Here is a 72,089-nt window from a genome sequence, read left to right as displayed (position 1 = left end):
TTAAAGCTGCACTTTCTATGAAAAGTGTGTTTGAAAAAAAAAAGAATTGCTGAAACCGTCGTGGTTTCCTGAAAGCATCTGGATATAATCAGAGGAAGTCATGTATCTCTACCTCCATATCTCTACCTCCATCTTTAAAAGAACAACAGAGAACGGCCCTGAAGGCTTTTATTGGTGGTAAAGATATTTTTAATCGTCGTTCGTATCAGCGTCAAGGGTATGTTTCAATGTGAGTGGGTGAAGTAGCACGTCAATAAAGATGACGGACAAGTGGTTTATCCAATCATAAACTAGACAGCACTGATCAAATACGAATCAAGATTCTGTTACTGTATTGTATATTTCTTGCATAAAGTGTTGTCAGAAACGTATTTTAGTGTACTGTTTACCTGTAAAATAAGAGTTTGATCGGAGTTCATGAGCAGTTATTAACCCTCTGAGGACGACGCCTGCGCGGGAGTGTCCTTATGATGTTTTTTTTACTGAATATATCAATATCTTAGCGATTATACATTGTACAAACATGATCTATATATTGCCGGAGACGGCAGACTCTCCTCTTCTGCATTCTTTTGTGTGTCCATCATCATTTATCATCATTTACTAAAACTGAAACTAACCAATAGACACTCAGAAAATCAATAAAGACCCACCCACTACCGTCAACAAGTTAGTCTGATCCTTTTGCTGCATCCTGATGCTGGCAGCAGATCATAACAGGAGAAAACACAAGCGCCGTTCTGGAACTGATTTGGCCAAGCCACGACGAGGATTACGGTGCTTCTGGGCTGGAGGGTTGATTCCTCCAACAGAGAAGAACAATAGAGATCCATTTGAAGATGGGTAAGTGTTTTTACTTCACAAAAACGATGCGGAATTGTGACCAGATTGGCCAAAGTGTGCTTCTGTGCGCAATGCGTAAATTGGTCTGTGTATCAATAGTCATGAACTTTGTTTGACAAAATTAAGTGTCCATTAGTAATGTATTACTCTGTAATAGTTATTTAGTTTAGTTTTATTGATTAGTGAGCTTCGGTGTAAAACTGATCCAGTAAAGGGCCGCTGTGGCTGCAAGTTTGCATTCCAACCAAGCAAGAACACACCTGTCTCGACTTACATGTCTAGTGTTCATGCGCAGAAGTTGCATGCTGCCTGTTACAGCTCAAGCCTCTGAGTTCACTTTTTTAAACTTTCTTAACTTTTATTCTCTTTTTGTGCGTTCTGTAACTTCTCTTCACTGTAACTTCTGTGAAGTTCTGCCATCTACAATGAGGTTACTTTTGATTGTTTTCGTGTTTCTTTTCTTGCTGTTTTTATCAATGCCGCTTCCACCGGGGCACGCTGTCTTTGTTTACTCCGGAGAACACCTGATCACTCTAATGCCGGCATAGCGGTCAAACTAGCTGAGAATACAAAATCACAAAATGGATTAACTGACGTGGCTAACGCGTACCATGAGTGCAGTCTGATGTATTTCATGGAGACATGGCTGCACAGGGACATCACAGACCAGAATGTCTCTGTGGATGGCTTTCACACCATTCGGGCTGACAAGGATTGCACCGAGAGCGGTAAGCGGAAAGGGAGGGGCTTGTCGTTCTAGTAAACAGCAGATGGTGTAATCCTGGTCATATCATCATTAAAGAACAGCTCTAGTCCGAATGTTGAACTACTGGCTGTTGGACTCCGTCCATACCATCTGCCTAGAGAGATCCCACATGTCATCACCGTTGTTCTGTACATCCCTCCCTCTGCAAACCCGCCAGCAGCATCATACACACCACCTTCTCCAGACTCCAGACTCAACACCCCAGTGGATTGTGGATTACCTGATGGGCAGACCACAGTATGTACGCCTACAGAACTGTGTGTCTGACAGGGTGGTCAGCAACACTGGAGCCCCACAGGGGACTGTCCTCTCTCTCCCTTTCTCTTCACCCTCTTCACCTGAGACTTCAACTATTGCACTCCTGGCACCTTCAGAAGTTTTCTGATGACTCTGCAATAGTTGGCTGCATTGGAAAGGGGGATGGAAGTGAATAAAGGGCTGTTGTGGGCAACTTTGTCACTTGGAGTGAGCTGAATCATCTGCAGCTCAACGTGACTAAAACAAAAGAGCTCGTAGTGGATCTGAGGAGGGTGAAAACCCCTGTGACCCCTATCTCTATCCAGGGGGTCCCTGTGGACACTGTAGAGGAGTATAAGTACCTGGGGGTGTACTTAAACGACAAGATGAACTGGACTAGAAACGCAGATGCTGTCTACAAAAGGGGCCAAAGTCGACTCTTTTTCCTGAGGAGGCTGAGGTCCTTTAACATCTGCCGGACGATGCTGAGGATGTTTTATGAGTCTGTTTCCAGTGCAATTTTCTTGGCTGTCACATACTGGGGCAGTGGGCTGAAGGTCGCAGACACCAAAAGACTGAACAAACTAATCAGGAGGGCCGGGGATGTTGTTCGGGAGGAGCTGGACAACCTGACGACCGTGGCAGAGAGGAGGATGCTGTCCAGGCTCCGGCCTATCCTGGACAATGTCTCCCACCCTCTCTACGACACACTGACCCAGCAGAGGAGCACCTTCAGCAGGAAATCTTTCCTGCCTGTGACAATCTTTGATCTTGTATATATTTACTAATGTAAATATTTATTTCTGGAAATTTAAATTTAAGTGTTTTCTTATATATGCTTGGTCTGTATAATATTTGTTGTTTGTATATCTGGAGTTTTGTAATGAAAACAACCCATATACAGTTTCATTTGCTAACTCATACAGGTATATAGGCTTCTTTAAGCCCCTTTTAATTGCAGTTGGCACCATATATTGACCGTCAGTAAAAGGTAATCCTTTGTCAGGCAATATGAAATCATTAGATCTGCCTCTAAGAACATGGCTCATCCCTGCCTCCCCTCTCTCAGGGGATATGTGAAGGACAGAAGAGAGGAAGAGCAGCCTCAAACACAAAGTAATTATGAAACAGAGGAGTGTTGTTGAGCTTAAATAGGGCCTCTTGTTTATCTCTCTACCTAGAGCCATGCGGCTGTATGTGGATTTAGCTCTCAGGCAGCCTGCAGCACAGTGCAGTGCTGCAATTCATAAAGACTCATCCTTCACAGCCCATTTCTGTGTGTGTGCCCCCAGCAATCCATGCCCCATGTTGAATAAACAAGCATTTAACAGTGATGCCATATTAAGAGTAAGACACAGCTCCATCAGTTGGAGTGGAAGGACAGAAAGACAATGCTGCATAATTGCCCCTCATGTGTATCATGCCTATCAACCTCAGTGCATGCTGCATGTCCCTGCTCTGAGCTGGTTAAGTGCCAGCATGCCACGTCCCAGTGGCTACTTTGTGGGCGGATCAGTGTGTGCACATTTGGTGGAATCATATGCTTCCTTTGAAGAATGTGGGTGATTCTGTGCGTGCAATCATAATGTGGAGGCTGCAGCAGCTCTTTGATTTTGTCAACAGGAGGGAAATATCCCACAGAGAGTCACTGTAGGCTTATAGCGTCTTAGCCCAAAGATAAGCTTTATTCAATCGCCAGCGAATGGAAGACGGAAGATTAAAGCTGAGATGACTTAGAAAGCTCCAGTTCTGTACAAGTAAAGACACCTTACATATGACAACGAAGCTGTGGACTTGGTAAACAGAAGATTATGTTGTACTGTATACAGTTAATACTACCTACAAGCTTTGCGCAGTCTTGCAAAAGTGCATTTACTGATTTGGGGGCCCTGGTAAAACCCAGAAACGTGGCCTTGCCCATGCTTTATTCTAACCCTTTCCTTGACTGAAAATATTAGTATTAAGGATGTTACAGATTTCCATAGATGCAGTCATAGTTCATGCGGTCATCCCAGCCAACTGCAGGTAGGTCGGCAAATATTTTTTGCAATCAAAACTAGGGCAGCCACTAACGACTATTTTATCGATAAATTTAAACGATTCATTTTTCCTCCAAAATTTCTGATTCATTGTTTCATCTATGTTCATTTTATTTTGACAAAAATGCTTGTCATTGTTTTATGCAACAAAAGCAAATTGTCAACAAATGTTTACATATTAAAATGGAAAACTGTAGGTTCAAACCGGCAACATAACAAAAGAGGGCTTATTATTTCATTTTTGGTGAACCAAAGCTAACCCTATCTACCACCACACCAAAAGTCTCTCCGCAAATGTAACAATTTACAGTGTCTTTAAATAATTTAGTAATTTATCAGTTACTTTTCAAAATCCCCTTAAACTACTCTTTACATTGGCATGAATTAGATATTAGAAATATGTCACTTTTAAAGCTGCATCCTGTTGCTTCCGTTATAAACTTATTCCAAAACAGTCCGTCAGCACTCGTGTGATTCACCACCGAGCCTGTTAACTTGTACCGACAACATCCTGTTTACTTCACCCGTCCCTTATATCCTCTTCTCTCCTCTGTGTGAAGCGCGTTCACACGGAGCACCGCGGCTTCCGTGCAGAAGCTGTTGATGCTAATGTACTGCCAGTAGTGGGCAGTAGCGGCAGACGTCTGTGCCCTATATCTTGCCATTCGCTCCGCCCGTGGCTTTTCTCCCCTCCTGGCGAAGTAGTCTAGCTAGCTTCTTAGCCTAGCTTGTTAGCCTTCGCTTGCTTGGTTGCATCATCACTGCCAAGATGGGGTCGTCTTGAGCCACCGGGAGCCACCCACTTTGAGCTTAATTTTGTCTCTTTAGAAACTTATGGGTGATCTTACGGAGACTACATCCACATTTTAAATATCTATGGTCACCACCTGTATGGCAATTACTATTACTGATATTTGATTGACTAACATTGATAACACTTGTTATTTTTAGCTTGATTGGAAGGCAGTCTGGTTTTAATCTAGTTAGGAGGAATGGTGTTGGCGGCACGGTGTTGTGGTAGTAAGCACTGTCCCCACACAGCAAGAGGGTGTGGGTTCTCTCTGGGTTCTCCAGCTTCCTCCCACAGTCCAAAAATAGTTAAAAGTTAGAAAAGTGTTTTTTGAACAATAAAGCATGTAAACATGTTTTATTAGAAAAACAAAATACATGTATGAACCTGAAAAAAAGTAGAATAGGCCCCCTTTAACAGGTTGTGTGATTAATAAAATTACAGCTAAGTCTGGAATGCCTAGCTGTCCCAGCTGCAGTCGTGCATTCAGGGAGTTCAGCAGAATCCAAAAAAAGACAGAGCATTGGGGTCAAGAAGATTAGGCTTGTAAGTACTGGGCCAGCATATGAGATTCGCCAGTACTGCAGAGGTCAGCGTCTTCTGACCAAAGTAAAGGCATGGTTACTTTAGATACCAAGAATCAGAAAAAGTGTAGTTGTCACGATAACACAATTTTAAACTTCACTACAATACCATGAGAACAAAACAATACTCGATACCTCTTTTGATACCACGACAAAAAGAAAAAAAAGGTCCATGGCACACAATATAGGATTATTTATTTACATCTGTGCAGTCTTGGTATGAAAATCTATTTTAGTTATCAAGTATTCTACACATTGTTCCATCAGTTCGGATAAGAAAACTTTTGCTTAAATAGGGAACAATAGTAGATGCACAAAAGAGGAAATAAGACAGGTCTCTTATAATGAACAATAACCATTTATTGCTTAAATTGTATACAATATAATCTGTCAAAAAACTAAACTTATTTAGTTCATTTAAGTGCCATATTGAAGCAATATACAAGTGCCATATACTGTCTGCTGCTTCTGACTTTTGGTCAGAGGAGTGCCGCGGTGCCGTCTCATCTGAATGCTGCCTGGCTGCAGCGAAGTGGAGCAGGTTGGAATCCTCCAAAGTAAAAAAATAATGACATTACATCGTATCTTGTGTCCGTCCGCTGCATGGAGGTTGGATGTGTAGACTGTTTTCCCTTGGTTTCTTCTTTCTCTCTTTGTCCACTTTGTAATCTGCGCCATCACCTCTTCTTCACAGCATGTGTCCATCATGGATATGGTGTCCACAGTGTAAGCATGAAGAAAAACAGCGTGCCATTTATAGTTCCATTAAATTAATTCATATACTGTAAAAAAACGATTTTTAGTAGTTAATTTACTTGAGGTTCTCAAGGAATCAGCCTTAATTGTATTGTTGAATATCGTTTAAAAGGTGGTATTTAAAGGTATCTTTTCACAACCTTACCCACATCTTTCAGAATGTGAAGTGTGTAAAAAGGTATATGACAATTCAAATTACCTAAACAAGTTATTTTTCCTTTAAGCTTGGGCTTTAGCTACACATCCATTTGCTTGATATAAAGAGATCTCAGAAATATTTTATAGTAGTCTACTTCACTGGAAATGTAGGGCATTTCAGCCTCTGTCAGTGCAGTACTGAATAATTCCTCCATACACTCCACACCCTCTACACTCAGTACCCTTCTTTGATGAGCTTCATGAGATCGTTGCATAGTGTAGAATTCATCTGTTCTACACACACACAAGTACACGCTCGTTATCTTTCTATCGGTTCACCAAGCTCAGTTTGCTACAGCACGGTTGGCATGCCACAGCAGAGGCGGCCCGAGCATGAAATGCAACTGTGGCAACATTAAAATATGCCTGGGGTGATGCAGAGAGAGGGAGTGAATACGGTGACCCCAGCATCGGTTATGACACCACCACTTTAACACACCGCCATGACTGTGCCATGTGAACTCTCGCCACACACACAAACATGTGAAGTCAGTTCTTTAGCATCTGAAGCTGAAACTAGTGTCAGTGTGCAGAGACTGTGTCCTAGTCAACTGTTTGTGAATAATAGCTAGCCTCATGCTTTCCAAAGGTGACAAAATACGTGTTTAATCATTAACATGTTATAGCATTGTTTAAGCCATACAAGAAGTTAAAGTTGAATGTGTAGAATCTTTATTAATAATATATATATATATATATATATATATATATGTATTTTTAATTATTTTAATAATAATATTTTATAATAATAAAGTATTAGATTAGCATATTATAGATCCCTATGTGGACTGACAAAAAAATAATAAACAGTGAAATTAGCCAACAACCTAAATGAATAATGTTTTATTGCTCTCACACTTTCATTTTATTCTCATTGTTCTTTTTTTGTAACAACCCGTTTATGTGTGGGAAATAGTGTATGTAGGGCTTTACCAAATACCTTTTTTTTTACATTCAAAGTTCTATTGAGGTTTTTGAATGAAGCTACAAATGTCTGTCGTCATATTTCATGACGTCATCGACCTTTCAGCTGTGTTCCTGCGATCAGACTGAAGTCGAGCCACTTAGAAAATGGGTGAGACCTTGTTCTCTACGTTTGTACTTTTTAAACAGAAAACACACATTTAATGTTGTGATATTTACTGGAAATGACATACAATAGAATAGTTTGTAGTAGTGAGGATCATTTATCTTGATTACCAGAAACTAGATTACCCCCCAGCCTGCTGATTCAGTTCTTTTTTAGTGAAATGAGGAGGTACTGATAGATGGCTCCTCATTTTAACTTTGAGAAGCAGCCGTTCCTCGTACATTGCAGCCTCAAGAATAAATAGAAACGGTTCAATTATATTGATTTTGTCACCAATGCTCACTGAAGTCACATTCAGTTAGGACATGGTTTAAGGCATTATGCTACAACAGAGATCTTTATCTGCAACTGTGAAGAAATGTACATTGAAAAAGAATAAATAGACATGCAAACAAAAGCTGCTGATTTAGAATCTGAATGACAATGTCATAATCGGCTATTTGGTAGAGCCCTAGGTGTATGGTGTATGTAACCCTAGGTGTGTTGTTTCTGTGCATGCACAGTCATCCTTATTTGGCCCTAAGAAGGACTGGTTCCAGTCTCATGAATCCCACCACCGCCTCCCAGGTGTATAGACTGTAGGAGGATTTGGGACACATTTCTTGATGATACATCCTTTTTCTTTCTAGCAAAACAGAGAGAGTGCATCAGAGCATCCAAGCATGTACACTGAGGAGTACTTTGAGAGAGTTTGAGTGTGCATAGGGGAGCAAGTGGAAACAGAGAGAGCGAGAAATGTACTCAGCACAGAGTGTGCAACAGTGAGCAACATCATATTTCACTGATCTGTTTGAGTAGAAGGGATGGGTTAAATACTGAAGGCTGTACAGGGCAGCATTCAGCCTGCCAGGGCACTCTGGCGTCCCTTCTTTCCAATTAACAAGTACTTGACAGAGTTGCTCAGACAAACAAGGCAACAGAGCACACAGCAGCCATCTGCAGCAGCATTGTCGGCCGGGGCTTTGATGCTGATTTGAGCCAATGATGAAGTAAGTCACACTGACATCAGGCTGCACGCAGGCCTTGGAAGGAAGCAGACACACAAAAGCTCACAATCTGTGCCGCAAGATGAAAATTGCATACAAATAAACCCCTCTGACAGTGGAGGACTTCCAAGCATGAAATAAAAACAGAATTGTCACACGATCAAGCCAGAGAGCACTAGTACCTGCATGAGATGGATGTGATGTAACATTATATGATGATAAATGTACAGATAAACCGATGCAGATGCATACACACTGGATGATACACTAGACTTAGGGATGCACCTATCCAATATCAAGACCGGATATCGACTCTGATATTGACAAATCAGATGGATTGGGTATCAGATTATTTACCAGATCCCAGGACTGATCCATTATATTCATTTGCGGCCATGACATAGCATGCTGGTGGACTCGACACCAGTCACAACATGGAGCGTGCCAAAGACTCAGCTGCATGGATGTACTCCACCTAGTTCAGCTGCTGTATTTTATTCTGAATTGCACAAAAATTTTAAAAATTAAGTGCCATTGCTGTACTGCAATCTCACTTATTAGAAGGTAGATTAATTCAATTCCATTATATTCATAGTGCCAAATCATAACAAAAGTTATCTCAGGACACTTTACAGAGTAGGTAAAGACCACACTCTATGACTTATTTATGATTTACAGAGACCTAACAATTCCTTTCCTATAACAGACAGGAACGTCAGACAGACCCAGCGGCATGAGAAGATAACTAGCTTGGTAGATAGCTAAATACCTACACATAAAGAAATAAAGATACAAATATACAAATTACAATGTATTCACAACACTGTAACAACAGCCTGTGCTACGATTTTCTTTTATTACAGTTACGAAAAAAATTACAATTATCATGAATGCTATCTTAACATTGAAAATGCCATAGACGGGCTAGCACAATTAGCATAGTAATATATAAAACGTTTTTCCAAATGATACTATAACAGTTTTAATTAAGTTTTCACCAGTAGAAATGTTACATATTCAAATCAAATATAGCTGGTTACTTATAGACATGCGTTCATTAAGGTACAGCTGAGGAAAATAATAGCAAAAGGTAAAACCACAGCTTTGCCTTAAATTTAGAATCCGTATTTAATTGTCTGTTAAGTTCCTATCTATCACGGAGTGAGTTCAAACAATGGTGACTGATCATGTGACCCACTAATGAAAGCACTGTTGCCTCTTTGCTGATTATTCACATCTGTGTGTCTGTGTGTGAGAATAAATAATAATTCAGTGCCATCCAATGTCCCCCTACGTCTGACAAATGACACGATACTAAAACTCTGCCATTGCATGTCAACACTAATTTATTACTCACTCCATAGCAGTCATGTTCGCCAAACACAATATTCTCTGTATATGGTGGCGTAATACAAGATCCATTACCTGTGTGTCACCTTTCTGAGTTCATCTTTGGATTCTTCAGGACCAATGTAGTTCAAATTGTGCTGTCAATGTCTTACCCTTTAGTTGTGATTATATAATATTATTTTCAGCCGAACCACCAACAATCTGGGTAGTTTTACATTCAAGGATGTTATGTCTGGCAGTTCGAGCACAGCACGAATATTCTCAAGCAAGCATTTTCCATTTTCATACCGTTTATGCGTTACTCCACTTCAAGGACTCTTTGGCTGAATTTTCGGCAAAGCTAATCCTTAAAGACAGGAATGTTCCATCTATAAAGGGCCATGTCGATGACTTAGAGGCTAAGTAACATTATAGCATATATGATGTTTGTCTTGTATAGACCGTCTGACCATGCTTGTGAATCCACAGAGTGCTAAAGGTGATTTGCACATGTAATAAGCTTGCAGTACATCCATACACCCAGCAGTCAGACACATGGCTTTATTTCAACCGACCTCACTCCTGCATGTCTGGCTGTGAAGTGCATAATTAAAAAGCATTATTCAAGGTTCAAGAAAACTTTATTCATCCCCAGGGGGTAATTAAAGGTAAGGTATGCAGAGCAGACATTGGAACAATGAGAAAAGAAGAAAGAGTGACTAAGAATAAATAGATAAGTTATGAACCTAACCTTATAAAAAGCAGAAAGACAACAAGTATATACATGTTAAAAGAGGTGTAAATGGACAATGCGGTAGATGATACTTAGTGCAAATGTGATAAATATGTATGTGGAAAGTTCACACCCATGTCCATGTTAAGTTGAGAGGTATGTGCAAATGTTGTGTGGGCATGGGGGGAAGTATGGGTGTGTGTGGAATGTAAGTGAGTGTGTTGTGTGCAGGGGGGGTATGTGTGTAAGGAGAGGTCTATGAGTTGAGGAGCTGGAAAGCCCTGGGCACAAAGGTAGCCCTCCTCCGCTGTGTCCTGCAGACAGGGCAGCGAAGCCGGCGACCCGATGGGAGTCACTCAAACGATGAGAAGAGGGTGTGTAAAGGGTCCTGCATTATCCAGTAACTTGCATGTTAAGTGTTCATACACAGCAGACACAGTCCTAAGGTGTAATCTAATGAGTTTGGAGCATACAGTGATCTGCAGGCAGTTTCTGTTCTGGAGGCTGGTTGAGTGGAACCAGCAGGTTATGGAGAAGGTGATGATGCGTTCAATGAAGGAGTAGTAAAATAACCGGAGGATGGTCTGGCTTACTTCAAAGGAGTTGAGCTTCCTCAGGAGGTACTGCAACTGTTGACATTATCTGAGAATCTCCTTGGTGTTGGAGGAAATTTCAGTTGACTGTCAAAGATTGTACCCAGGTACTTTTATTCCTCCACAAGCTCAACAGGCTCTCCGTGTATTTTGGTGGTTACTGCTGCAGCCAGCGCCCTCTGTTTGTCAGAAAAGGACACCGCCGTCACCTTGGTCTTGTTGATGTCAATCCACAACCTCCAGGAGAGCTGATCCATGTTGTTGTGAGGGGCTGACAGCAGAGACAGTAGGACTGTGGCATCAGCATATTTGAGCAGGTACGAGTTAGGCTGTGTAGATCTGCAGTCATCGGTGTAGAGGATGAAGAGCAGAGGGGAGAGGACACAGCCCTGAGGAGAGCCAGTGAAGGTGTGGTGTAAGTCTTAGAGAGTGTTATTGACCAGCACTCTCTGTGATCTGTGGGTTAGGAAGTCCAGTAACCACAGGATGAGCTGGTCTTCTAGGTGAAAGCGGGAGGAGAGTTTGTTAGACAGGATGTGAGGCTGAAGGGTGTTGAATGCGGAAAAGAAATCCGCAAACAGGAGTCTGGCTGAGGATTTTTCATAGTGATTTTTAACCGTCTCAGACAGAAGGTGAATACAGGTGCAGCAGCCATGAGCAGTATGAGAAAAATAAAGTGTTTTTTGAACAATAAAGCATTTAAACATGCTCAAGTAGAAACACAAAATACATACAGTAAATGCACCTGAAAAAGACTAGAATAGGTCCCCTACCTACTTTCTCTTGTCTGTACACCTTGAAAATCACTGCTGCTTGTTGGACTGCTGAAGTATTTGGTCTCAACATCATCGCATGAACTTAAAGTTTTGTGGGTGAAAATGTAGAATAGAGTTTCTGATATTCGATGGGGGTGGGTGACCTGCATGAATGAGCCCAGCCAGCTCTGTGCATAATGGCCGTAAACATTTTATCTTGATTGAATCGCCTGAAAACAACAATCACACAGACCTGTACACATTTCAGACTGCTCAGTTATAATGCAATTCCAACAGAAATGTCTCCGATTCCAGCTGAGATAGACACAACAGCTCTGCAGTATTTCAGTGGAATGAAGAAATTAGCGGCTAATTAATGGTAATTCCTCCAAATAGCACAGGTAATTTCAACCTGCATGCACCTTGTTTAAGCCTAACATTGTTAAAACTGAGTAGCTAACGTTGGTAGAGAGAGCAACAAGTAATAGTGCAGAAACGTGTCTTTCGGTTTAAGTGAAGGCATTCTTTTTTGCGAAGATTGTGTTATAAAAAACAAATAACCAAATATCAAAATAGCTGGTACAGGGGCCAGTAGGTAAGTCTTTCAAAACACTTTTTTAATAAACTCTGGGTTCACTAACTACGTTGTTGGTGCTTTGTTTTCTGTCTAGGGACTCTTCTCATGCTACTGCAGGGGTTTAGTGTTATTTTGAGCAGTGTTAGTGGTCAAAAAAAACGTTTGAATGCCTTCACCGTACTGCCTCAAGCTAATCAGTGTTAGCCGCATTCAGCTGTTAGCAACTCTCCCGGATTTCTCAGTTAATAGTTCACACACGAAAAAAAACTGTATATAAGTGCTGAAAAAGACCATGGAAGGATTTTAAGCCTGAATTACACTTGAAGTTTGCATTTATCTGTATATGTCTATAGTAAAAGCCTTGCTCGCACAGCGGCTGCCTAGTTACTAAAACTGGTTGTGAATGACCAAGCGCCAGGGCAACTTGTGGAGCCTTGATGGAAAATACATGATGACGGCATTTTGGCTCGTGCTCCCTTGCACCAGGAGCACTACGGCAAACATAAACCTAGCTTTAGCTTTGAAACGGTTCCCACAGCCCTATGTTCTTACAGTCCTATGTTCCCACAGTCCTATGTTCTTACAGCTCTATGTTCCCACAGCCCCTATTTTCCCAAAGCCCTATGTTCCCACAGCCCTATGTTCCCACAGCCTCATGTTCCCACAGCCCCATGTTCCCACAGCCCTATGTTCCCACAGCCCCATGTTCCCACAGCCCCATGTTCCCACAGCCCTATGTTCCCACAGCCCTATGTTCCCACAGCCCCATTTTCCCACAGCCCTATGTTCCCACAGCCCCATGTTCCCACAGCCCTATGTTCCCACAGTCCCATGTTCCCACAGCCCTATGTTCCCACAGCCCTATGTTGCCACAGCCCCATGTTCCCACAGCCCCATGTTCCCACAGCCCTATGTTCCCACAGCCCTATGTTCCCACAGCCCTATGTTGCCACAGTCCTATGTTCCCACAGCCCCATGTTCCCACAGCCCTATGTTCCCACAGCCCCATGTTCCCACAGCCCTATGTTCCCACAGCCCTATGTTCCCACAGCCCTATGTTGCCACAGCCCCATGTTCCCACAGCCCCATGTTCCCACAGCCCTATGTTCCCACAGCCCTATGTTGCCACAGTCCTATGTTCCCACAGCCCTATGTTCCCACAGCCCCATGTTCCCACAGCCCCATGTTCCCACAGTCCTATGTTCCCACAGCCCTATGTTCCCACAGCCCCATGTTCCCACAGCCCTATGTTCCCACAGTCCTATGTTCCCACAGATCCTATGTTCCAAAAGTCCCATGTTCCCACAGCTGGAATTTATCACACGGTGTGACGGATTGGGAATGCTTTTTAACCCTAATCCTAGGGCCTAATTTTGAATATAAATATTATAATATGGGAACATAGGAATGACCCCCCCCCCCCTTTGAAACAGAATACATGATTCATTTCTGCCTCCAAACTGACGTTTCTTTGGCATTTTGCTACTCTGAAGATTGTTTTTCTTCTCCTATTTTTTTCATTCTTGACTAGAAGAGCTCATGCTTGTGTTATAAATGTACTTTTAAAACCAGAAGCATACAGCTCAGCTCAGCTCAGCTCTTGTTACCACTGATGCTCAAACACTTCACACCCACCCTCGTCTCTTCTCGCTAGACCTGAACAGCGAGTCGTGCATTAAAAGGAAGTGACAGCTGTAAAAGGCCATTTTGAACCCCCTAGGAGAAGATAAAATTGGGAAAGAGAAGATGCCGCCCCTCCTGTAAGTTATACAGACTATGAAATTCATGTGTCTACTTTTTCTTCTGGCATGCACAAAATGTTTCTCCCACCCAACTAGACAGAAGTCATGACTGGGCACTGAAATGTCCAGAGACATTTTAAATCTAAGAAATATCCGCCATTTATTTTTACCTGCTTTGCAATTTAGAAGAACTTCCAAAAGCTCCAGGGAAGAAGAGCATAAAATCATTTTTTATTCCAGTTGTTGATGTCAACATCAAACGCTGCCTGAGCAAGAGCGCAGAGCTTGAAATTTCCTTTTTGTGTGTTGCAGAACTCCCACTGTTATGTTCTTCAGCTCTGTGTGCACTTTTAACTGTGTGCATCAGAAGCCTCAGTAAACATTTTCACTTGTTAGGAGCAAGAAGCTTCCTGCTGTCTTTCTAAAGAAAAGTATGTATGAAAAGATCAAAACCAACAGAGATAGAAAAAGCAGGCCCTGAGGAAGGTGAAGGATTTCTGCATCTGTTTTTGAATGATCAGAGGAATTCTTTTCCAAGTTCATGGTTTAATGGACTGTGATTATAAATGACCGATTGACATTCTCTACTTTGCTCATTTATAAGGTATATATTAGGTGCTGAAGATGTCCTTCAGCACCTTAGCTTGTATGGAATTTCTGCCACCTCAGGCAGATATTGAAACATTTCAGGTACTTTTCAACCATCTTTCAAAGTCAATTTGACCTCAATTTGGCAGTTTCACCATAATTAGTTAAATCATTTCTAGAAGGAAAACAAGTATACATAGTGATTATCAGAGGAGCAAACAAAGGAAGTAAGGTGTATAACAGACCCAAAGGCTGCATATGGAGGAAGGTCGGGGTGGTGGATAGCAGTTGCGGCTGCTGGTCTTTCAAATAGAGGAAGCTCATTTTTCCGGCCTACATCATGAATGTGTTTGTTTATTTATATGTAAATTCTACCCTTCGTTCCTTTTAAAGAAAATGATCTGTGACCTTGTCGTACAACTAGGCGTCTTTTCCAGGGACATGACCAGTGTCCTCTCAATGGCAACAGAGCTAGGCTGCTTAAATGATCTTGGCCCAGCTGGAGCTGCTGCGCCAGGCTACTGTGAAGTGTGAGCGCGTGTGAGTGATCGTAACGGGGGGAGAAGCTCTGCAGCTGCTGCTTGTTGTGGAAAGAAACAGAGACAGAACAGAGTCACCAAACACAACGCTAGTTGTTTTTTACAAAGACAAAGTCTCTGGGGATCGGTAAAGTCTCTGGATCAGTTCAGAACAACGGAATGAAAAACTTGGAAAATGCTCCACTGGTTGTTTATTTTTCAAGATCGCTGATTCGCTCATTTAGCTGTCAATCAAAAAAGGATTCCGCCTCAGAGAGCTCATCCATCTGCACTCATGCAGAAGCCGAGTGTCCGGGCCAGTCCACTGTCCCATAGACCCCCAGAGCAATGAGCGTCCGATGGGCGGGACAAAGCCCAACATTTATCCAATGAGTGTCTAGTTTGGCTGCAGTGGAACAACCCGCTCTACGCTTCCCCATTGAAGTCAGTAGAAGCTGAGCGTCCGACTGTGTAAAGAGCTGTGGAGCTGTGGGGATGAATGAGAAGGAAGTTGCTCCGGTTTCCTGTGATAAGGAGCTGATTCTGAACTAAAGATGAAGGCTTTCTAGTGCTTATTTAGTCAATGAAATGTACACACAGCAGTACATAGTTAAACACTTTTTTTTTTTGGTGACATTTTAGGGGGAGTTGAACTTCCCTTGCAGTCTTAGAGCAATCGCCACTGGTGGAAAGGACTTTCCCCCAGGAGACCGGTGTTTGTGTCCCGTGTAGGACAAAGGCATAACCGGTGAACAATTCCGATCACCTCTTTGGTCAGTTAGACATCTTTTTCATCGACCCGCTTGGACCCGGAAATCATATTTTGAAAGGGCGTTACGTCATGACTTAACAGCAGGATCGGAACGCGTGTTCGTTTCAGGGGTGCAGATCTGATGTCAGGATAGCCTGTATGCAGCTCATACCATGCCACCATAAATCACAACTTCATAGAGGATCGCCATATCATTCAAAAAGCACTGAACATGGAATCACTTCCTGTTCTTACCTTTCTTGTTTATTTGTCCTTAACAGCAAACAGAGTATCACTGCTTATTTAACTGTTATATAAGTAAATCATCATTTTAACTGTTATATTAGTAAATCATCATTTTAACTGTTATATTAGTAAATCATCATTTTACTGAACTGTTATTTTAGTAAATCATCATTTTAACTGTTATATTAGGAAATCATCATTTTAACTGTTATATTAGTAAATCATCATTTGAACTGTTATATTAGGAAATCATCATTTTAACTGTTATATTAGTAAATCATCATTTGAACTGTTATATTAGTAAATCATCATTTTAACTGTTATATTAGTAAATCATCATTTTAACTGTTATATTAGTAAATCATCATTTTAACTGTTATATTAGTAAATCATCATTTTAACTGTTTTATTAGTAAATCATCTTTTTAACTGTTATATTAGTAAATCATCATTTTAACTGTTATATTAGTGAATCATCATTTTAACTGTTATATTAGTAAATCATCATTTTAACTGTTATATTAGTAAATCATCATTTTAACTGTTATATTAGTGAATCATCATTTTAACTGTTATATTAGTAAATCATCATTTTAACTGTTATATTAGTAAATCATCATTTTAACTGTTATATTAGTAAATCATCATTTTAACTGTTATATTAGTAAATCATCATTTTACTGAACTGTTATTTTAGTAAATCATCATTTTAACTGTTATATTAGTAAATCATCATTTTAACTGTTATATTAGTAAATCATCATTTTACTGAACTGTTATATTAGTAAATCATCATTTTAACTGTTATATTAGTAAATCATCATTTTAACTGTTATATTAGTAAATCATCATTTTAACTGTTATATTAGTAAATCATCATTTTAACTGTTTTATTAGTAAATCATCTTTTTAACTGTTATATTAGTAAATCATCATTTTAACTGTTATATTAGTGAATCATCATTTTAACTGTTATATTAGTAAATCATCATTTTAACTGTTATATTAGTAAATCATCATTTTAACTGTATATTAGTGAATCATCATTTTAACTGTTATATTAGTAAATCATCATTTTAACTGTTATATTAGTAAATCATCATTTTAACTGTTATATTAGTAAATCATAATTTTACTGAACTGTTATATTAGTAAATCATCATTTTAACTGTTATATTAGTAAATCATCATTTTAACGGTTATATTAGTAAATCATCATTTTAACTGTTATATTAGTAAATCATCATTTACTGAACTGTTATATTAGTAAATCATCATTTTAACTGTTATATTAGTAAATCATCATTTTAACTGTTATATTAATAAATCATCATTTTAACTGTTATATTAGTAAATCATCATTTTAACTGTTATATTAGTAAATCATCATTTTAACTGTTATATTAGTAAATCATCATTTAAACTGTTATATTAGTAAATCATCATTTTAACTGTTATTTTAGTAAATCATCATTTTAACTGTTATATTAGTAAATCATCATTTTAACTGTTATATTAGTAAATCATCATTTTAACTGTTATATTAGTAAATCATCATTTTAACTGTTATATTAGTAAATCATCATTTTACTAAACTGTTATATTAGTAAATCATCATTTTAACTGTTATATTAGTAAATCATCATTTTAACTGTTATATTAGTAAATCATCATTTTAACTGTTATATTAGTAAATCATCATTTTACTGAACTGTTATATTAGTAAATCATCATTTTAACTGTTATATTAGTAAATCATCATTTTAACTGTTATATTAGTAAATCATCATTTTAACTGTTATATTAGTAAATCATCATTTACTGAACTGTTATATTAGTAAATCATCATTTGAACTGTTATATGAGTAAATCATCATTTTAACTGTTATATTAGTAAATCATCATTTTAACTGTTATATTAGTAAATCATCATTTTAACTGTTATATTAGTAAATCATCATTTTAACTGTTATATTAGTAAATCATCATTTTACTGAACTGTTATATTAGTAAATCATCATTTTAACTGTTATATTAGTAAATCATCATTTTAACTGTTATATTAGTAAATCATCATTTTAACTGTTATATTAGTAAATCATCATTTTAACTGTTATATTAGTAAATCATCATTTTAACTGTTTTATTAGTAAATCATCTTTTTAACTGTTATATTAGTAAATCATCATTTTAACTGTTATATTAGTGAATCATCATTTTAACTGTTATATTAGTAAATCATCATTTTAACTGTTATATTAGTAAATCATCATTTTAACTGTTATATTAGTAAATCATCATTTTAACTGTGATATTAGTAAATCATCATTTTAACTGTTATATTAGTAAATCATCATTTTAACTGTTATATTAGTAAATCATCATTTACTGAACTGTTATATTAGTAAATCATCATTTTAACTGTTATATTAGTAAATCATCATTTTAACTGTTATATTAGTAAATCATCATTTTAACTGTTATATTAGTAAATCATCATTTTACTGAACTGTTATTTTAGTAAATCATCATTTTAACTGTTATATTAGTAAATCATCATTTACTGAACTGTTATATTAGTAAATCATCATTTACTGAACTGTTATATTAGTAAATCATCATTTTAACTGTTATATTAGTAAATCATCATTTTACCTGTTATATTAGTAAATCATCATTTTAACTGTTATATTAGTAAATCATCATTTTAACTGTTATATTAGTAAATCATCTTTTTAACTGTTATATTAGTAAATCATCATTTTACTGTTATATTAGTAAATCATCATTTTAACTGTTATATTGGTAAATCATCATTTTAACTGTTATATTAGTAAATCAACATTTTAACTGTTATATTAGGAAATCATCATTTTAACTGTTATATTAGTGAATCATCATTTTAACTGTTATATTAGTAAATCATCATTTTAACTGTTATTTTAGTAAATCATCATTTTAACTGTTATTTTAGTAAATCATCATTTTAACTGTTATATTAGTAAATCATCATTTGAACTGTTATATTAGTAAATCATCATTTTAACTGTTATATTAGTAAATCATCATTTTAACTGTTATATTAGTGAATCATCATTTTAACTGTTATATTAGTAAATCATCATTTTAACTGTTATTTTAGTAAATCATCATTTTAACTGTTATATTAGGAAATCATCATTTTAACTGTTATATTAGTAAATCATCATTTTAACTGTTATATTAGTAAATCATCATTTTACTGAACTGTTATATTAGTAAATCATCATTTTAACTGTTATATTAGTAAATCATCATTTTAACTGTTATATTAGTAAATCATCATTTTAACTGTTTTATTAGTAAATCATCTTTTTAACTGTTATATTAGTAAATCATCATTTTAACTGTTATATTAGTGAATCATCATTTTAACTGTTATATTAGTAAATCATCATTTACTGAACTGTTATATTAGTAAATCATCATTTTAACTGTTATATAAGTAAATCATCATTTTAACTGTTATATTAATAAATCATCATTTTAACTGTTATATTAGTAAATCATCATTTTAACTGTTATATTAGTAAATCATCATTTTAACTGTTATATTAGTAAATCATCATTTTAACTGTTATATTAGTAAATCATCATTTTAACTGTTATTTTAGTAAATCATCATTTTAACTGTTATATTAGTAAATCATCATTTTAACTGTTATATTAGTAAATCATCATTTTAACTGTTATATTAGTAAATCATCATTTTAACTGTTATATTAGTAAATCATCATTTTAACTGTTATATTAGTAAATCATCATTTTAACTGTTATATTAGTAAATCATCATTTTAACTGTTATATTAGTAAATCATCATTTTACTGAACTGTTATATTAGTAAATCATCATTTTAACTGTTATATTAGTAAATCATCATTTTAACTGTTATATTAGTAAATCATCATTTTAACTGTTTTATTAGTAAATCATCTTTTTAACTGTTATATTAGTAAATCATCATTTTAACTGTTATATTAGTGAATCATCATTTTAACTGTTATATTAGTAAATCATCATTTACTGAACTGTTATATTAGTAAATCATCATTTTAACTGTTATATAAGTAAATCATCATTTTAACTGTTATATTAATAAATCATCATTTTAACTGTTATATTAGTAAATCATCATTTTAACTGTTATATTAGTAAATCATCATTTTAACTGTTATATTAGTAAATCATCATTTTAACTGTTATATTAGTAAATCATCATTTTAACTGTTATTTTAGTAAATCATCATTTTAACTGTTATATTAGTAAATCATCATTTTAACTGTTATATTAGTAAATCATCATTTTAACTGTTATATTAGTAAATCATCATTTTAACTGTTATATTAGTAAATCATCATTTTAACTGTTATATTAGTAAATCATCATTTTACTGAACTGTTATATTAGTAAATCATCATTTTAACTGTTATATTAGTAAATCATCATTTTAACTGTTATATTAGTAAATCATTATTTTAACTGTTATATTAGTAAATCATCATTTTAACTGTTATATTAGTAAATCATCATTTTACTGAACTGTTATATTAGTAAATCATCATTTTAACTGTTATATTAGTAAATCATCATTTTAACTGTTATATTAGTAAATCATCATTTTAACTGTTATATTAGTAAATCATCATTTTAACTGTTATATTAGTAAATCATCATTTTAACTGTTATATTAGTAAATCATCATTTACTGAACTGTTATATTAGTAAATCATCATTTGAACTGTTATATTAGTAAATCATCATTTTAACTGTTATATTAGTAAATCATCATTTTAACTGTGATATTAGTAAATCATCATTTTAACTGTTATATTAGTAAATCATCATTTTAACTGTTATATTAGTAAATCATCATTTACCGAACTGTTATATTAGTAAATCATCATTTTAACTGTTATATTAGTAAATCATCATTTTAACTGTTATATTAGTAAATCATCATTTTACTGAACTGTTATTTTAGTAAATCATCATTTTAACTGTTATATTAGTAAATCATCATTTACTGAACTGTTATATTAGTAAATCATCATTTACTGAACTGTTATATTAGTGAATCATCATTTTAACTGTTATATTAGTAAATCATCATTTTAACTGTTATTTTAGTAAATCATCATTTTAACTGTTATATTAGGAAATCATCATTTTAACTGTTATATTAGTAAATCATCATTTTAACTGTTATATTAGTAAATCATCATTTTAACTGTTATATTAGTAAATCATCATTTTAACTGTTTTATTAGTAAATCATCTTTTTAACTGTTATATTAGTAAATCATCATTTTAACTGTTATATTGGTGAATCATCATTTTAACTGTTATATTAGTAAATCATCATTTTAACTGTTATATTAGTAAATCATCATTTTAACTGTTATATTAGTGAATCATCATTTTAACTGTTATATTAGTAAATCATCATTTTAACTGTTATATTAGTAAATCATCATTTTAACTGTTATATTAGTAAATCATAATTTTACTGAACTGTTATATTAGTAAATCATCATTTTAACTGTTATATTAGTAAATCATCATTTTAACTGTTATATTAGTAAATCATCATTTTAACTGTTATATTAGTAAATCATCATTTACTGAACTGTTATATTAGTAAATCATCATTTTAACTGTTATATTAGTAAATCATCATTTTAACTGTTATATTAATAAATCATAATTTTAACTGTTATATTAGTAAATCATCATTTTAACTGTTATATTAGTAAATCATCATTTTAACTGTTATATTAGTAAATCATCATTTTAACTGTTATATTAGTAAATCATCATTTTAACTGTTATATTAGTAAATCATCATTTTAACTGTTATTTTAGTAAATCATCATTTTAACTGTTATATTAGTAAATCATCATTTTAACTGTTATATTAGTAAATCATCATTTTAACTGTTATATTAGTAAATCATCATTTTAACTGTTATATTAGTAAATCATCATTTTAACTGTTATATTAGTAAATCATCATTTTACTGAACTGTTATATTAGTAAATCATCATTTTAACTGTTATATTAGTAAATCATCATTTTAACTGTTATATTAGTAAATCATCATTTACTGAACTGTTATATTAGTAAATCATCATTTTAACTGTTATATTAGTAAATCATCATTTTAACTGTGATATTAGTAAATCATCATTTTAACTGTTATATTAGTAAATCATCATTTTAACTGTTATATTAGTAAATCATCATTTTAACTGTTATATTAGTAAATCATCATTTTAACTGTTATATTAGTAAATCATCATTTGAACTGTTATATTAGTAAATCATCATTTGACTGAACTGTTATATTAGTAAATCATCATTTTAACTGTTATATTAGTAAATCATCATTTTAACTGTTATATTAGTAAATCATCATTTACTGAACTGTTATATTAGTAAATCATCATTTTAACTGTTATATTAGTAAATCATCATTTTAACTGTTATATTAGTAAATCATCATTTACTGAACTGTTATATTAGTAAATCATCATTTACTGAACTGTTATATTAGTAAATCATCATTTTAACTGTTATATTAGTAAATCATCATTTTACCTGTTATATAAGTAAATCATCATTTAACTGTTATATTAGTAAATCATCATTTTAACTGTTATATTGGTAAATCATCATTTTAACTGTTATATTAGTAAATCAACATTTTAACTGTTATATTAGTAAATCATCATTTTAACTGTTATATTAGTAAATCATCATTTTAACTGTTATATTAGTAAATCATCATTTTACTGAACTGTTATATTAGTAAATCATCATTTTAACTGTTATATTAGTAAATCATCATTTTAACTGTTATATTAGTAAATCATCATTTGAACTGTTATATTAGTAAATCATCATTTGAACTGTTATATTAGTAAATCATCATTTTAACTGTTATATTAGTAAATCATCATTTTAACTGTTATATTAGTAAATCATCATTTGAACTGTTATATTAGTAAATCATCATTTTAACTGTTATATTGGTAAATCATCATTTTAACTGTTATATTAGTAAATCAACATTTTAACTGTTATATTAGTAAATCATCATTTTAACTGTTATATTAGTAAATCATTATTTTAACTGTTATATTAGTAAATCATCGTTTTAACTGTTATATTAGTAAATCATCATTTTACTGAACTGTTATATTAATAAATCATCATTTTAACTGTTATATTAGAAAATCATCATTTTAACTGTTATATTAGTAAATCATCATTTTACTGAACTGTTATATTAGTAAATCATCATTTTAACTGTTATATTAGTAAATCTTCATTTACTGAACTGTTGTATTAGTAAATCATCATTTTAACTGTTATATTAGTAAATCATCATTTTAACTGTTATATTAGTAAATCATCATTTTAACTGTTATATTAGTAAATCATTATTTTAACTGTTATATTAGTAAATCATCATTTTAACTGTTATATTAGTAAATCATCATTTTACTGAACTGTTATATTAGTAAATCATCATTTTAACTGTTATATTAGTAAATCATCATTTTAACTGTTATATTAGTAAATCATCATTTTAACTGTTATATTAGTAAATCATCATTTTAACTGTTGTCTTAGTAAATCATCATTTTAACTGTTATATTAGTAAATCATCATTTTAACTGTTATATTAGTAAATCATCATTTTAACTGTTAAATTAGTAAATCATCATTTTAACTGTTATATTAGTAAATCATCATTTAACTGAACTGTTATATTAGTAAATCATCATTTGAACTGTTATATTAGTAAATCATCATTTTAACTGTTATATTAGTAAATCATCATTTTAACTGTTATATTAGTAAATCATCATTTTAACTGTTATATTAGTAAATCATCATTTGAACTGTTATATTAGTAAATCATCATTTTAACTGTTATATGAGTAAATCATCATTTGAACTGTTATATTAGTAAATCATCATTTGAACTGTTATATTAGTAAATCATCATTTGACTGAACTGTTATATTAGTAAATCATCATTTTAACTGTTATATTAGTAAATCATCATTTTAACTGTTATATTAGTAAATCATCATTTTAACTGTTATATTAGTAAATCATCATTTTAACTGTTATATAAGTAAATCATCATTTTAACTGTTATATTAATAAATCATCATTTTAACTGTTATATTAGTAAATCATCATTTTAACTGTTATATTAGTAAATCATCATTTTAACTGTTATATTAGTAAATCATCATTTTAACTGTTATATTAGTAAATCATCATTTTAACTGTTATATTAGTAAATCATCATTTTAACTGTTATATTAGTAAATCATCATTTTAACTGTTATATTAGTAAATCATCATTTGAACTGTTATATTAGTAAATCATCATTTTAACTGTTATATTAGTAAATCATCATTTTAACTGTTATATTAGTAAATCAACATTTAACTGAACTGTTATATTAGTAAATCATCATTTTAACTGTTATATTAGTAAATCATCATTTTACTGAACTGTTATATTAGTAAATCATCATTTTAACTGTTATATTAGTAAATCATCATTTTAACTGTTATATTAGTAAATCATCATTTAACTGAACTGTTATATTAGTAAATCATCATTTAACTGAACTGTTATATTAGTAAATCATCATATTAAGGGTCTTCATGTAAAGTCTCCTCAGCCCCAGTTCTTCTCTCCATCCCCCTTGTTTTCTCCCAGTGTAGGGACTACTTTATGCATGATTCATTAATAGGGGAAAATGTGAAAATATGAAGCCCTTTTTTTTAAAGTCTGCTGCCATCTGTGTAAGAAACTCCCCGTTCATGTGTGTTGTAGTGGAGCAGAGCAGAGAGGAATGTGGAGTCCGAAATAGATTTGTCAAACATGAACGGCTGCAGCTCTAAATGTGCGTTGTGTGCATGATGCAAAGAGAGACTTCCTGTTCTTTTCTTTAGACCCTGGGGATTCCTCCAGGGTCACAAACCTCCACGGAATTCATTCCACATCTGTTTGCCTTTCTTCATTTTCATGCTCCCAACCTCTTCGCACTCGCACTGTTAGTCGGCACCCTTCTTGTTATCAGGCTGTGCAGCTATCAGGTTGTCTCACTGTCTCCGTGTGTGCACAGGAAATGATACGTATGGTCTGAAATAATTAAAATCCATCATATAATCCTGTTTCCACAGGGCTACCATATAATGATATCTGTGAAACACTGACTACAGTGCCAACACAACATCAACCACCCCCGTCACCCATTCCTGATCTAATTAACCTCCAGGCGACACACACACACACACACACACACACACACACACACACACACACACACACACACACACACACACACACACACACACACACACACATACACACACAGTATCATATCCATATTCTCCATGGGAGTGTGTTCACTGCTGTTTCTTGTGTGCATGTATGCGCTGAGGCTGCTGTCATGAGGAGATAGCAGTTCCCCGGGGGCTGTCAGTGACCTTGTGCTTCTCAATGAGCTTCTTTCTCATATTCAAACAGCAGAGACTCCCAGCAGTCCTTCCTCATGAACAGTCACCTCATTATTTCTCCTTCATATGTCACAGATGCGCTACTCTTCCCACCTGTGGATGTTGTTGTGTGTCACAAATGGAGTTTGTCTTCATCATTGTGTTTCCTTTGATCTCTGCTGCGTTTTGTTCAGTGTATTTAATCACTTGGCTCTCCGTGACAAAGTTCTGTCAGTGAGACTATAGAGTAACACCATTGTACTGTCACTACCGCTACTCCTTTAACGCCAGCTCCGACTGCGTTCATCTCCACTTTGACTTCCAGGATTTTTTTCAGCAGAGGGAACAGGCCATCTGCGCTGCCTTAGTCGAGGTTGAGGTAGTCAAATAGTATTCTGTCTGATCCATGGATGTATGAGGTGTAGTAGCAGACCTCTGTGTTGTCTTGTTTTTCTCTAAAGTAAACAACACAACAGGATTGGTTGATGTCTTTTTTCACGTTGCGAAAGCTCCGAAAAATCGACCTTGATCCGAAAAAACAATGTTATTTTTTGTTGTGTAACAATGGCATTCTGTGAGAGTACTCATGAGATATAAAGTTTATTCTTTTCTACTCTTCCCTCCAGATTTTGCAGCTTGGCTGCAGGGATTTGTGGGGTTTGAATTTTATTGTCAAAGCACACAGTCAACTGAGACAACTGAATGCAGCTTAGCAACCAACTAGAAAGTGAACTGAATGATACTAAAATATGCACACAGAATGATAAGTATGCAAATATGGAGTATAACAATAAACCAGCTATACATATGACAAGAGAGAGTGTTGAATAAAAGAAATGTACAGTGTAAACGAAAATCTAGTGCCGTCATTTCCAAAGTGGCTGCTTCTGCAAGGACAGTCTGAGAGGACCACACCTGAAACCAGCCGAAAGAACTGAATCCTAGAGTACAGAGGATAGAAAAAGCTAACACTCTAAGGCCTCGTGTAGAGAGAAAAACAATCAAATGTGGCAATGGTGCCTAAAACTACAAATAACAATTACTTTAATTATACAGTAGTTTATCTAGCAAATGCTCTGCTGTCGACTGTCAAATCCATTAATTGAGTAACCGTTTCAGCTCTAATGGTGGAGACATCTCAGGCCTATTTAGCCATGCAGCGATGGGGTTGGTCACCATGAAAAGCAAATGCTATGAAGCTGTGATTTAAAAGGGTTTTTAAACATCTGTGCTAGTATACACTGCAACAGGAAAGCATTAGGTACAATTCCAGTGTTAAATATGAGTCAGGGTTAAATAGCATATGGGTTACATATTGGGATGGGCACGATTAGTTCATTCCAAGATCGAGGAATCGCATCAGTTCCGAGTGAGTACTCCAAATCTATTTTTAGAACACAACGCATCTTCCTGCAGGATTAATGATGCACAGTACTAAAACCTACCCAACACCCAATGCTTATTCTCACTGAAAACAGTCACAGTTACCCTATAAGGATTTATTTTTTTACAACCACAGCTTCAAACATTGTTTCCTTACAAAAATGTATATAAATGTGTGTTGGTACTCGTCCTCCCTGAAGAGGCTGTCTGTGCTTCGACGTTGCAACACTGAACGTCGCTGCTTCCCCCCTCCATGTTGTCTGGGCCTTGCACAGTAATCCCGTCATGTAGTTCACACACACCTTCTCTCGGATGTCGAGGTGATAAGCCGGTTCCAAAAATCAAAGTTGTTTGTGTCGCGGGTCAAGAGCAGAAGCAAGAGGCTCTGCTCGAGTGCTGTTGTGTACGAATCGAATAAATTTGATAGGAGGACTACTCAGGAATCGATTACTCACGCCCATCCCTTGTTACATACATATCAGACCTGTAGATTAAGATTTTCTTTTCATTGGAACCAAGGCTTCATGCCCAAACCATAACAAACCTTTTGGTCGTATCTCTATATCATAAGTCAGGAAAGAGAAAAACCGAGTATGTAAGGTGTTACAACATACATTATTAATTATAAGCTTCATTAATGTATCATATATTTTGAAGCAAAAATTAACTTGAGTGACCAAAGCCGTCACAAAATAAAGAGTGGGTGCGGAGATAGCAAAGAATCAAAAAGATTTTCTGCTACAGCAGATGTCAGATGTTCTGACATTTCTGTAATCTGTGCCGTTTTCTTGTTAAAGTTGTTCTCCACTACATAAGAATTGAGATATGTTGTTTCTAGCGGCCTCTTTGTCAGCAAGATGTAACTACTGCAGGTGTGCCTGTTCCATCTTGTCACGTCCATGGTCACTATGTGTGTTGACTATTTATTTGTTTGTGCTCTTTTCTTAACTTTATTGACATTCATTCACCTCTCTTCTTCCAGTCCGTCCCCTATATGTTCCCCTCTTAATTCCATACACACACACACACACACACACACACACACATTCCTATTACACTTCTGCCCTTACTACAAGCCTGACTCAGAAGTTGAGGTTCCCGATTTCTGCATTCTACAAGTGAACACAGCATAACTTTTCGGGACTGACAGACCAACTGCTGTCAGCAGCGTCACTGACATGACGGCTTATTTACATCCATGGAGGGAATGTCTCCACAGACACAGATATTAGAATACTCAGCAAAAAGTCAAGTAGAAGTGCTTTCATTAGTGGATCAAATGATCTGTCACCATTGTTGTAACTCACTCTTTGAAAGATAGGAACTTAAAAGACAATTAAATAGATGAAAATCTTAGGGAGTAACACTTTAAATGCTGGACGGATAAATACACACCATACTTCTGACAAGAGGTCACAAGTAGACGTGGATTATTTTGAGAAGGAGACAAATCAAAGAGGGTGGGAACCCCGGTATTGTAGTGACCTCCTGTGTCATACACATAATGTGATAGTTATTCCCACAGGGGCCCAGTCCCCCTACACAGAGGTCACAGTGATATCTTACTCATATTTTCCCATCCTTAAGGCCCAATGTTATCATGCTGGGTCAGAAAAGAGCACAAAAAGAGTTTTACTAAACAGGCCAGAAATCCTTCACCTCATTTTCAGATAGGCAATGGAGATGTGAAGTTCACGCTGTGTAGTTGGGCGGCGCACTGACTCACTCAGGGGGCCTGAAGCACGTATTTCCTTATCTCTGGTGAACTAAGAAACAGTCATTAATGGTAACTTATTATACATCTCAAGGGATTTTTAAGTGCACTGACTTCAAAGAAACGGTGCTTTGCAGTGAGAGGCTTTGATGTAATGTGCATGCAGGAAGTCTGAAGTCTGTCACAGGAATACGAACCAAGGAGCATTACTTTTATATTTAGCTTCTGTGCATATCCTAATGACTGTTAAATTGAATAGATTCGTTAATTATATTTTTCAGTATGATTCACATTAAATACGATTTTTAATTTCTCTAATTTCTTTCTCTTCTTCATATTCCTTCATTTCCTTTACTTTTGTTTCTCCAACACCAGGGCCACAGGTATGAGAACGTGCTGAAGCTAAAATTCACTTTACTTCCCCGGCACAGCAGCCGAATTCTCGCGATAACACAAGATCACAAGAGAATTGCATTCACGTGTCACAAGGAAATCCATCATCTCAGGCTCAAAGTAATGCATGTGTGTTTCAGCGTCGTGTGAGAAGCTACTGGCAGTTGAGGGGAGAGCAGGTGCAGGGATTCAAATTAACGCAGTGCCGTCGTCCCGGGAACATGATTCATTGTCATCAGGAGGGCCAATATTCTCTCTGGGGTCGACCTCGGGACGAAGAGAGTTTTGTGGGCACTAACTTCATTTTCTGTTTAAGTTTTTTAACACTTTCTGTAAACCAGAACAGGCTTACTGGCGGTTGAATAAATGGGAAAAGGACTGAGCTTCGTTCAATTGTGCTCCGCACGCTCGCGTTTTGTTTTTCAGTGAGACACAAGCGCTGCTCTCCCCCTGTTTAGAGGCTCAGACTTCTCTTTATTGATCCTTTGGGATGAACTTCTGCAAGGAAATTGAGTTTCCAGCAGCTTTCAAAAACACAAGGGAGGTATAAAAAAAACACATTATAGGATAACCAATAAACTCTTAGTTAAATATATAAATATATATGAAGTAGGGATAAGAATAAAGGTAAAATCAAATTTATGGAAAATGGAATCAGATAAGTTAAATGTAGAGTAAATGTATACGATCAAATATGTATGACTGTATATGACAGAAATGAGCAGTAACATTAAATTATTGCACTTGAATAATGAATTGAGTTATTGAGTTATAAGTGTCCAGGTATGTAAGAGGCCACTCGAGCTGAGACAAGAATACTCAACTGTCACCATGCTGTATTACTCTCTTCTGTCACTGCGCTGTGGTGCTCGACAGAGACCATGTTGCTCTGGCTGAAGCCAAAAGAGGGGCAGAAGGCTTTTAGTAGCTTACGATGCCACTAAAATGTTTAAGCTAGTAAGCTAGGAAACTGTGGGAATTGTGATTTTCAACAAGTACGTCAGAAAGCGATTGATACTTCACCTCCCACACATTCAGACATGTTATTATTATAATATTATTATGTTTAGATATTCCATAAGGTGACCAGATTTCTGAGACAAAATCCGGGGACATTTTTGATTCAGAGGCATAAAAACCTCCAAAACATTTGAAACACATGACCAGTATGAAGTCAGTTTGATATTCAACATTCATGTGATATTCAGAATAAAAAACAATTATGCATTTTAACCATTTCGTTGAATTATGTCAAACCTCTTATGTAACATAAAGATTAATAGTCCTCTAATAATCCTCTACTAATGTATCACAAGGCTTGTTTTTGAATAATATGTATGTGTGTCGTTTGGTCAACATTTACGTTTTTTCATTTTTTCCTATATTCCATTTTTGGATCTTTCAGTCACAGTGAAAACCGGGGACATTTGCGGGTCACTGAAAACGGGGACTGTCCATGGAAACCGGGGACGTCTGTTCACCCTAATATTCTATCACTTTTATCTGATTGTTTAGAAAGTAGTAACTGGTAAACAGATAAGCATCATCTGCTAGCTAGCTAACATAAACAGTCGTACACTATTATACTGTTGAAACAAGGTAATAACACACTAAACTGTATACTCACCACACCGAGATTGTTCGTTATCATACTTGATTTTTCTGGTTTTGATGGGAAAAACAAATTATCCACCATCAACAAAACAGGTAGAATTTCAAGGCTAACATAAGCAGGCCTATTACCAATTGCTTTGTTTTGCTGTCAGTCTGTTAGCTTTAGAGATAGCCAGCGCTAAATCTCTATGTATTATCATTATTTTGGTTTATAAAACACTTCATACTTTAAGTTGCTGGTACAATTTCCTCATTTTATTTAACTAAAAGAAGGTCACATAGACCACAGTTCTGTAACTGAGGGTGTTGGCTGTCATCTTGAATATAATATAATAAAATAAAATAGCTTTTATTGTCATTGTATGGCATACAACGAAATTGTGCAACTCCTTTTGGAGCATTAAACAAACAAACAATTAGAACAATTAAAAGCAACATAAAAGAGGTGCAAGCTAAACAAATAAAGTCTGGAAATATATATATTATTTAAGCAACAAAATGTATTATTGTTTTTATTATATAATCAGTAAGTAACAACTCAGAAAGTAAAAAAAGATTTTTGGGGAAAATCTGTGACGATTCAAGGCGGTTCAAAATGTTTTTCGGGACGTTTCGGGACCAGTGTTTCCCCTCCCATTATATAAGGGGGGCGCCCCGCCCCCTCAACGGCGCCACCCGCCCCCCTTGAAAGTCAAGTTGATTTTATTGAATTGTGTTTTATGAATAGCGCATGACAGCATGTAAATTCTGTCTCTACATGGTCGCGTGTTTACAATTCTCAGAAAACTCGACAGCATTGGAGATTCACTTGTTCAAAGATCCTTTGTTAAATTGTTTGTGAAAAGGCTCCACTCCTAACGGGGAAAAACGAAACTGAAACTTCTCAGAGATCCTTTATTATTTAGTTTGAGAAGATGATTTACTCCTACAAAGAACAACTAAAACAGAATTAAACAAACTGAAATTCTCTCTTTATTTTGTTGTGCTTGTTGAAGAACATTATTTGGACCTTTTGGACAATTATTTAAAAGACATTTTTGATGTCGAGTGTAGCTCACTGTGCAATACACTGATTTAAACTGAATTGGCATTGCGGCTCTAAATATTGCTTGTATAATTGTGATCCTTCTGTCTGGTGATGATCCTTCTGACACTGGGGACGGTGATGAAAAAAGGTAGTTTTAACCCCTGAGCAGGGGGTAACATTAAAATCACTTTTAACAGAATTGGAGAGTTTTTCTTCATTGAGAGAAGAGAACAAGAACGAAGGCCTTTCTTGATTGAAAATGTGTTTTCTCTCATCTCCTAACTGACTTTTGCAGGAGTTTGATAGATGGTGCATCCAATCACTTGCCAGGGGTATGTTCTGAAAGCACCTGCTCTTTCCAAAATCAGTTTCTAATGACGCCTTCTTTGATGGTTCAGTGAAACAAACCATCTGACAAGTCAGGACAGCACTTAACTGCCTGGACGGCATGAAGAAAGTTCAGAGTGCAAGTTAAATGTGTGAGGAATGTGAGCTAAATGTATCTACAGCTGTCTCCCTCCCACTCTGCCTGTCTGACATGAGACGGTGTGGGCCTGGACTTTGCAATGGCTCAGATATTTATTTTGTTAGTCTGGGTGTGAAGTGATAAATATCTATGTAGCACAGTAGAGTCTCTTTATCACTCCGCCTCCTCTTTGTTTCAGTGAGTGCTTATCCATCAATCGATAACTCTTTGAATTGGCTTCCTCATTATTATGAGGGGCGACCTGCTCTGAGACACTGTGCTGGAAGAGTTTGGGCCCCTGTCAGCTTTTCCTTTAGGTAAACTGTGTGTGTTGATGAATACGACTCTGTATTCTCATTCTCAGTAAAATACATTTAACTAAGTCATCTCCACTGCAAACCCTCTCCTCACCCAGATTGCCTCCCTCTGTGAGTAAATGAACATGAATACAGCAGGTGCACTGTCTAAACAAGGCTAAAATAATGTTAAAAGCTGTGGTGTGGTTGTGGTTGTAACTGCAGTCTTATAACTACATGCATAGCCCACTGTCTCTAGTAAAGTAAATTAAAGAGGCCCTATTATGCTAGTTTTCAAGGTCATATTTGTATTTGTTGGGTCAACTACAATAGGTTTACATGCTTTGATCTTTAAAAAGCACATTATAGTTCTCATATTGTCCATTGCTGCAGCGGCCATGCAGCACCTCTGTGTGTCAGGCTCTGTCTGAGCTTCTGCCCCTCCCCCCCGAAAAGCCCAGTGTGCTCTGATTGGTCGACTGCTCTGCTGTGATTGGTCAACTCTTTATGATGCATACCGGGAAATGTAATGACTCTCACCATATACGGAATCAGCTAAATCAGCAGCTGAAAGCACCGTCTATATGGAAGCTACACGCTAACATTAGCTTTAACAGGTTAACTCCCAAAATAAACACCAAAAAAGCAAAAAAGTGGCCAAACTTGGGGCGGCCGGCGACACAGTGGTCAGAGCAGTCGCCCCATGTGAAGGGCTGAAGGTCCTCGAGGCAGCAGCACCCTTTGCTGCATGTCTCCCCCCTCTCTCTAACCCTATTTCCTGCCTGCCCTGTCGAATAAAGGCTTGAAAACTGCCCATAAAAAAAAAAAAAAAGTGGCCGAACTCACAGATTAAAGTTTGAGCCTCTGTGTAGCAGCATGACCAATAGGGAAGTCAGGATTCTTCTGCAGAGACCAATTCCAGAAATTTGAAGAAATCACTAATAGCGACCGACACCCTAGCGTTCAGAGCTGAGCACAACAACCCAGACGGACTCACATCTAAATGCAAGTCCTTCTTTATTTGACGCTTTGGTATTATTAATCGTGACTATAAAACATTATAACTACATTTATAGGTCAGAAAAATGTAAATTTCAGTTCCTGTTGGGGAATATAATTCAAGCATAATATGGTCTGATTATGTGTAATACTATACACTGGAGATCAAAGAAAAAATAGAGAACAAATTATTAATACTTGATTTGATCTAAAATATTGTTATTTTTATTGTTCAAAATTCCACTGAGGCTATACCACTGCTGTACTAGTGGGTTTTTTTAAACCTCATAGAGAATCTCTGGAAAATCCTTGGTAACAAAGTAATGAGTAAGAAACCCACTCCAGTTAGTGAACTGTGGAAGAGAGTGAGTCAGAATGGACCCAGATCAAACCAGAGCAGTGTGAGAAACTAGTGATGTCCTGTGGGTGCAGATGTGCTGAAGTCATTCAAAGCTGTGGCCTCTACACTTCCTGTTCATTTTTTAATCCTAGAGAAGAAAACATTGTTGAAATCTTCTCTTCTGACACAGTGGTTACTGTTCTCTAATGTTGATAACTGATTTTTCACAAAATAAAGGTTTTTATTGAAGTGCCTTGGTTATTTAGAAACATGCTAGTGCTGCTAGTACAGAAGTGGGATAGACACAGCAGGTATTCTATCAAATTCTGAACAATACAAAAATAACAGTATGTCAGAATGAATCAAGGACAAAGCAGTTCAGACAGTATTTTAAACAAGTGTAAAGAAAAAAAAATACCACATTTCAGCTATATGAAGCTAAGGTACAACAGCACTCTGAGCTAAATGCTAATGCAAGCATGCTAACATGGCTAAATTGATAAGGCACAGAAACTGCAGGTACAATGACCATGTTCATCGTGTTAGCTTTACATGTTAGCATGCTAACATTTGCCAATTAACACCAAACACAATTTTGACTTGATGATGCTGACGGAGAGTGTTTTGCAGGTTGCAAAAACAAGGTACACTGCACTGGCTTTTTTGTTGTTAGGAAAACTTGTAACACAAGGACCATTTCGAAATCAATTCCATGTTGGGCCTATACTAAAATGGCATTCATCTTTTACAAGAAGGGAACACAGTACATTTCAGCCTCAGTGTCTCACATGCTCTGAGGGCAGTCCTCCTGAGCTAAGTCATTTTACATGCAGTTGAACAGTTACGGTTGTCATGGCGATATATTTAGAAAACACAAGTAGTTATCTGCCTAATTATCCAGGTTTCCCAAAACAATTCGCAGTCAAGAAAATACATAATAATCATTTCCCCATCATATTGCTTTACAATCTCCTTCCTCCTTTCTACATCTTTTTAAACTGTCTGATATGTTTACTATGTTTGATTTTCTTCCTCCAGTCCATTCCATAAAAATATTTATTTGCACATTCTTATAAGAGGGTTGCAAACATAGTGTTGTTCCAGATTGGATTTACCCCTTAAATTATAACCCCCCTCTCTGTCTGAGAACAGTTTTTGTATGTTGCCAGGAAGTAGATTGTTTCTTGCGTTATACATTATCTGTGCGGTCTTAAATTACACCACGTGATTTCAGAAACAGATTCTTAGTGTGTTCCAGGTATCCCACATTGTTAACTATCCTTGTGTTACCCCAAACCTCCAAAATCATCTGTAGTGAGACTTGAATGTCTGAAACAAATTTCATGGCAATACACCAAACAGTTCTCTAAAGCACACGCCATCCTTGTGGTGGCACTAGAGGAAAAATCAGGGGATTATTAAGCCATCAGGATTCATCATCTGGGGGACATGAATGTACAAAATTCAATGATAATCCATCCAAACGTTGCTGAGATAGAATTTATGGGCCAACCAGAAGAACACCCAATAGACTGCCACTTCCACCCCCAGAGCCTCACCCCCGGAGCCTCACTCCCAGAGCCTCACCCCCGGAGCCTCACCCCCAGAGCCTCACCCCCAGAGCCTCACCCCTAGCATGGCTAAAAATATCAAATAAGCCCAGCCTTATTCTGGCTTCAGGAATGGCTAAGGTAGTTAAATCTGGAGCTGCTGACAAAATGTTTGAAATGCCTTCTAATGTCTATTAAATTGGGTTTCTATTTTTATTTTTTTAAAGATAGTGTGATATTATTGTGACAGTACTGTAGTGTTGTTGGGCTGTTCCTAGTGTATGTAATCAAAGTGTGATGTGATGCACATACTAACAGCACATGCTGCAGTTGTAATACATAATGTATCATTAATCCAACTGTTGGCTCATCATAGTCAAATGATCACATTTTTTTTAAAACTTTGTTTTACTAATCCAAGTATCCCTGATCTCTTCAAAATCTTTACCTAACAACTGAATATTTCTATTACATTTCCTTTAAGGCCCAGCATGGATGAGGCAGAGAAGTACCAACGAAGGCTGCAAGCCATAGCGGTGAGAATGTCTTTCTTTGTGTCTGTACTTTTTTTCTTCCCTTTAACTGTCCACTTCAGTCTGCCTTTGACCAACTTGAACTTTCACCTCATGCCAAAATAATCTTAGCACACCATCACTGTATCATTGTCTTGTGTCACGTCAGTGGAACGGTCTCACTTGATCTGCACTGCCTGAAGTGAGTGAGTAAAGAACATTACCCAGTTAACTTTCTGCCCAATAATCACTGATCTGTGAAATGAAAGGTTGGAGGGCCTGAGTGGAACTAGCTCGACCTCTCTTGAATGTAAAATCCGCCCTAACCCAAGTGACCCGATTCACTTCACCAGGGACAGGGAGGGCCCGGGGTGGGCCCCGCCATGTTTACAGCGTACACTGACGGTACAGATACAGCATGCGTACAATGTGCTGTGTCACTGAACTATTTCCCTTGGCATCCATGCACTCTTATTCAAAAGATGAGAAGAATGATACCACTCTCATTTTTGTATAATACATATGAAGCTATAGCCAGCGGCCACTTAGCTTAGCTTAAAGACTGGAATGTGCTATGTCACTGAACTATTTCTCTCGGCATCCCTGCGCTTTAATCTGTGGTCCTGTCTCCTAATAATATCCCACCCCTCTCTCCCCCTCTCTCTCTCTCTCTCTCTCTCTCTCTCTCTCTCTCTCTCTCTCTCTCTCTCTCTCTCTCTCTCTCTCTCTCTCTCTCTCTCTCTCTCTCTCTCTCTCTCTCTCTCTCTCTCTCTCTCTCTCTCTCTCTCTCTCTCTCTCTCTCTCTCTCAGTACTCTGCTTTCATACAGAAGAAGCCCTTGTCTTCAGGGACCATGACTCTAAAGGGGTGTTGCTAAAGAATTATATTAAAAAGCGGGTGTAACCCACCAACATTAGTACAGTTTTCTTGGATCAAGTTCTGTCTGTTGTTAGCAGTAGAAATACAGCTGTTGCAGTTTTAGTTCACATTAAGCCGCTTTTGTTTTTTGGAATAATTCAAGTTTTCTCTGCTGTTGAGAGATAACTTACAGGAAGACTAATAATAAGTGAGGGGTAAGTAGTGATAACATTTTCTTTGTATGTGTTGGATTACAGTAAGGACTTCAAAGCAATGTAAATCTGAAGGCAGCATCAGTCTATTGGGTTTTTATATTGTCTGTGATAGCTGTGGCAGGGAAGAGAGGGAGGGAAGGACTGAGTATTTCTCAAAAGGCTGTGGAGGTCCAAAACTGTAAAACAGTGCATTTTACCCTCCTGCCCTATCAGCTGTGAGATGACATTTTCCTTCACTCTCAATAAAGTCTTAAAATTCATAATCACCATATCCAGAGTTTTCCCTCTGATTGCATTCAAATGCCTACTTACCGCCCGTCTCTTTGATGACACACCTCAACAACAGTGGCAGGAAAAACCACGTCACTCAAAAAGTCTTCTAGTTTTTCCTCACATTTTCTCTTCAAGGATTTAACCTTCTTCTGTCACCAGGAGAGGCTTCAACAGCAGAAAGAAGAGAAGAGGCTGACACGGGAGACAGAGGAGGAGTGGTTGAAGACGGCCCAGACAAAGGTGATTTCAGCAACATGTGGAGAATATTCGTATTCAAGAGATGAGAAGATGGATACCAGTCACATTTTTGTAGAATAACCAGAAGCTACAGCCAGCGGCCACTTAGCTTAGCATAAAGACTGGAAACGGGGAAACAGTTAGCCTGGCTTTGATAACGACATCCGCCCAGCAGCACCTGCTCAAAGTTTGATATTTGCAGTACAGACATGAAGGTGGCATCAATCCTCTCATCTAATTTTTGACCAAAAAGTGAAATTATTCCTGTAATAATAAATGCTTTTTTTTTTTTAATGCTGTGGAAACTGAGGACTGGAATCTATCCATTTTGTTTTCATTATTTTTCCTCCTTTGCAGCTGCTTCATGTTAAAAATGGACCGCTGCTGTGTCCCACCCTAATGGCATGTCATATCTTGTGACTGTTGCCAAGCAGAGCCGCTCACTAGCCAACGCCTAGCTCTAGTGTTCTGAATGGGGGATTTCATTATGACTCTGATTTACTCACATAAGAAAATCGTTTTACTTTTTGCATTAATTTCTCATCATTAACACATCTTAGAATAGTCATTCCTTTATTAGGGAAGCTTAGGATCTTGGATGGAAAGGGGCATCCTTTTCTAGCCTCGTGAGACCATCCTGATCTCATGAGCTTCATCGTAGCGACCGAACCAAGCAGCGTTGGTTTTGAGGCAGGAATAAGTGTGACGAAACTAGAAGCAACTGTCCACTGTAAACAACATGGAGGCTTCCACGAATGAGATGAGCAACTATAGAGCAAGCTGCTCACTAACTCTGTTTTCTCTGGATCCTTCTGTTAAATATGGACCGGGCTCCTGAAATTGGGCATTTGATCCGTAAATTCACGTTACACAAACGGCAAATATCCTTTAGCCACATGTTGTTTACTTTCTGAACTTTGCCCCGACACTGTTAGTACATCATATGCTTCGTTGATCTGATGGTTGATTTGGCCCGTATGTTGGTGATAGATGGTTTATCCAATCAGACACCAGTAATTAAGATCTCCAAACGAGAGTTCTCAGATGGATATACTGAGCAAATGCGAATCATGTGAATCAATCCATCTGGTGGAGTCAAGTTAATCCCTTTCATTCATAACTTATTTTAAGAGCAAGTCTAGCTAGAAACTGAGAAGTAGACTAAAGTTAAAGCTATTCCCTCCCTTTGTTTGTATGAGAGTCCTAATGATCTACAAACTTTCATTACAAAAACAACACCAACATGAAAAATTACTCTGACCCATAAAACGAAGACATTTCTCCTTACCTCAATGTTTTTTTGTGTGTCTTCCACAAAATGGCCAGATAGAAATGAGCATTACGTCACGCAAAAGGTTTGATATCATGATGAAACGGTGCCCTGTAGTTAGGCTGTAATAAGTACTGTTACAACCAACCCTGGTCTCCCCTGCATGAGCACAGCTCACTGATTTCCCGCACCAGAACCAGGGAGCTCTTGTTACTATCTTATCCTAACCTACAGGAGGAAATCGGTTTAATCAAAACTCTGGCTGTTCCTTTGTTGAAAATATATGGGGAAGTTAACGGAGAGAAACTGCAAGAGGAGAAGTGGTGATGACAGAAATTGAGAAAAGGACATTATTTTGACACAGGATGGAGATTCTTTGTACTGAGCCGTTATGCACCACATTCACCACTTCACTGTCCCCTGCAGGACATGCTCTTTTGAAAATAAACAACACATAACAACCTACATTATCGCTTTACCCCGTGCTGCATCATGCACACTGTAACAGCCTCCCACACAAACAGTGTGCAACACATTTCTGTTCTCTCCAACCACCCGTTGCCTCGAGGGAGGGACAGACCATCCTCATGCAGTTGAATAGGTTTAGCCTTTTTCATTTTTGTGGCGACTAAATGTGAGGCAGAATTAATTAATCACTTTCTGCCATTTAAGCCCTGAGGGGATGATGGTATTCACTGCATCTCCACTGCAGCTATACTGTCTATTTGTTTTTTCCTAATCCCACCCACCAAGAATGGGCCCATGCACAGATCCGTGACACAGATCTGTGTGGAAAGTTGGATCAATCAAGAGTTTAGGCCTGCAAGTGATTAAAAAAAAAGTCATTGTCAAGTTTCAGGTTGTCACTCTCGCTCACGCCATAGTCAAACATGAGCGACAGATAGTATCCTAACTCCAAGATGTGGATGTGTGCGGCTGAGGGCTTTGGCACAGAGCTGTGACACCTTTTCACTGTCACTCTCAGACAACAACAGTCTGCCGGCCTTACTCATCCTCAGCAAGATGTAGAATGGCAGCAACAGTGCCACAGGCCTTGTCTAGTCTGAAGAGGAGCCAAAATGGCAAAGGAGTGCTGCCAGGTGGCTAGCTGTGTTTCTTGATCCCCTGAACGATCCCCTCTGGTCTGTGTCAACACAGGCAGAAGGCTTGGTGTGCAGTGTTTGTTTTGGTCATGTCTTTGTTTTCTGAAATATGGTGTAACAGAATTGATGCTAACAGTGACTGCCCAATCATAGCTTAGCAGCCATAACTAGGCACAGCAGCTCTGTTAAGCTTTGGGTTTCTCCACATGCTGAAGCAGAGTGTATGAGTGAGAGCAATACTCTGGATCCAAAGAATTTGGAAGGTCCTTTCCAAAGGCAAACAGAGTGTAGGAATGGATTAACACTTAGTTATTTGCTCCAGCCAGGGCCAGATTAAAGTGTATGTCCAACGTAAAATCATCCCATGGTCTTTTTCGGCACTTGCACACATCAAATAAGGCATAGAGACAGTTTTAACTATTAACAGAGAAATCTTGGAGAGACACAAACAGCCGGACGTGGCTAACACTGATTAGCTCAGGGTAGTACAGTGAAGTTATTAAAACAACTTTTTTTAACCCCTAATCCTGCTCAAAAACACACCAAACCTCTGCAGCAGCATGAGAAGAGTCCCTACACATAAAAAACAAAGCAGCAACAACATAGTTAGTGAACCCAGAGTTTATTAAAAGAGTGTTTTAAATACTTAACTACTGGCCCCTGTACCAGCTCCTCTCATAGTAAAGTTCATTCAAGTGGATTACCAAAGTCAATCCAAGAGGAAGGAGCCCATTGATGATTTATTCAGGAATCGGTCGCCTCTTCCAGTTTATTCTGGGGACATGGTAAAAAAGTGTCCAGTACGGTTCAGTTGATGAGGGATGGGGAATCCTCCACAACAGTCACTCAGTGTGTTGCAGTATTCAATGATTCCAGGCCACGGTGACAAAAGTCACTCTGTTGGCAGCATAAACATTCTTCTTCAGTGCCCGATGGGCTCACAGTACCCACAGTCACAACTAAAAATGCCAGCACACTGAGACTGATGCTATGTCTGATGCTACCTCTACCTGTAGAACCTTCAACACACGCCCCCACTCCTGGTGTCTTGATGGCTTATTTGATGTATGTAAGTCCCAGAAAAAGACCATTATACTTTAAGATGACCACAGGCTCCTAGGTTCGCTTAAAAAAAATAATTCAGTGCCATGCTTGCGTGCTAGGAATGTTACATGGCCCACCCTTGGGGTGCACTGACATTTACACTCCTTGAGACAGCCTTTACTCTAAAGAGCAATGCTAAATAAAAAAGGTATTCACAGTGCATCTGCAAGATGGTACCAGCTTTAAATTTAAATGCTCCCCGTTTATTTTTTTGTTTATGTGCCAATAGAGGTCTTTTAGGTTTTTTTATTTCCAAAGTAGAAGTTAGTTCAAATAATTCAAAAAAGTCTGACCACTTTCACATGTGGGGCCCCTAGGCTGCAGCTTAGGTCAGTCTGTGCATTAATCCATGTCTGGCTCCAATGTACGCTGCAATCATTAGCACTTAACATTAGCAGGTAACATTAGCAGCTCTGTCCGGCCCTTTATTGGATTTAGGCAAGTTAACACTGCACAGCCCCAGCCAATTTTATCACACAAAGCGTTACATTTGCCAAACACTTTGGTTAGTCCTCATCCTAAAAGCCTTTTTTTTGTATAGCTAAAAGGAAAAATATACATTTAAAAATACAAAAAGTATGTGAGCTAAGCAGTGAAACAGGTTTGTAAATATGAATAAATCGGATCCTATACTTACTCTACTAGCAGTACAAGAACAATGGTGTTTCTTTACTTCCATGTCCTCTGCATGGGTTACCTGTTAGCTTTAGCCTCAGGCTTGTAGCTAGCATGTTATATACAGTATGTTTTGCTTATTTAATATCCATTTACAGGGTTTTATTTTAAAAGGAGTCAATTTGACACATTAAAAAGTCAGCTAGAGATAGCATTTTCAACCACCTTGTGGAGCTAATGTTAGCTAGCAAGCTACAGCGGATGGAATCCAAGTGCTAGTGTCAGTTTTCAAATCAGGTGGAAAAATTTAAATTGAGGTACCTGCTTTACTCTACCTCTATCTGAACTCAAGGACCCATTCTTTCAAAAATGACTAAGAATTTTCATCTGACATGTCATCTTTGTAAACTGTATACAGTTTGTGCATGCACGAACAGTCATTTGAGCAAAAGAGGCTACAAACAGAGATGTTTGTGTGTCCCACAGGGTTTAATGATTAACGTGTTGACCTCTCAGATATCACCAAACATTTACTTGCCTCACTGTCCTTGTTTTTCTCTCATGTCTGTCTGACTCTGTCTCTGTCTTGACGTTAACTTTGAACTTTTCCTGATTTTTCCTTTGTCATATTCTCATACAGAGGAAGCACTTGAGGGAGCAGTGGCTGAGTGAAACAGCTGCAGCTCCTGTCCTACCTTCACCCGACAGCTTTAGCCCAACACTGCAGGACGAAGCAGACAAGCACACAGCGTGAGTCACATTTCAACAACTTCATTCAATCACAATTTTACAAGTGTTTGAAACATTTGTGTGTGTGTGTGTGTGTGTGTGTGTGTGTGTGTGTGTGTGTGTGTGTGTGTGTGTGTGTGTGTGTGTGTGTGTGTGTGTGTGTGTGTGTGTGTGTGTGTGTGTGTGTGTGTGTGTGTGTGTGTGTGTGTGTGTGTGTGTGTGTGTGTCTCATGTTTTTGCATGAGCACTCAGAATGTCTCAAGTTGAACTTTTTTTTACTTTATATAAGACAATATATATATATATATATAAATAAACCTGCAAAGACACACAAACTACAACAACAAGGTCCAGTTTAAAAAACTTCAGCTTAGAGCAGAAAAATACCTGCTGTCATTTAACTTCATAGCCAAATAACGGTTAGGCTAGGGACGGGTGAGTCAGTGGTTGCCCAGCGAGATAAGGGCCTTATGCTACACTCTGCTGGCACACAGATAGCAGATATGCAAGGTTCACATGTCCATTTCTAAAGATATTATTTACCGTGAAGCAGGGGGTACAGTATTTTAGTCACAGAAACGCTTCTATATTAACCATGACAAGATCAAATAGGAGGCAGTCATGTGACATTTGATAGGATAGATTAGCCTAGGACATAAACACACACACACACACACACACACACATACACGGCTCAGTGTTTTTTTTCTTGGTCCACTGCTCCAAATCATTTATTTCTTTAGCTCTACTGTGCAATCTTTTTGTGTTAACATACATTTCGTCCGGGCCAATGTGTGTCAGGGTCCAAACCAATTGTCAAAAGACGCCTGAGGACGAAGACGAGGAGACAGCTGATGCCAGAAAAGAGGAACAAGCCTCCCAAAAAGAAAACAAAGAATCCATCAACTGCACAGCCACAGCCAGAACACGCTGCCACTTTCAGGTGAGAAAGGCCAGAAATTCACACAGAGACAAAACAGCCTTGACTGCATAACAACTTCTGGGAGAGTGTAATATTTAATCTGACAATATCCAAGTTTTCTTGCAAAATGAGGTTTGAAAATGTAGAGACATACAGTGAATAGCCCTAAATGTGTTATGATTGGAGCTGCTGTGAAGGTAGTGAGTAAGTTAGCACCACATCATGCCCCCCCTTTAGTTAAAATCCTCCTTAAAGGCTATACCTCTAAAAATATCAACTACTGCATTGGTGAATATGAAATAGGGGGCAAAATAATCTCTTAGGTCAAAGGATGCAAATGGTATTTATAAAGATTCAAGAAACATCCCAGGCAGTCAAGTGTTGAATAAATAAACGTTACAGCGAACACAAAATAATCTTCTAGCCTGTACAGCTGGGATGTGAGTGCTTCGAATTATGTATCATGAATAAAAAATAGAGTTCTACCACACCACGATTTCTCGCTGCATGAGTAAATTAACGCAGGATTTTACTCTGAGTATGGTGAATGATGAAACAAATGTCCTCCTTCTTTTCATGAAGTTTCCATGAACACCATACACTTGTAAATGTGTGTGTTTTGCAGTTTGCAGGGTACAAGTCGGGGAGGGATCCAGAGAAGAGGGGAGGTGTGTGTTTAGAGTTCCAGACACAGTGTCTGTTTTAGGTGTCCGACCATGGAGAGAACTTAAAGTGTCTCTTTTTTTTTTTGCCCACAGGCTGGCATTGACGAGGACGTACAAGGTAAGAAGTCAGCCGGGCTGTCATCATTAGCTTACCATCAGCTTCTCTCTCTTCTTTGTCACTCTCATGACTGTTCCTGCCGACAGATGATAATTTACCATAACTAAGTCTTTGCCTGAAGAATAGTTGTTTAAATCAGGGTGACAGAATGGAGCCGCGGCGAGAAACAGCTCTACTTTGACTGTGACAACATCACTTACATTCTGCCTGCATGTGACTCGTTCTGCTGCACAAGAACACCATCAAAAGTTGATCCCAACAATTTTCAGCCAATCTCCAGCTTACGCACAAAGTTACAGAGAAGTTGGGAGTGAACAGGGTGTGAGAGAAGTGTTCAACACAGCACCAACTAAAGTAAGGCCATGGCAACGCAGTCGGATATTTCATAATGATCTTTTCCCCCAGACTTCATTAAAGCTCTGGTCTACATTCAGAAAGTCAGTTGAGCCTCTGAGACAGATTTGGAAAAAAAAGCATCCTGTCCCCCCCAACCAAATCCCTCCCCTCAGTGTTCCACAATTCCTCCCCCCGAGCTTGTATCGCCCTCCCTCGCCTTCTAACCACACGCCCCCTCTGGCGGAGCGAGAAGCCGGCCGGCTAAAAATACATGGCTACCGTATGCTAACATGTGTTGACATAGCCGTTTATCAGCCCGGGGACGTTCAGTCATAAGCCAGTATTGGCACAGACTAATTGAGGCTATTCATTTATTTAATTTATTTTAACATTTTTATTTGAAAGGGACCGTGTGCAATTAAAAAAATAAATGTAACCATTTTATGCATTGCACCAGAGTTAGCCTTAGGCTAATTTGCATCTGCAGTGCCTAGGTACAAACCAATATAGCAAAGATAAAAACATCAGACATCACTCAACAATAAGAACATGTAACATACAGTAATATATCGCACATACATACACACACACACACACACACACACACACACACACACACACACACACACACTACATGGTCAGAGGGTGTGGCAGCATACACAGCACTACACCCACACATATACATTACACACCATGACAGCCCCATGGGTCCATGAAAGTGACTGAAAGGTTAATGGGTGCATTGTTGGGAAAGTTTTAAGAGTCTTTTTATATTGGCTTTAAAACTACCAAGTAAGTCACAGTTTTTCATGTTGTCTGGAATAGTTTTCCATTGTGTGACAGCTTTAACAGAGAAGGCTGGCTGTCCATATGCTGAATAGTGAAAGGGGACAGTGCAGCTACTGTATGTACAGAAGACTCAGACTTCTCTTTATTGATCCTTTGGGATGAACTCCTGCAAGGAAAGTGAGTTTCCAGCAGCTTTCAAAAACACAAGGGAGGTATAAAAAGATGCAGTATAAGATAACCAATAAACTCTTAGCTAAATAAATACAGAAAGTATAAAAATAAACACTAAACAATAAACTCTTTGCTAAATAAATACAGAAAGTATAAAAATAAACAGTAAACAATAAACCCTTAGCCTAATAAATACAGAAAGTATAAAAATAAACAGTAAACAATAAACTCTTAGAGAGTACGAGCCAATGGGAGCCTTCCAGAGCGGATGGTCCTTTTTGCTATTCATATATATTGCTATCCATAATCGCTGTATAAACAATGTTAATAATAATTACCAATATTCCAAATGGTAAACCATAGCTTTAAAGGATGTTAGGAGAATAAGGAAATGAACATTAGAATTCATGTGACATTCATGTGTTGTGTTAGCACATTCAAAGCTCCAGAAACCTGAAAGGGCTCTGTTTGTTTTATTCTCTTGATTATTTTGTCCCCTTCTGATTTTATGTCTGAACTGCTTTTGCTGTCTATGGTAAATACAAGAAGGGCCGGGTTTAAAAGACAGATTTTCTGATTTGTCTTGATTTTCATTTGTATTTCACTTTGGTTCACTAGCTCCGACATGGAGCTAGCAGTCTTCTGTTGGCAGCTCTTGCACACTCATTTTCACCAAATCATTTCACAAGTCACAAAGGACGTATACCAATTTCAAAGCAAAAAATACATTTTAATTTTACTTTGACTTAAATACATACAGTACAACGTATACTTTTTTTTTCAGTGAATAAAGAGGCTGAGGATCACTTCTCTACACAAATGGCACAAAGGACGTTTCATGAAAGTGGGCAAGAAGGTCGATCAGGTGAGGCGCAGGAATAGACTTTGTTGTAACTTATCATAAATACGGATGTTTGTTTAGTATGCAGTAACATGGTGTAATGACAGGGCTGTGGCTAACACTGAGGATACCGAGCCCATGCATTCAGCACTTGTGGTCTAAATCCTGGTAGTTTGAGTCCCCTGAAATGCAGACTAACTCCTATCAGAGATGATTTGGACTTGAGAGTTAAAGACTTGAGACATGACTCCAATGACTTGCCTCTTTTCATTTCACGTTTTCAGTTTAAATACTAAAAATGTTGTCAACGTTAAAATTACAAGTGTCTTTCTAACATTATGCACTGTCTGTGAGAGCTAATGTTAGCTAACGTTACCCAGGTAACCGTTGATATCACTTATTAACCCTTGACATTACTTGGGCTGTCTAATTAAGACATAATCTGTGACTTCATAAAAACTATCTTGGGACGTACTTGGAGCTTGGACCAAATGTCTGGAGCTCCTAAAAGGTCCTTAAAAGTCTGACTCCAGCCTTTTGTAATGATGTCATTGAGCAGTGCTTGAATGGAACCTAAATGTTTTACCATTAAAGAAATAAATACACAACATGAAAAACCTGAATATAGGACACAAAATATGTCATTTGCAGTCGACTCTCTGTTCTCCTCTTTCAAATAATATTTAATGTTGCTCTGCCCTGAGGGTATGATTTAACTATGGGACTGAGGTGAAAGGTCTGAGAACAATGTTATATTTAGCCCACTTTGTCATTCCTGTTCATGAATGTTTTATGCTGACTGGAGGGCTGTATGGAATAAAAAGCTTGCTGCGTTCGGCTTATTATGTCTCTACATTATCTGTTGTCTCATATTAGTTAGACACAGCTCTGATCCTGACCTGGCATTAACCTGCTCTCCCACAGTTTTTCTTTATTTTCATAATTTCAATCAAAGTCTGTTTCTTATATTACAGTCCTGGGAATGCTGACGGTGCAGGTTGAGAAGGACCCTAAAACAGGTGCCACCGTCGTGAGGTCAGTGGCCCCTGTGTCCACATCGACTGATGCGCCAATCGCGACCACCATTTTCGACGATGGTAGGAAGAGTATCCACGCTGTCGGTGGGCCGGGAAGTCAACCCTCGACTGAAGAGCTTGGGCAGATCTTGAGCATTGTCGACGGTGTTGGGATGAAAGTGCTGCTGGACGAGGTCACAGTCAAGCCAAACGAGGCAGATACAAAGATAGAGAGTGTAGATGCCAGCAGAGCTCCAGAGGGGAAAGTCCTCTCTTTTTCTACCCATCATGCCATCTCAAAGGAGGACAATACACAATTAGACAGCTCCAGAAGCTTCACATATGCTGCTGAGCTGAAGATGGAGGACTGTGCTCTGAGTCTGGGAAACAAGGAGGTTATAAAAGAGGACAGAAGCATCATGGCGGTCAGAGAAGTTGCAGGAGAAGTGGGTAACGTGGAGGATCTAAGGTTGGAAGAAGGCCCAGTCACTCTCGTGTTCCTGGGATACACTGATGCTGACCAAGCTCAGAGCCAAGAGGACAATGAAGGCATGCTCACTGCGGAGCGAGTGATCATCACTGAGGAAGGAGAAGAACACGTCTTGGGGCCTGAAATGTCTGCTTCGCCTCAGGCAGGGAAAGAGTCCCAGGTGTTTCAGGACATTCCCCTGGATGGAAATGGGGCAGGAGTTAAAGTCCAGGGAGAGGAAGGTGATAACGGGCGGCAGAATTCATCTTCACCCACTAAAGCAGAGGGGGAACGCACTCCCAAGCGCAAGACCTGTCAGTGTTGCTCTGTCATGTAGGAAAATGATTGAAGAGAGAGACGCCCTCATCAGCCTTAATCGTATCATTTGGAATATTTGCACCTTCCATTAGACACTACATGCCGCATTGCTGCCAAAATGACTGATATGAATGAATAGACCACCACCTGGTGTGGTCTTGTAATGCGTAAGGCTCCGAGCACCCATCACTTCACTTCACTGTGCCATAGAACGAGACATTTATCAAGTTGCAGGTCTTTTCTAGCAGCTGTGGACTGAAAGCACCTCTGAGGGACTATTAAGATCCACTTCCCCCCTCTGGTGGACAAAGCTGAACACGTCAACATGTCCTCCTCCAGGCATGCAGATATTTCTCACCTCTAATGTAGTCCCAACATCAGGGGAGTCAAAGGGTGACCCCAGCACAAGGCTCAAGGGGGGACCATGCAAAGGTCCATGGTTAACCCTTAAATGGGATCAATATAACAATTTATTTACTGACTTATATTAGTGACAATACACGTTGTATTATTTAAATGATAAATAAATGTATTGTTATCATTAAAACACATCTGAAACCTGGGCTTCAGGCAAGGTCAAGAGAGATCCAGAGGAAAGTTCTGCACAGGATTTTTTCCATCATTTGATTGATGAATACCTCAAGATTAAATACCGTAGATCATTTTTTGATCTAATGCTTTGCCGTAATTTCTTCAATCAATGTGTGATTTAACTTTTCTAAAATCATTCATTCAAGGGCTTTTTTTCTCCCCTTGTTTTGCTTTGAGGTAAAAGTAGGAAAATAACAGTCTCAGTCTTATTTGAAAGATTTTCTTCCTTTGTGTTTTGAAATAAGTGGCCTGACCTGTGCTTTATAATCCCACTGAGTATATGTATGCACAACAGAGCATGGCCTGGATGGGTTTATAAAAGTGGATTTGGAAGTGGTTGTTACAGACTCCAACTCTGTCGCTACAAGGCTCATGGCTAAGAAGTTGTTTGAAATTACCTGTGTGGGTATAAGAGCTAAGGCAGGTGGGTGGAGGAGGTGGTGGTGATGGTGGTGGTACTAAAGTTGATGTGGATGAGAGGCGCGATATTGAAAGTGGTGTCCCCGCCCATAATTGCTTGTAGTTGGCCTGCTCGGTGTCTCTGTCCTGTGCCTCATCAGCCAAAGGTATACAGATATGCAGCATCGTTAGCTCTGGGAATGGAAAAAGACAGAGCAGACGAGACACATTTTACTCAATAGTCATCATAGTGTGAGTCATTGTGTCTACTTTTTGAGAAAGTAAATGAGTGACATATTAACACCTTTTAAACTTTTAAAATTGTACTTTTTTTTTTTACCTACTACACAACACCACTACACTAACACTGTTTCATGTCCCGAGGACAAAATGATGCATGTTGAGTTACAACATAGTGAAACTAATCTTTTGACATTTTGGGAAAATGTCATATGTCTGGGGGTAAAACTAGATGGATAGATGCCACTCTCATTTCTGTTCTGTTATTATGGAGCTACATCCAGCAGCTGGTTAGCTTCAGCTTAGTGCAAAAACATGGTCTGGTACACGCTAACCCCTCCTTGGCACATGTCATTTTCACCCTTCAGTTTTTATGCATGAATTTAACAAGCTAGATATGACGTGTTAATCCGTGACCTTAAGAGGTGCTGACAGACACATTTTGTTACTGTTGGAGAGAGCCAGGCTGGCTGTTACTGCCCGTTTCAAGTCATTATGACTGTTTTCAGTTGTTTTTAAATGTTCCTTGTAACGCTTTCTAAACAAGATTCAAGAAAACTTTATTCACCCCCGAGGGGGAGCCTCAAAGTCCTGGACCGGGGTCAGACACCTACCACCAGTGTCTTATTTTAAAGAAGTATTAACTTCTGAGTTGTTGGTGGTGCATGTCTATGCTCTATACTTCTATTTATGTGCTTTTATGTTGATGTGTTTGTCCTGGTTTAATCTCATCTCATCTTCAGCCTCTTATCCGGGGTCGGGTCGTGGGGGCAGCAGCTCTAGCAGGGGACCCCAAACTTCCCTTTCCCGGGCCACATTAACCAGCTCTAACTGGGGGATGCCGAGGCGTTCCCAGGCCAGTGTGGAGATCTAATCTCTCCACCTAGTCCTGGGTCTTCCCCGAGGCCTCCTCCCAGCTGGACGTGCCTGGAACACCTCCTTAGGGAGGCGCCCAGGGGGCATCCTTACTAGATGATCCTGAACCACCTCAACTGGCTCCTTTCAACACAAAGGAGCAGCGGCTCTACTCCGAGTTCCTCACGGATGCTGAACTTCTCCCCCTCTCTCTAAGGGAGACTCCAGACACCCTCCTGAGAAAAACCCATTTCGGCCGTTGTCTTATATGCTGGGTGTTTCTTTTATTATCTATTTGCTGTTTGTTCCTACGGTGTTGTTTCTTTAACATTTCCTCACACATGCTTTTTATTTCTGTAATTTGAAGTTGCCTTTTGAATATCTGCACAGGGACTACACATGCAAACTAGCCTCTTTGGCTAACTCTGGCTCACTTACAGCGTGGCTGTTGATTGGTCTGCAATGTCCCTGAAATGAACCAATAAATAAATAAATGTTTTATGTAAATGGTTTTGAATTGCAGTGTTGCTGAAATGTGCTCTATCAGTAACTTGCCTCGCCTTTATGCTGAGCTGGCATTACAGTACCTTCATATTTAATAACAGATTTTGTCAGTGATTTCCATCTTCTCCTCTAACTCTTGGGAAGAAACTAATATATCAAGGCTTGAAACCTTGAAAATAACAGTATTTAGTATTCTAGCTTTGTGGGAAAATATCATTTAGTAGTTAAGTTACTATGCTGGGTAATAACATTTTACAGAATTCCTTTGTTGCTTGTCCAAACTTTTCATTGCAGGAGGGTTAAGAGGCATTTCATCCCCATTTGAAAAGAAATGTCTACAGGTCTGCTACAGTACAACCATCTGTGTGTGTTATTATTTGTATCAGTCTTTTGTTATACAGTTAATTGTATTACAGTGGATGTTAACTGGAACATACAGTATGATAATAAAACAGAATATAATTAGTATGATCTTTGTGTTTCATTTCTTTAAAACTCCACATCAGGTTTGAACTGTGCTCCCATTTACACACACAATAAGGCTCAAGGTTTATTCATCGTCATTGTACCACATGATTGCATAAAATGCAGTTGTTGTCCCTTTATGTCGCACTAAAAACTAAACTAAACTCTTTGACATCTCTTTACAATACATCGATATGGGGCTCACATTTAGCAGTTCACAAAAGTTAAAATGTCTAATGACATTATCTTCTGCTGGTAAGACAATGAAATGAATAAGTGAATGCAGTGGGTCATTTGAACTGTGTACTGCCTCTCAAAGAAGAGGATAATGTTTACTCACATGACACAGAGGACAGGAAGACACAGGTACTAAGTAGACCCGCTGCATCATCAGCTGGATCATTCATATTTCCCCTGAGCTTCGTTCTATCACGCACAGGAGATGACAGCAGCGCTACAGTCAGGTGGGTCTCTTCCTTCAACATTTTTACATTATGTGATGATGTGATTGAGTGTCAGGTATTATAGTAAAGCTTTATCTGGTCATAGCAAGACAAAAATACACTTAAAGAACCAGCTATAATCCTCAAAACTTTGTTTTACTTACATATTAATTAGAATGACACAATTTGTATGTGTGCACTACTAACGCAACAGCTGTTATCACATCTGTGTCTAAATATTGGATAATGTAATCATGAAAGTGCATGCACAATATCACTTAAGTAGTTAAGTATTTGAAACTTTTCAGATATCATTTAAAGTAATCTATTAGAACCTTCTTCATAAAAACATGGAAGAATATTTTCCGTGAAAGGATGATGGAATAAACAGGTTAAGCTCATTAAGGCGCATTAATATGTCCTGTTGCTTGAGCTTTATATACAGTGTGGTGCTGCTGTTGGTAATCCTGAAATGCAGTATGGCTGGCATTAAGCCCCTGATTTCACGTGTAAATATAGACTCAGATTTAAACTTGCAGCTCAGGGAACCAGAAAGTACTGGGATAATATTCATATGAAGGAGAACATATCTTGATAAACTACTCAGTGACACTGCATGGTGTATCATTGTTCTGTGTAATGCATCAGTGTAAATACACATCACAGGTCCAGTTACAGAGGAATAGTTGTTAGAGGGCCAACCCCAGTCCACTAACAGAACAAATCACTGTGGCTCATGGATAACAGGCATTAACCCGATGAGTTAAGGTCTGTTGGACCAGACAATGATGGAAAAGCATGATTCTCAACAGGCAAACTGGTGAGATGATGAGAGTCTCTGGGGCTGGCCTGGCAGGCAGATACTGTACATGGTGTGCTTGCCAAAATTGACAGAGCAAAGCCGATTACTTTTTCCCTTTGTCAGCAGAACTGGCTGTGCTGGGTCACAGTGGGGGTGGGGGGGGTGTCACCAAAACAACACAGGCTCTATGTCCTGCTGAGAAAAAGAAAAAGTAATGCGGCTCCCTGCATTACTACCTTCAAGGTTTTTAAACATACATCCTAAATACCACTGTATTAAGTTTTTTTGTAGACTTAACAAATCTGGATAAGTCAACATCAAAGCCAGGAGCAAGACGGCCTGGTGAGACCATCCTGATCTCCCATCTCCATTGTATGTCACGCAGTCTGGTGAAGTGCAACAGAGAAAATTTGGATGTCCAATCAGCGTTGTTTTTTAGGCGAGTTTAAGTGTGACGCAACGCACTCAAATCCGACCTGATCTTGCTCCGCTCACTAACGCTTCTTTCTCTTGGATCCTTCTGTTGGAATATGGACCAAGCACCTGAAATTGGGCCTTTTATCCGTAAATTCATGTTACACAAACGGCAAATATCCTTTAGCCACATGTTGTTTACTTTCTGAGCTTTGCCTCGACGCTGTTAGTACGTTATACGCTTCGTTGATCTGATTGGTTGATTTGGCCCTTATGTTGGTGATAGACAGATGGTTTATCCAGTCAGCAGACAGTATTTTTGCCCCTTCCCAAAAGATCTCCAAAGCAGAGTTCCCAGATGGATATGCTGAGACGATGAGAATCAATCCATGTGGTGGAGTCAGGTTAGGAGAAAGATCTGTACACTTCAGATCTCCAAGCATGCTATATGTTGACTGGTTTGTGTTAATGTAAGTTTAAGTTTATGTTCATTGGTCAATGCAGTCTTTAAGACTTAACACTCTTTCAAAATACTATTTCTGTGTCCAAACTGGCAAAGCTTCATATTTCTACAATGCTGCAGTGCTGTGTTCCCTCTTGTTAGAACAGATCTGAGTCAAAATAAAAACCTGACGGGATTGTCATTTTACAGCTTCCCTATCGATGAAAATGAGTCTCACTGAAGAAATGTGAGGAAATGAAAAGTGATCGTAAACCTTTCACAGGTTGATCACTGTTGTTTGTTTTAGTTGACAGACCATTTAGAGCAAGAAATAGTATTTTGCACAGAGCTGACAGTGCTGCTACTTGTGATCAAAAAGTCCACAGGGCCCCTTTTAGGTGGGACCTGGTTCAAAAACTAATCTTGACCCTGTTCATTAACACAATTATTAATGTTTCTTTTATCAACCATAGTGACTCATGTTGCCATATTTTACTTAAAGGGACCTAACGGGGAATAGAGAGGAAACACCCTTAAGTGATTCAAGTCTTGTCACTATGGAAACAAAAGATCCCAGACCCAACCCTCAAGGTCTGGCCTCCCAGGATGATGGTGGTCTGTGCATGAAGATGAACTCCAACCTTGTGACAGACCACAGAGAGAGCCCACCGGGGACATTTGGTGAAGCAGAAGTCCTTCCCTCTGCAGGGATCACTAGGTATTACGGTGTGATGGATGATGAAGGTGCAGATGATGTCTTCATCCCACCACCTCCTCCGTTCTATATGGCTCCTTTGCTGCCAGCAGAGGGCAGCAGAGATGCTAAGGTGAATAATTCTAGTGTGACCCCTACAAATGGGCCAGCTGACGCCAAAGAGGCTAAAGTTAATCCCAGTGGCTTAAACTGGCATCACAGCGAGAAGCAGTTAATGGCAGCAGAGAGCGTGGTGGATGAATTGACAGCAAGTACAGCGCAGACTTCTAAGGAGTCTATAGAAACTGTATCTCTGTCTAAAGACAAGGACTCCACTCTACCTAAAGATCAAGACCCAACATCCATGGAGGAAACATGTTACAATCCATCTGGAAGACACCACGAGGAAAATACAACAGGAGACGAAGATTTAAATGAGGAACGTGAGGATATTGCTATTTTGAATGAGGGAAAGGAAAAGTGGAGGGAAACTGCAGTGGAAAAAGACAAATATCCAAATCCAGTACCTGCGAGCAGTGAGGAAAACTCTGAAAACGAAATGTATTTTGACAAAACAAAATCTGAGGAACTTTGTGGTCTTGCTGAGACAGACTCAAAACTAACCACAGAAAATGTCGACTGTGGCGATGTGGACACAAATGTACCGACACTGTCCAGTCTCTGTTTGAGTCGTTATGATTTTGAGTCCTGTGGGCCACCAGAGCTCTGCAAAGGCGACCAAAACATGACTGACGCGGCAACCTATCAGCCACAGGGACCAGGGATCCCAACAGAGGTTTCCATTGATGATGAAGAGCATGTTGACACCAGGTCTTTGAACTATACCCTCACAAAGTATAACTGGGTGAGGAGAGAGAGTGGCACTAGTGAAACGCGTGAAATGTCCCAACTCTCAATCTCTGAAGGCTCTGAAGAGATGGTGACAAAGGAAGAGCTAGGAGACGGAAGCAGGAAAATATCTAGTGATATCCAACAAGGAGAGCAACTGCTTCAACGACTGCAACTGGTGCAGCTGCGACATGATGACAGCCTTCATATTTCCCAGCAGGCCCGAGAGACAAGAGACGAGTCAAAGGGTGTGCTTGAAACTGAAGTAGATTATCTGAAAGCAAGAGAAGCTGATCTGACAGGAGATGAGATGGAAGAGGTTAGAGTTCACACTGTTGAGGATGAGGGAGTAAAGATGAACCTAATTGAGAAGGAAAAGAAGGAAAAGAACGAGAGTAAAGACATTGGAGCAAAAGCAAAGACGGCTTCAACTACAATGCCTGTAGAGTCAGAGCATCACGTGATTGCCACAGCTGAGACAGGAGACTCTGATGATGATCGAAGTGACAGCTGGGTACCTGCAGATTTGTCTCCAGTCAATCCAAATGAAACGTTTCCTACCCAAATGCCCTTTATATCCACCTGCCATCGCCTCTCAGTTGCTGAGACCCTCATGGAGAGGCAGATCCATGACGAAGCCCAAGGAAAGCAGAACTTGCAGAGAGCCGATGGTGTCTTCAATCTCACAGATAATCCAGATGTGCTAGAGATCCCCTTCAAGACCAATATCTCACTTGAGCCACTTCCTATCAAGGATGAACCAGACCAGCATATTGACTGGCAGTTCTCTGAGAAGAAAATGAAGAAGGAGATAAGTCAGGAGATTCAGAGAGAACTGGTACTGGTCAACCTGGGGAAGATCCCAGGGGGGTACAGCAAAGGGGAAGTCCGCCAGTTAAAGGAGACAAAACTGCTGTTTGAGGCTTTCCAGCAGGATAACACAGATGGTCCAACAAGGCAGCGGAAAGCCCCTACCTCGTTGACAAAAGGTCATGTTTACCCTTCTGTGCTAGAGCGCACACGTAGCATGGAGATGTTGTCACAAAAAAGTTTTCCTCTTTCAAGAGCACATTCCCTCAGGCTTTATAAAGAGACTGAGAGAAGTCCTGAAATCTTAAGATCAATGAGCCCAACTGGTGGTTCTCGAGACAAAACACGCTTATCCCCCTATGCAAAAGAAGACAAACACGCACGCCTCTCCAGAAGCATGGACTCCATAAACACAGATGTCATTACGTCAGCTGTGGTGTCCAGGAGCAAATCTAGGGAGGGAAGCACAACACAAATATCTTCCATCGTCAAACAAAACCCCTTCTTCAAGTTACGTCCTGCCCTGGCTCTTCAGCCGGAAGTAGAGAAGGACATCCGGGAGGCAAGAGAAAGAGAGGAGGAGCTTCGCAGACAGAGATGCACTCTGTATGGAGAGAACATTCAGAGGAGTGATGATGGAGAAAAGTCACGATTCAAACCACTGCTGGTACAAGGTTAGTCTGCATGGTCTGGTCATGTAACTAAATACATTTACTTACATTCTGCACTTAACTATAATCCTTTGGTACTAGTACTTTACCTTTTGAGACATATCGTATATATCAATTACAAGAGTCATTTTGTTCCTTTCGACACCTCTGTATATACCTCCAAATAAAGAATATTCCAGCCAAACCCAATCTGATCATTTGGATAAACATTACTGGCAATGCTATGAAAAAGTGGACAATATTAAAACAAGTAAGACTGTGAATATTCTCATTTGTCCAGGTCATCGTTATCCCCAAAGCAATTTCAAATAACCCAGTCCAGTTGCTTATGACTGAAATTGCTGTGGGGATTAAAACCAGTATGGATTATTTTCACCAAGATGCTAAGGTGCATAATACGAGTCACTTAGATCTTTATTCATTTTCACATCTCAGCTTTCTGAGCACTTTAATAAATGCCTCTCTACATTAGCATCACATAGTGTTCTCTTAGGAGTCTTATTGACAACTTAGTGTCAACCCTGTCACAAGTGGTTATGGCTGCATCACTCTAGCAGCCGTCTGATCTGAGTCAGCAGATGCCAGTGGGCTGAGTGACAACATAAAAGCTACTATATTCACAACAGCTTGAGCCAGGGGCAGTTTTGGTTCAGTTATCGTTAAACTTCAGACAGTTGATAGGTCTTGTGTACGTTCAATTTGTGTGCATTTTTTTTTTTTTTTGCGTCTGCTGTTGTTGCCTATATGCACAGCCAGAGAGCTTGGGGGCCTGACAAAACAGTCAGCCAGCCAGGGAGTGTGTCATTATGTAGCACCATGTAAGTATTTTTAGCCACAGCGGCTGGATAATGATGTGTGGGGTTGACTCAAGGTGAAGATGATTTGACAACGTATTATGTTTGGGGGTAAAACCGGGTTAAAGGAAAAGACTCATTCTTAAGGTCAAATAAGATGTTGTGTGTTATCCTAACCAGCCATGACACAATAGGCTACTGTATGTTAATGTAACACCCATGTACACTGTGATATCTTCACAGAGGATATCTCAGCACAGTTTTGACACTAAACTGAAAACACCCTATAAAATAACAAAATAAGCTTCATAGTGTCATACTTATGAATAAGCAGCATTTACATTTTTGGCATACTACATGTGCACAGCTTAAAATAAATAAACTGAGGCTAAAATTCGCTATGTCCCACATCCTATTGTTGCTGTGCCTTTCTGTTTTCTGTTTCACACTGATAACTAAAGTTACTTGAAAACAGAAACAGTAGGCTTCTCATTTCCCATTTCCGATCCAGTGAGTTTATCGCTAGCAGAGTTTATCAGCTGTAGCTGGTTAGCTAATTAAGCTAGGGTTAGCCTAATCAATCAGTTAAAAATGTTGTCTCCAGCTGACTTTTTATAGTTTGAAACTGACTTGTTTCAAAATGAGAAACTGAAATAATGGCTACATAATGTTACATGATACTAAAAGATCTGCCAAGTGGTGCATTTGCAGCCATTGAGTCAACAGTTTGTTGACATGGTGTTCTTATCACAGGAACGTACCGATGTTCCCCGGGTCCTATGTTCCTCGTTTTGTATGTGACCGGGGAACATCGGTACCTTTTCTTAAAAAAGGTCAGATGTTCCCCACTTTTCACAGAAAGGGCCCTATGTTCCCCGGTCTGTTATTTTTTCCATAATCAGTGCCAAATTCCCCAGCAAATAGGCCTATATAGACCCTAACACTACCCCCTAACCCTGACACTAACCGTAACTGTAACCCCTAGCCCTAACAAAATGCTGAATTAAATCTGTGAAGGCAGAGGCTAATGCAACCGGGGAACATAGGGATGACCCCCTTATCACCATCTCGGAGTTATTGTCAGCGTCTGAAACTCTTAATATCTCTGACTCGTACAATGTGAACACAGCATGAGCTGAGAGTTACATCATTCTAACATAAACCTGTTTAGGGGCTTATCTTACATACTTTGACAAACAAGAGGTTAGAGGTTGTTTCAGATTTAACGTTACAAGGATACAGTGTAAGGACAAATCTTTGTATTTGCTGAATATAACGTAAACCATGTCAGATGATGAGATTGGCTGGGGAGTGTAAACTTTCCTCAAATTTAATAGAGCAGGACAAAGCCACTAATATTTGCCTAAAGGAAGTCTACACAGTGGATGTGCTCGTTGTAAACTTTAAAAAGAAATAAAACCTGTAACGACACCAAATAATACATTTTTAAACACTACTGGCCTTGGAAGTAACACACAGGTTACTTCTGTAGTTGCTAACGTTTGCAGCTTACGTTAGAGGAGACAAACACAAAAAGGATTAGTCTGATTCAATTTGTGAAATCTTTAATGGTTTAGTGTTAAAGTTAAAGTGCTGTTTGAAATCAAATCCCCTCATAATCCTACTCCTTCTTTCTTTCCTGTCCTTTAGATGTCAAACAGTCCAGGGGGAAACTGGAACGGGTTTGGCCACCGCCCTCCAAGAAAGAGCAGATGAAATCTGAGCGGACACAGGTGATGTGCCAGGCCTTTCTTGTTTTGCTTCATGGTTCTGTGAGATCTGTTGCATGTGTTTAGTGTACAACACGGGGAGAACACAATGTGCTATCATGTTGTGTTGTCACGAGTTCAGGGAAACTCTGGATTATCATCAAAATGGTTCTGTTCTTGTCATCTCACAGCTTATCATTGGTATGTATTGTTTTGAAATCCCTTAGTAAGCACTGAGGAGTAGGCCCATTCTGATTGAATTTCATTTCAAATTTGTAATTGTAATTGTGGTTTATGGATCATGGGTGAAATGAAACTGGAATAGAGATTAAATTGGGAGTACTCCCAAATGCTATTTTGTTTTACAAATGCTTGGATTAGTAAAAGTGGTTCTGAAATTGATCCCAAATTAAGAGGATCAAGAAAAGGGAGCTAACCTCCAACTTTAAATCCTGTTCTTGTCTCTGTCTCATCTCACAGCAGGAGCAAAAAGTTCACAGAGCAGGAGGGCAGAAGGCTCCTCTGTGGCAACGCTGGGAGTCTGGCCTGATCAATGGGAAGCCTTCAAAGGAAACAAATTGATACTGGTCATTCTAGTGTCTTCACCCTTGCAAATAGAATATCAATGATCTGCGATGCTAGAGCTGCACAGGTCCAAGATAATTCATTATAATCAAAAGCCTGAAGGTAGTTCTGGCTTAAATGCTTTCTGGCTCTTCTAACTCTGCTTTGTATCTGTGTCGAACATACTTTTTGATATCTTTAAAGACTAGTTTTATTCAGCAGAAGTAATACATCGATCGTTCTCTCCATCATTGTAATGTTATATAAACAATACCTGTACGTTTACTGTTGATGGATTTTTTATGGAAGTACAGGAAGTGAACAAGCCGCCATTACTGCGGTGACGTCCCCTTCCAGTATGCGCACACTTGAATGGGAGCTGTCATTAGAACTGTACTTTTTCTGCTTTTACCTGTTCTTTTTATGCAGCATTATTTTGACAATGATGTCTAGGAAGTCTGGAGGAAACGCTGCTCTAACAGCAGTGGGAAACTGAATGTGAACTACACAAACCTTTACCTCATGAAGAGTGCTTGTGATTATTTACCTCCATCACTGGTTAACGCAGATACTTGATGTTTACATTCTGGTCATTAGGATGCTTAAGTTAGAGCAACTTACGTTATATTTCACAAGAACACCACACTGAATTAATTTAGTGTTTGTGTGACCACGGCAGCCTTGATAGAGGCATCTAACATGAGCTAGCTAAGGAGTGTTAGCTTAGCTGACTTTACTTTTTCACTGATTTAAGCTAGGCAGCCACATGCTATTCATTGTGAGATTGACAAGAGTGAACCAAAACTTAGCTAAGCTGTTGGGAACAAAGTCCCATCCGTTAATATTCTTGTAACACTTCTGGAGAACATCTGCACGGCCAGGGATTCAACATAGACTGTACGGCCTCAGACAGGGGCGCTCTTCATGAGGTAAAGGTTTGAATCCATGTAGACCATACAGCCTCAGACAGGGGCGCTCTTCATGAGGTAAAGGTTTGAATCCATGTAGACCGTACAGCCTCAGACAGGGGCGCTCTTCATGAGGTAAAGGTTTGAATCCATGTAGACCATACAGCCTCAGACAGGGGCGCTCTTCATGAGGTAAAGGTTTGAATCCATGTAGACCGTACAGCCTCAGACAGGGGCGCTCTTCATGAGGTAAAGGTTTGAATCCATGTAGACCGTACGGCCTCAGACAGGGGCGCTCTTCATGAGGTAAAGGTTTGAATCCATGTAGACCGTACAGCCTCAGACAGGGGCGCTCTTCATGAGGTAAAGGTTTGAATCCATGTAGACCGTACAGCCTCAGACAGGGGCACTCTTCATGAGGTAAAGGTTTGAATCCATGTAGACCGTAAGGCCTCAGACAGGGGCCCTCTTCATGAGTTAAAGGTTTGAATCTATGTAGACCGTACGGCCTCAGACAGGGGCACTCTTCATGAGGTAAAGGTTTGAATCCATGTAGACCGTACAGCCTCAGACAGGGGCACTCTTCATGAGGTAAAGGTTTGAATCCATGTAGACCGTACGGCCTCAGACAGGGGCACTCTTCATGAGGTAAAGGTTTGAATCCATGTAGACCGTACAGCCTCAGACAGGGGCGCTCTTCATGAGGTAAAGGTTTGAATCCATGTAGACCGTACAGCCTCAGACAGGGGCGCTCTCCATGAGGTAAAGGTTTGAATCCATGTAGACCGTACAGCCTCAGACAGGGGCGCTCTTCATGAGGTAAAGGTTTGAATCCATGTAGACCATACAGCCTCAGACAGGGGCACGCTTCATGAGGTAAAGGTTTGAATCCATGTAGACTGTATGGCCTCAGACAGGGGCGCTCTTCATGAGGTAAAGGTTTGAATCCATGTAGACCGTACGGCCTCAGACAGGGGCACTCTCGATGAAGTAAAGGTTTGTGTAGTTCAGTTTGTTTCCAAAGTTGAAGTTTACCACTGCTGTTGAGGCAGCAGAGAATTGCACAAGTTCTTCCTGACTTTTTCCCGACAGTTTTAATGACAGATCCCATTCATGTGTGCGCATACTGGAGGGACATGCCACCGCAGTAATGGCAGCGCCGCTAGATGGAGAAACACATATGCAGTAGCTCAACAAATTAGCATACAACATTGTAATGATTATGTCAATTTCTATGTTTCTTCCTCCATGAGTTCCAACTGCAAATGTTAAATTGATATTTTGCTCTGGGTTTTGAATAAATAAATAAAATATCTGTGGCAAAAAGTGAAGTCCAATTTGCATACATTTATTACAAGATTTTGTAGTTATTTTTACCTACAAATTAACACACTCATATGATTTTTGTACCATGCAAACACTGATTATAAGTAGAAAACTCATTCTATAAACTTCCAGGATTCACAATTGAGATATTAAAGGGGCACTCAACTGATATCACACATCAAGTCCAGATTACTCGTCACAGAGAGAACTAATGATGTCATCACAGTAATTTTGGCTTGGACTGGAAATGTGGAATTTGAAATAGATAGAAGAGTCTAAGATCTTCTCACACAAGCACTTAAAAAAAAATAAAGTCTTCGTCCAAGTGAAAACGCAAAAACACTTTGAAGAGCTGTCTGTCAAGAGCATACCAAAGCAACAGGCGGTGACAAGTCGGCGACAAGTCGGCTTATCACATAAAGAACAAGAGAAAGAAGTCGGCCAATCAGAAACCTGAATCAAAGCTCTCAAGGGAGGGCTAATTGGCATCAATTGCTCTTAAGGGCATTCAGACCAATTCTGTTCCTCAATATAATTAAATTCAATTCAATTCAACTTTATTTATAGTGCCAAATCATAACCCAAGTTATCTCAGGACACTTTACAAACTAGGTAAAGACCACACTCTATGATAAACATAGACCCAACAATTCCCCCGTAGAGTACGGTGGCATTGAAAACCTTCCCTTTAACAGACAGGAACATCAGACAGACCCAGCTCTGTGGAGGACGGACATTTGTCTGCACCGGTTGGGGAGGAAGAAAAGGAGAGAGAAAGAGAAAAAAGACAGACAGAGGGACAGAGAGAGACAAAGACAGACACAAAGACAGACACAGACACATTTCCAGTAACTATAATAATATCTATATTAATGTGAATATGACTTATTAATACAGCAGAATAGTAGAAACAAGCACAGCTAAGGTTATAGATTATAATAGCAGCAGGAAGCGTCATGCAGGACCACGGCAGCAGGCACCACCACTATCAGCAGAGACCTGCGAGACGAGCATTGATGAGACATGAATGATACAAACAGAGAGGAGAGAAGCTCAGAGTATCAGGAAAAGTATTATCCCCCGGCAGACTAGGCCTATAGCAGCATAATTAAGCATATATTAGTATATTATAGTTGAAGAGTAACTGTACATTTATGTGTGAACATGTAAAATGTCCTATTAGCAAGGTTAGAACCAGTAGAAGTTTGGCCACGTCCACCGTTACGCCTCACACTCTGATGTTACAAGCCAAAAACTCAGTTTTCTCCGTCCACACGACAACACTAAATGTCAATGAATTCCAAAAGATCCATTTTCAGTGACCTAAACTTTATGTGTGGATGAGAGAACATGTGCGTGGCTTGAACCATACTAGGTAAAACGTTGATAAGAAAAATGAATGAAAACTCTCAGGCTCTTCTGTTTCAATTTCAACTATTCTTTTTTTTAAACAGCCAAATGGAGATCTGTGTTTTTATAACACTGCAGTACGTTTTTCTCATGCTACATGAAAAATAGAATCATTGTTTTGGTGCTCTCTAGAACTCCCTGAGTATTATTTGAAAAGCCTTGTATCTAATAGATTGTGTGGTGCCTACATTTAAAAAGAAGTCCATTGTGGGAAAACGTTCCCTAGTTGACCCGTGATCGATTACTAGAGAGAGCTTGGTTTCTAATCTCCACAGACAGAAGAACACAGCTTAGCCTGTCTAAGGACCATCTGTCAGTCCCGGTGACTCTGCCAAGAGAGGAAGGACTTTCTCTCTGCCCTTCCTGGCTTGGATATCCCAGTGTTAATTGGCTGCAGTTCTTGCCAACCCACCAGCAGCAGGCGCTGCCAAGGCCTATAGGTTTCAGCTGTTATTATATATATATATAGTTTAGATTGGAGGAACAAAAAAAAAAGTAACAATACATATATACATATATACATATATATATATATATATATATATATATATATATATATATATATATATAACTGACTGTTTGAGGCTCATCCAGTATTTCACAGTAAACAGTAAAACGCTGTTTACACACTGATGAGCATGCATGAGTATGCACAAATCTAATGATGTCAGCATGTATAATAAAATATCAGTTATCGGTGGAACAATACTTTTTTTTTGATACACTAAGTATATTTTGCTGATAATACTTGTTTAAAGGTATACTTAAATAGGTCTTTGAATGCAAGGTTGTTACCTAGAATGGGGTATTCTCTTACACAGGTGTATTGTTACTTTTACTTGTTCATGTGGTATATATAAGCATCTACATGTAAGATACAAATGAGGTGCTCATGTCACTGCAATTTGTTATTTTGGTGATATGCAATGACTGATCTTATTAAAAAGACTTGAGATGATAATCCTGTTTTGCCATAGTTTATAGCATAATTCATTTCTATTCTAGTCTTTTGAACATTCAAATTGCTTTTACACTAAATATTTATTCATAGACATTGAGCAGAAACTACCTGCCCAGCTTCTAATCTAATCATTCAAGCCATATTCACACACTTGTGCAGTACACGGAGCAATTTGGGGTCTTGCCCAAGGACACTTCAATCACATTATTTTATATAAATACTTATTTTTATGTGCATACTAAACATATTAATTAAAACAATTGATCCCTAGCGTAGATGTGAAGATTTTGCATGATTAACCACAAGAGGGCAGTACAGCCTCAATAATGAAGAGACAGGAGCGTCTTAAGACAGGATTCTGGATATTTCCTGCTTGTTCAAGAGTATGTAGATATGAAAACTGTAAACATATGGACAAATGAGTATTTTCATGGGGATTTGAGGGTAAAATGACTAAAAAAATGAATACATATCTTCAACAGGAGGACAGTAAACGTAAGATTGTTTGACCAAAACCTGTGACATAACAACACTTTCTCAAGAAAGATATGTGTAGGCTTGCTCAGAATCATCTTAAGGATGACTAATACAACACCAAGATGGCAGTTCATAGGAAGGGTAATCATATGCTGAAAAAGTACAGCAGTTATGTAACCTTTGTAATTTATCCCCATGACTCACTAACTTCACAAAACTCAGAGTCAGCAGCTCGGTGTTATCAATTCCATGTACAAGAAGAAACAATTTACTGAAAGGACCCTCTCAATGACCATTTGCATATCAATTATACCGAGTGTCGCCTGGAAATTGTGAAGAATACTGTGTTTTTGTCCAATGCCTCGAGAGTGAACGGAGAATCTAAAAAACAGAGAAAAGTCTTTATGCATTAAAGAAAGAGGGTTCCGCATTTAAAAACAGCAAAACTATATCAAATACAAACTCTCACACAAGTCGTGCTGTTTAATCAGAGTCTCATATGGTCTCTGGTACTTCACAAACTCACTCAAGTCTCACTGTTTACAACCCTTAAACCGTCTCCTGCAATACTTTCCTGTAGTCCAGTGTTGAGTCCACGTTTTTGAAGTTTTGCACTTGTCTTGGTCTTGTAACTTGTTGGACTCTGAATTGTCTTGGACTTGGCTATTGAGAACTGGTCAAGTTGATCCTGGCTGCTGACTCAGGATCAGTTATACGGATGCATTGATTAGTTTGATATGTGTAGATCAATCTTATTTCTAGATCCGTCCTAACTCCTTGATCACAATATGAGCTTTGGAAAGACACTGTTGCCTATTATATGTTTTGAACAGGACTTGATTTGCTTTGGACTCTTTCTTCACTAGGTCTTGACTCAACTTGACTCAACTGGACCTGGTCTTGGACCTGACTTGAGTTGGTTTTGATTAAAGCCCTGAGTGTGCCTGTAGCTGCCCAGAAGAGTAGCAGACGAGTAGTGAATGGGTTCAACATTGTAAGGTCATTAGCGAAAGGCAAAAACAATACTGAGCAAAAGACCAAAACTCAGATTATACTGCAAAAGTAGTGTGAGAGACTGTTAAAGGATGTTTTCATATAGTTTTGCTATTGTTAATTGCTTCCCCCTATTACTTCAGTGCATCAAGAATTTTCCATATTTTTTGGTTCTCTGTTGGAGGCATGTGACAAAAAAAATTTAATTCAAGGTAGTGATAGACTGATACATCGACCTACGGATATTTTTGGAAGATATTAGCATTTTTTAGGTGTATCGTATTCGCCGATGCTGGCTGCTGCCTTCTCTGATAGTTTTTTTCCCGTCATTATTAACAGACAGGCGTCCACAGGCAGCTCCGTGTTGACGGAGACGCCTTTTTTAAGTTCAATAAATGTTCCTTTTTTTAAATTGAGACTCGTAACAATTGTTTTCATCATGGTGTATTTTTTGTGACGTAAATTGATGGAGCAAGAGTATTGGATCCAAATATCGGCTCAAGAAAATCGGCAGTCCGTATCGGTCGATGAAAAAAAATCTGAAAATCTGCATCAGCCCTAAAAAATCCATATCGGTCGATCCCTAATTCAAGACAAAACTCAGTGAGTGATTAATATACAAATGATCATTTGAGGCTGAAGTGTTCCTTTAAAAGCACGTCTGCGTCATTTTCTGCAATAGCACTTGGGTGGTGATTTCTTCAAATGTTTGGCGAACACTCTGAGTCATTCATGAGGGCTGTCAGTGTTGTTCTAAAAGAGATACAAACTCTGCTCCATTGAAAACACAAACAGCACGTCAGTGAGATGAAGCCCACAGTAATGTTATGCTCAAACTGCAATTGAATCACCAGCATAAGGACGCGATACTGCAGGAGTAAAAAAAACCTCTCTCTGAATATTACAGAGACGATTTGAGGAGGAAACAAAAGATGGATATTCAAACATTTCCATTGCTTCATTCAGTCCAACTTTTGGCAGTGTAATATACAAGCTTCCAGCCAGACAAAAAGATGTGTTTTTGGCTGATATTTGAAGGGTAAGGAATTAGAAAATAGAACTAACATAGGGCTTACAATAGAGACAGAGACAGGGGCTAAATAAAGACAGTCCGATCAGTGCTAGTATTGTAATTCAGCCTTCCCTGATTGCACAAATACCAAGAGCTTTGTCAGTGGGTGCTGATGAAAGAGTAGAACAGTGACAGCTCTGACATCACCACTCCTTCAGCAACGTGAGGTAGGGCTCGACTCGGGTCTGCACCAGCGGCAGCAACCTAACGCCATGGACAGATGATGGATGACTCATTCTTTCTACCCACACCACTTCCCATCATCAGAGTCCATCATGAAGGAACTCTTACCTGGCTCCAAATTAAACCCTTCCACATACTCCATACATTACTAAACTGGGTAAATGTATCTATCTTAGTCAGCTTAATATCCTCTTCATATGACACATTAAAGAGACCTTTCAAAGGGTTTTATGTTCTCTGCAATGTTTTTCCCTCAGTCAAATGTTCAATATTTCCCGGGGTCAATATGCTTAAATAACTGTTATACTCCTTGAAACCTATGCTCTCATATGTGTGGGTTTGTTTTACACTGAGGCATTGACATCTCCAGTGGCTGAACAGATTTACCATTCAAACTACATTTGAAATGTCCCTATCCATTTATTCTACAGTCTACTCTAATGTTAGATTACATCAAGAGACGTAGGACCCTGGGAACATAGGGCGGGAGAAATTACATTTAGATTTAGTTAGATATTATTGAGTCAGCTGTAACATCTAAACACCATGTATACCAGTTGGGAATACGGGGTTAGCAAATGAGCGAGAGGTTAAAACAGTTGAATAACAGAATAAAAAATGGATAAATGGTTGAAATAGCTAATGTAAAAAAATTATTTAAATAAAAAGCTTGAAATGGATAAGCGGCTGAAATAGCTAAAAGTAATGGATGATACAGAAGCCCTGAAAGGCACGGTGAAAAATGTGGCCAAAGCCTCAAAGTTTATCTCGTACGAGACAAAATATTGATGCTTAATGGGTAGGGAGGGGCTGCAGTTTGGTTGGCTGAGGATCTCGTCTCTGCTTTTTGCAGATGATGTGGTCCTGATGGCATCGTCGGTCAGTGACCTTCAGCACTCACTGGATCCGTTTGCAGCCGAGTGTGAAACGGCCTGGATGAGGATCGGCACCTCTAAATCTGCGGCCATGGCTCTCAGCAGGAAACCGATGGATTACTTACTCCAGGTAGGGAATGAGTCCGTACCTCAGGTGAAGGAGTTCAAGTCCCTCGGGATCCTGTTCAAGAGTGAGGGGACGATGGAGCGTGAGTTTGGCCGGAGAATCGGAGCAGCGGGGGCGGTGTTGCAGTCGCTCTACTGCACCGTTCTCGATCTACCGGTCAATCTTGGTTCCTACCCTCACCTATGGTCATGAAAGCTGGGTCATGACCGAAAGAACGAGGTCGAGGGTACAAGCAGCCGAAATGGGTTTTCTCAGGAGGGGGGCTGGAGTCTCCCTTAGAGATAGGGTGAGAAGTTCAGCCATCCATGAGGAACTCGGAGTAGAGCCGCTGCTCCTTTGCGTTGAAAGGAGCCAGTTGAGGTGGTTCAGGATCATCTAGTAAGGATGCCCCCTGGGCGCCTCCCTAGGGAGGTGTTCCAGGCACGTCCAGCTGGGAGGAGGCCTCGGGGAAGACCCAGGACCAGGTGGAGAGATTAGATCCCCACACTGGCCTGGGAACGCCTCAGGATCCCCCAGTTAGAGCTGGTTAATGTGGCCCGGGAAAGGGAAGCTTAAGGTCCCCTGCTAAAGCTGTTGCCCCCGCGACCCGACCCTGGATAAGAGGCTGAAGATGAGTGAGTGATGAGTGATCATGAGGTAAGTACAGAAAAACATGTCTATGCTCAGTTGAGCCATTGTCCTCAACAAACCCTTCTATTCGCTTTGCTCTCCCCCTCCTCTCCCCTCGAACGCTTTCTTTTCACACAATGAAACTCAATTGTCTAATTCCATGATCCCACATTACAACAGTCAACAATAATATAAAGAAGTTGTGCATGACAAGAGGAGATTGTTGAACGGCTTAAGTTACTCTTTGTCTCCTAGCCTGGGGTTTTCTATTTTTATAACTTCTTGGTTAAACTGTTCACCTCTTTGTCTCTGGAAAGCTGAAGGATTTTCTCTTGAAACGCATTTTTGAGGAACTTAAGCAAATTAGCAACTTCCTTTATGCATTTCAAATTTCAAATGCATATTAAGCCAAACATTAAGTCAGTTCCACAGAAGCAGTGTAAGGGTGGAAGAGTTAAAAATATTGCAAACAACTCACTTGACTTGACTGCACTTTTGTACTATAATCTTTCTGCCCCTCAAAGTCTCTATACTGTATATGAGCTTTTTATTATCTACATATGGCTGTATTTCTTTTACAGAATAGCCAGAGCTATTTGAAGATTTAGAAATGTGTATTGTGAATTGTTGTATTCAAAATTTATGACGATAAGAAACAGCAGAGTTTGGATTAACTGTACGTTTGAATCCAGTTACAAAATCTATTTGTTCTGAGCAAACACTAAAGTTCATTTATATATATAAATCAAATCTATGTCATCTTTGGTTGTCTTACAACAACAATATGGGTGCAGCATTATCTGTTTTGAGACTTTATGCTGATCAAATCTCTTCTGAAGACTAGCCTGAGAAGCAGTTGTGAAAGAGTCAAACTGAAATGCTTACAATCAGATTCTGCGAAAACATTCCTTTGTCACTGTTTGACCTGCCCGTTGGGCAACTCACATCACTGCCCTTACATGTAGACGCAGATGAAAATAGAGGCGATCGCCCATCCTTAGTTCAAAGAAAACTGGGCAAACAGCATAACCGCAAGCTTCTCTGTAATTCTTGCCCTTCTAAAGAAGCTGGTACTTAAATCAAAATATGATTCAATGAAAGAGGCATTATAGATGATTTCAGAATGTAATACTTTGCTCATTTTCCTCCCTATATCAATTAAAAGTCCAAAGGTTACCTGAATAACCTCTAGTATAGCTCTAAACTACATCATTTTTGCATTAATGCAGAATCATGGGAAGTTTCTATAGTTGTTTATGGTGCAGGGTGGTCAAAGACACTTCATCGATCACTCTAGGACAAAGCCTTTTACTGAACAACATTCTGATCTTTCACATTTTTCTCCCGTCCTTTGACCACTGGGTGGTTGGCTTGAGCATCGGGGAAGCAGTTTACTTTGGGTTAAGCTTTTTCAACTGATCAAAGCCCCTTTTTGCATGGTTCGCCTCTCTTGTGGCTGCTGCTGAACTGCCTCCCGTTCTATTTTAGGATTTAAAGGAATGACAGTATCCTCGCTCGACTCACAAGAAAATCCTTTCAATCCACTGTATGGAACACCACTGGGATAAGGATGCAGTCTGCACTGCATAACATTGAAGATGACATCCTCTGTGGATTTTAAAACAAAAAAAGGAATTCTCCCATGTGAACAACAATAACCACTCTCAGAGCTTTCAATGTGCTGGGGGGCTGTGGTGGGAATTAGGTCTTTTAAAAAATGCTTGAAATTATAAAAGGCGTTAACAGAATAGTACACAGGGTACATACAAACTGTAGACAATAAAGCACCCTTTAATGTTGAGACTATGGAACAAGCAAAATACTTACTAATGTTTCTGCCGTGAAAACCTAAAATCAATGAAAAGATTACTTGCTAAATGCGATTAAGTCTTTTTGCATCAAAGCATATAGAAAGTTACATAAACATCAGATAATACACCCAGAATGCTTCCTGTATCAGGATTAAGTTCTCATGAAAGATTTGAAAATGCATGGTCAGGAAAAGTACACTGTGTTCCTTCTAGAAAGTGTTGCCTGTGGTTCCTGGGACCGGCATGACCTTCAGATCATGATGAGCAGAAATTAGGCACCATATTTCTTTCATTTAAGACATCTTTGATAATGTTACATGATCATGGCTGTGGCAATATCCTTAATTGCATGAATTATTACTTAGACATGATAATAATGTTTGAATAACGTTTGATTTTATGTAGCCTACTTGGAATTGCTTAAGTAATGGACATTAGGGAAAAATGTAGGGAGGCTAGTAGTGAATCGTTGCCATATGGCAACAAATGCACAATCAATGAAAGTCCAATATAATCTTTTGCCTGTTTTATTCCATTTAATAATTTTTGATTTTGTTTTGAATCATTTCTATTCAATATAATTACTTTAGTCATCATCGACATGGTTTTTCAATCAAATTCACATTACGTTCTCCATTCTGACCCAGTTTCCCCCCTTGTGGAAGAGGAAGAAGCAGTTCCTCTCTCGGGTAAAGCAAAGAGCACGACACACTCCCCACGGTGCCTTTTCATCCTGACCTTTTACATCTCCCCTTCACGTTTGCTTGCAAAGGCCAGTGGTCAGTGTTGTCCCTTCTGACCGGATCTACGGGCAAAACGCTGGAGCCCTCTTTTCTTGTTCCCCAGGGCAACAACCTCACCTCTCTTTTATGGATGTTGTTTTTTCTGCATAGTCAGGAGGCCACTTGACTGAGCTTGTTCACAGAAATGCGCACAAAAGTGGACCAACGCATAATTTGGGCGGGATTCATCCTGAACTATGATTTTCAGTAGGGTTGCCTAATTTATATTCCAAAAATACAGTTACAAAACATCTGAAAATGACAAAATAGAAATAAAAGAAATATAATTTTCAGCCAAAAAACGTAAGCATATTGTCAGAGAAGCCAAGTGTTATGTACATCAATTTTAGTATTAAATATTGCATCTTAACTGGTTTTAATGATGAAAATGAAAAGTTAACTGACCCCAGATAGTATTTACATTTCTTACATTTTGCCTAAATATTGAACAATTACTTCAAGTGTAATTCCGTTGTAAAATGATCCCATGGTCTTTTTCGGTACTTACATACATCAAATAAGCCATTGAGAACATTTTTTTTAGTGTAACAACTTTTAACCATAGACTATGAAAAATGGACTTTGCCTCTCCGTCGAGAACTGTTCTCTCAACTTGATCCAATCATACTCACCTCTCGGAGCCGCCATCTTGTTTGACTTTGACTCCTCCTCATTTCCTCTTACCAAAAAAGGGCATTGATGTGACGTTTGCGGGAGGGAGATATGTCCATTAGGGTAACGTTTACAGAATTAGCCACATTAGCTCACATTAGCTCCAGTAGTTAGGCTAACAGATGTGACGTTGGGGGGAGGGAGATACAGGCGTCTGGGTGATGTTTACTGATTTAGCGACATTAGCTCACATTAGCTCCACCACCCAGGAGCTATGGCAGCACCATGCAGTAGAGGGTTTAGTCTTTTTGCATCAGAGCATACAGAAAGTTAAAATAACATTAGAACAACCTGCATACCAGTGTTGTGCCTGAACTCGTTCATATTTCTGGTGAACGTGAACTGAACGTACTGCCCAATGAACGTTACTGTGAACGCGTTCATTCTGGTGTCTGTGAACGACATGCTCTATCAGTTTAACTTCGTTCAGTAGGGTGCCAGATTTATATAGAGCCTTCCAGGCGAAACCCAAGCTAAAACACACCGTAAACAGGCCTTAACATGTATGTACATTATAATTCATGTAGAAAATGAACTGTCCCAACACTGCTGCATACTTCCTGTACCAGGAAGACTCATGAAAGTTAGTAGTACACTGTGTTCC

The 72,089-nt window shown here is 38.7% G+C and overlaps 1 protein-coding gene across 2 annotated transcripts; it reads left to right on the top strand.

Annotated features, from left to right (window-relative positions):
- Nucleotides 1-37,495: 37,495 nt before the first annotated feature.
- Nucleotides 37,496-51,030, top strand: LOC310959502 (uncharacterized protein). 2 transcript variants are annotated; one of them, XM_083930874.1, is made up of 6 exons: nucleotides 37,496-37,570; nucleotides 42,300-42,409; nucleotides 43,190-43,331; nucleotides 44,069-44,093; nucleotides 46,174-46,254; nucleotides 47,205-51,030. In XM_083930874.1, exons 5-6 carry the CDS (start codon nucleotides 46,209-46,211, stop codon nucleotides 48,050-48,052), a joined length of 894 nt encoding a protein of 297 aa, XP_083787000.1. In that variant the 5' UTR covers nucleotides 37,496-37,570; nucleotides 42,300-42,409; nucleotides 43,190-43,331; nucleotides 44,069-44,093; nucleotides 46,174-46,208; the 3' UTR covers nucleotides 48,053-51,030. The 2 variants fall into 2 exon arrangements, with proteins under 2 accessions (XP_083787000.1, XP_083786999.1); XM_083930873.1 differs by lacking the exons at nucleotides 37,496-37,570; nucleotides 42,300-42,409; nucleotides 44,069-44,093 and having other exon boundaries at nucleotides 43,207-43,331.
- The last annotated feature ends 21,059 nt before the right edge of the window (nucleotides 51,031-72,089 follow it).

Source organism: Echiichthys vipera (assembly GCF_963691815.1).
Source record: "Echiichthys vipera genome assembly, chromosome: 17".
Classification (NCBI taxonomy): domain Eukaryota; kingdom Metazoa; phylum Chordata; class Actinopteri; order Perciformes; family Trachinidae; genus Echiichthys; species Echiichthys vipera.
Note: the sequence above shows the minus strand (reverse complement) of the source record. Positions and strands in the feature narration are given on the sequence as shown.

Bases quoted from the DNA above. Each gene is read 5' to 3' on its own strand.
- LOC310959502 (XM_083930874.1), top strand. From the start codon at position 46,209: ATGGCACAAAGGACGTTTCATGAAAGTGGGCAAGAAGGTCGATCAG. The intron at 46,255-47,204 runs GTGAGGCGCAGG...CTTATATTACAG, and splicing joins TGGGCAAGAAGGTCGATCAG to TCCTGGGAATGCTGACGGTG.